Here is a 72,089-nt window from a genome sequence, read left to right on the forward strand (position 1 = left end):
AAATCAAGCTTTGACAGCAGTATTTCATGATCCACACAATCAAAGGCCTTGGACAGATCACAGAACACCGCTGCTGCAGCCTCCTTGGAGTTCATAGATAATTACACATTCTCCAAGAATCTGAAAATGGCATCCTGCGTGCCCCTAGATGACTGAAATCCATACTGATTAGGGGAGAGCACATTGTATTTGGTCAAAAAAGAGACAATTCTCTTTTTTGCAAGCCGCTCAAGAACCTTGGAGAGGGTAGACAAAATTGATATGGGACGGAAGTTAGAGGGTCGGTCCAAGCTACCACCCTTATGAAGAGAGATAATCATAGCTTCCTTTAAACAGGATGGGAACTCGCCCTGAAGAAATGACTGATTGACTGCCCAAACCAAAGCACCCAAAGCGCTCGCAGGCAGAAGTAACAGCAGACGTGAAGAGATACCATCGGAACCCGAAGACCTATGATTCTTCAAGCACTGAATTGTTTCAAGGACCTCGGTGGCATCTACAGGGTGGAAAAAGAATGATTGGTTGATAGCATTCCGATTAAGATACTGCAATGGATCGCCGTCACTGGGAACTGCTTCCAGCAACTTCTCAGCAATATTAGAAAAATAGTCATTGAAATCATCGGGCCCCAAGTCCGATTCAACCAACCGCCGACGAGAAGACTGCCTACATTTGTTAATGATTAACCAACTTTCCTTCTGTCTGTTACCGGACGAATCTAAGCGCTCATTGTAATACAGTTCCTTTCTGACTTTTATCAGATGCCTATAAATTTTCCGATAATCCTGAAAATAAGACCTGATGAATTGATTGTCAATAGATTTGCGAAGTTTTGCTAAGCATCGCAAATTTTGGGCAGATGTTTTTAGTCCCGCGGTGATCCATGGTTTTCGTCTCTTGGATTTAAGTCTAACCAAGGGAAAGCAGATATTTATTTTATCACGTAATGTATAATAAAAGGAAGAAAATGGTTGTGGAGCAGCCCGTATTTGTTGCATTCCAGTTAAAAGACGAAATGGATTGAGAAAATAAATTCAAATTGTTCCCGCTAAACACTCTCCCAATGCGGCGGCCAGATTTGTTTTTAAAGTCTTTAGAGTCACCAGGGAATTGGACATACACCCCCTCGTGTTCCGATATATCCACTGAGTGCACTGAACAGGTAACACCGTCCAGATTACTGCAGAAATAATCAATAGTGGTCGATGAAGAGGACGAAATACGATAGAGTATATATGTACACATATAGTATATATGTAAGTCCGAAACCGTATGTAACGCGGTTTCAGTCTGGTCATGCGCAACTGCGATATACATCAAACTAGTTTTAAACCATCCTAAATTTCCTGCTAGAACGAACCTAATATATTTAGAAGAATCGTGGCATGACGTAAATAAATACGGTTTGTGTTTTGAATGCGCCATGCTCAAAAACCAAAAGAGTCATACAAAAGCAATATCATTATACAGGTAGCAATACAGAAGGATTTGTTCAAAATTAGTCACTCTTGTTTGCTAAAAATATTTGTTAATTTTCGGTTGATTATGATATGACTGCGGAATTATTTGAAAATTGGTTCTGTAAGGTTTTCTAATTTTATTTTTTTATAAATGTACCGTTTATTTTACATTAAGAAATACGTTCTCGTTTGTCGGTGCTTTGTCAGCTCGAATGAAATAAAATATCAAATAACCATAATAATCGGGATTTCTTTATGTTTATGTTAACTGGCGACTGAAGGGAGGATGCAAGGCCAGAATAGTATTAAAAATATAGTTTGGTGACGGGTCACTCCGAGTTTAGTTCTTTTAATAAGAAAACGTTTTCAGTTGTCAATAATATAATATTGTCTTTTATTTTGTAACTTACCTAGCCTTACATAGCAGCAGTGGAATAGACTGAAGTTTTCGTGTATTCTATTGAATTACTCCGGCTTACTCTTGTTGTTAAAATAGGATTTTCAACAATTGTCAATAGTTATCTGTTAAGTGTTTAGTGAAGTTAAAAAAATCTAAGCGAAGTAGATCGTCTTCCTCTAGCTCGTCCTCAGAGAGTTCCACACAAAGGAAGATAATTAGAAGGTTGAAAAGAAAGTTAAGTAGGCTGTCACAACAAGTAAGTTCAAGTATTACTAGTTGAGTTTCATCTATGAACAATTATTCAGCTTTTAACAAGACTGTTATACTGATATTTGACCTGACTGCTGAGACATTGACAGTTACTGAGTGAATTCAGAATGTTGATAAATCACTATTATTAAGACTCTACTATTTACTAGTAGATTTCGGAGAAATGCTCGCCGGTAGTATGGTAGAGCTAATGTAGCTGGTTCGGGTTGGAAAGACATTAAGGAGCAATTAGAAATGAATTTTCCAAGAACTATAAGATTTGGTGAATTATTAAAAGAAGCCGCAAATTTTTATTATTTGTCAAACCAAAATTTAGGAGAATATTGTTTTGAAAAAGTTTCAAAGTTAAATAAACTTTACTTGTCCATTCCTAGTTTGTTCTAAATTGATAGTGTTAAAGAAAGTCACTGGAAAAAATGTAGCTTTAGCGGCTAAAGCTGCTAATTTCCAGTTTATTGGGGAACTAACCAGTTACTTAAGTAGTGTTGGAACTTCTTATGAAAATAAGGTTAGGGGGGCGAGCGTAAAAATAAAATAGTATCTTATAAAGAACTGTGGTGGTGACTACTTTTTAAATCAATGTAGAAACCTTTAAATTAAGTGTAGGTTATTTAAAAAGTTTGGACATATCAGTGAAGGTTGTAAACGCATGACCGAAAAAAACAGTAAGAGTGTTGCTGTTTCTGACTTTTCTGATAAAATTGCTAATTTATTTCTGAAAACAGCACGTATTAATGCATTAAAAAAAATGCCTTGTTGATTCTAGGTAGCACCCGCACCCTACTGAAAGCATCAATTGCTGAACATTTGAAACTTACTATAGTTAGTGGATCTTCCAAAACATTAACATTATTGGTTAAATTAAGTTATTTCATATATGCCTAGCGGGCCCACTGGTACATGCTATTAACCTAATTTTTAAAAAAGCTGTAGTCTCTAGTATTTTAAAAGTCTCACATGTTACACCAATTTTTAAGAATGGCAACAAAGAAGACATACTACTATAACAAACTACCGACCTATGAGTGTCATATCAAATATAGCCAAAATATTTGAAAAGTGTCTTAACGAGAGATTGGTTAATTTTCTTACTGCTAACAATCTTTTATCACAAAATCAATTTGGTTTTATCCCGAGAGTAAGCACGAACGATGCATTATTTAATTTAACTAGCCATATAGCACAAACACTTGATGATGGAGATAAATGTTTGGTATGATTTCTGGATCTGGCTAGGGCATTCGACACGGTGTCGCATACCATACTCCTTCAAACATTGGAGGCCGGGTATAGTAATTGATTCACATTTCACACCTAAAATGGGATCAACATGTACTATATCTACGGAATAAAATAAGAAGTTTAATTCCAAAATTTTATATTTTGCGTGAAATGTTAAACAAAAAAACAACTATAATGACATACAAAGCATTTGTTGAACCATTACTTGCCTATGGGATATCGGTGTGGGGCGGTATGTATTCTAGCAATCTAGAACAGCTAAGGACTAGTCAAATCTATATTCTTAAAGTTATTTTTAAAAAAGCAAGACTGTTTCCAACTTCTTACCTTTACTCTATTGAAACCTGCAGTATTCGAACACTGTACGTATTGTCTCTTTGTAAATTTACTTATTTAAAAGATTGGATTAAAACAAATTCTATACAACACAAACACAACACTAGGCAAAACATTAACAAGCACTTAAAAATACCATCATCAAAAAGAAATCTCAATCTCAGATCTGCCACCTATTTAGCACCCAAATTTTACAACCTAATTTTACTAGATATCAGGAATTTAAAAAACAAAAAACTTTCTAATAATAATGTCAAAACAATTCATTTGTAATAACTTAAGTCTATTTTTGAAGTTTCTCTGTTACATCAATAAGTATGTAGTACGCTGTTTTCGTGTAAAGTAATTAAATTGTTTTGATATTTACATATTATATAGATGCCACTTTTGATCCAATTCGTTATACAATATTTATTTATTGCACACACAGGTATGCTTACCTAGGTGCAATCTAAATCTGTAAGAATTTATAATAAAAATAATGTTTACTAGAATGTAAGTATTGATTTGTAAATTTCTGGAATAAACTTTATTAATTATTATTAATTATTTAAAAGTAAGTAAGTATTAACTAATAAGTCAGTGATAATCAATGTAGAGGGAGAAGAAGTGGCGGCCATTGTCACAGCTTTAATATTAGATAATTGTCAGCTAAGTTACGAGTTACTACTAGGTGCCGATTTCATAAATCAAGAACATATCGTACTTAGCAAAACTAGAAAAACTGTAAGCATCAGTTTTTTAAATCCACTGTACGGCTGCCTTGAATGGTTTTGATGCAAACCCAATATCTGTTAATACAATAGATGCAATATCCCTGGGTATGTTAAAAGTGGGCAAGGAAGTGAAAGAAGATGAAAAATTAAAACTGTTAACTTTAATGAATAGTTATCGTGATTGTGTTTCATTTTTTTTAAGAGACGTTGGTAAATCAACTGCCACAAAAATGATTAAAATTAAAATGTAAAGAACCCGTAGTTTATAATCCTTACCGGATGTCCGTTTCTGAGAGATCAATTTTACGGGAACTTATTAATGAATTGTCCAATAATAAAGTCTATGAATCTATTTCACCCTTTGCCAGTCCGGTTCTTTTGGTGAAAAAGAATACTGGAGGCTATCGACTAGTTATAGATTAAAGAAGACTAAATCTAAAATTAGTCAAAGAGAAATACTCGTTACCTTTGATAGAAGATCAGATTGGGGGTTTGATCGACTTGGGGGTAGTGATGATTTTATAACTCTAGATATGGCTTTTAGATTTTATCAGGTACCTATGGATGAGACTTTGATTGAGATAGCAGCTTTTATACTGTCAGAAAGACATTATGAACTCCCAAGAATGACCTTTGGTTAGTTAATAATGCTTTAGGAGGCTTGAAAAACACTATAGCTTTTTCATACGTTGATGATATAATCATTCCAAGTAAAACCATCGGACAGAGCTTGGAAAGTTTAAAACTGGTACCTTGCGCTTTACGCAAAAATAATTTAACACTAAAATTCGATTTCATTAACTAAGTTTATATCACTACATACCAAAACAACTAACAATGTACTAGAACGATCATTAGTTCGTGTAGGCAACATGACGTCTTGTGTTAAATTATATTTTTTAAAAAGATTCAAAAGCGGATTTAAATTAGAGACCGTATCCAATAAATTAGAATTTAGATCTCCTCCAAAACAAACCTTAGTGGCCAAAATAAATCTGCGTATTACCAACATTCATAATTTACGAACAATAAGCTTTTGTACTCCGGATGTAAAAGTTAATTCCATACTTGAAAAGTAAATTACATATCAAAAAAAGACAATCAGGTTAATCTACTAAAAAGTAGTATAATAATTAACCTAAGTAATATAAATTAATTTCCCAAAGTAAACCTTATTCCATAGAAATACAATATCCTAATAACCATAGCTACAATAAAATATCATATAAGAAAGAGTATACTTAACGAATGGTCTATACGTATATGTATGCATTACATTTCAAAAAATATATTTTTTAATTAATACAAGTGAATTTCTGATAACATAGAAAACAAAAAAAAACAAAAGAGATACCTTAGAGTTTAGACTACTGTACCGGTCTATTAATATATGGTATATGGTCGTACCGTGGCAATAAACTCGCTATCAGGCAAGTTTAATTTTCTTCCTTTTCATCCCATCTGAATATAGTTTCACCTGCTGACCATACATTATTTTTTCCAATTTTTTTCTTAGCCTCCATTAAGAACTCGTAGTGTTTCCTAGTCAAATCTTCAAAAATGGCGTAATTCGATTATATCAAAGCTTTTTTATTATTAAAAACTTTATTACGCTTCCAATTCTGGACAAATGTTACTAAAATGGGCCTTCCCTTGTCGTCACTCGGACTTTGGCCAATACGATGAACGCAGTCAAGGTCTTTTCTTTCAACTTTTCTTTAAATTTTCTTATTTCGAATTTTCAATAATTTACTTCTTCAAAAAGTCAAATATATTTTTATTTAATTGGCTAATGGTCTTTTATCAATCAATCAATCAAATATGCTTTGTTGTCAAAAAATTTAAAAAATTTTGTAGACAAAGCTATACATAAAAAGCAAAACACACAAATATATAAATGAAAATAAATAAGTACTAAATAAATATATACAAAACTGGGTACAAAAGACATAAATTGTACCTGGTCAAATTTCCTATACTAAATGTAAAATGTAAGAAAATAGGAAAGTAAATAAAAATAGTAACAAGAAAGTAAAAATAAAAAAAGTAAAAAAACAAAAACAGTCAAAAACATTACTACATTGTTTAAAAAGTCATAAAAAATTTTATAGAAATTTAGCAATACAAAATATTGCTATTCTACATCATAAAAAATTTAATAATTAGCCAGTGCGTGCATGATACTCAAAAATGAATATTAAAAAAAAATCATCTACTGCATATAAAGCTCTCTCCAGTAAATATGATTTCAAAGCATTTCGAAATCTAGGAAAAGATGTCAATGATGTAATTTCCAAAGGCAAATGATTGTGCATTTTTTTAGCTCCGTAAAGAATATAGCTTTTTATTAATTCTGAGCTTGGGATTGACACATAAAGATCATGCTCTGCGTTTCGAAGTGGATAACTGTGATTTGGTCTATTAGGAATTTCTGATATATGCTTGCGAACCAAGCAAATAGATTCAAGAATGAATAAAGATGAAAGAGTTAATATTTTAAATCTTTTAAACATTTCTTGGCAGTGAGCTCTACGATCAAGTCCTAGTAAATAGTCAACCGCTCTCTTTTGTAGTTTAAAAATGCGCTCAAACTGAGTCGCACAGCATGTGCCCCAGAATGGAAGGGCGTAACGAAGATGGGACTCAAAAAGGGCATAATACACTGTTTTTGATGACGAAAGATTTAATTCCCTGGAAACTGATCTTATGGCAAAACAAGCTGAACTTAATTTTTTAGATAAAACATCAATATGTAATTCCCACTTCAAAGAGCTGTCAACCATAAGTCCCAAAAATTTCACAGATTCAACAACGTCCAAGCTGGTGTTGCTAAGTACAAAGGGTTGGATAGTACCTTTATAAGATAGGACCACGATTTAATGTTGATAAGGTCTTTAGCAATAGTTGCATGAAGTGCCGCAACATCCGGATTGCTCCATGTAAAGCTAATATCATTGGCAAAGAGACAGATTTTGCCGCCAATGTTAAGATGGGCCATATCATTAATAAACAGCAAAAACAGAATTGGGCCCAGAACTGAACCTTGAGGTACCCCACATTCTATTGGTCTGCTAGAAGACATGGTCGTATTAACTTTCACAAGCTGACTTCTGTAGCTAAGATAGGACTTAAACCATTCGAGAGGCGTTCCTCTGAACCCATAGTGCTGTAATTTGTTGATCAAGATAGTATGGTTTACACAGTCAAAAGCCTTCGAGAAATCACAGAAAATTGTTGCTGTTGAATGATGATTGTTTATACTGGAGTAAACACTGTTAAAAAGGGAGAACATAGCATCATTAGTGCATTCATTACAAGAAGCCAAATTGATGGGGAGTTAGTATTTTACATTTAAACAGAAATGATAATAGCTTTTTTTTAACCAATCTTTCTATGATCTTCGATAATGTTGGAAGGAGAGCGATTGGACGATAATTTAAAGCTAGCTCTTTATCTCCACCTTTATGCAAGGGAATAATTATTGCAGTCTTAAGGCAGTTAGGAAAGACCCCATTTTGAAATGATTTGTTAATTAGGTTTCTCAGATGGTTTAAGGTGTTATCAGGCAGATTTGAGAACATTTTTAAAGTAAGACCATCTGTACCAGATGATAATTTGTTTCTTATTTTATTTATTGTACTTTAAAGCTCTGTTATTAGTACAGGGGTAAAAAAAAACTCTGTGAGTTTTCATTAGAGAGATATGAAAGTGAATCATGAGAAGGTGTTATAGTAGTCATTAGGTTTTTAGCCACGTTTACAAAGTAATCGTTGAGATTCTCAGGTGAAAAGGGGATAGTGCTAGTTGAAGAAGGCTTATTTCTTAATTAGTTAACAATATACCATGTTTCTTTAGCAACGTTACCAGAATTAGCCAGCCTGTTATTATAATAAATATCTTTTGCGGCTTTTATTGCTTTTCGATATAATTTCCTGTATAGCCTTACATAATTATGAAAAAATATGCTGTCCGAAAATTTTTTTAGGTATGATAAAGAGCGCATGTTCCTTGCAGACACACGTAAGCCTTTAGTGGACCAGGGTTTATGATGCCTAATTTTGATGGGTCTATAAAGAAAGGACTTATTCGCAATACTTGACAAGGTCTTTACAAATCAAGAAAACTCACCATCGATATCATCAGAGATAAAGACCCCAGTCAGCTGTTTAACATAGATTCTTGAACTTCAAAAAAAAATTTTTACCAAAAATACGGCCTAATTTACGAAAATTATTTTTGCTTAAAGTGTCAATAGTAAATCTGGCCAAAACAGCTTCATGGTCAGAAAAACCTGAATTGAGAACAGTACAATCGAACGATGTACATCTTTCACTCATCAGAGTAAAAGACGACACGATATAGTAAATGGTACTGGAACTATTTTTAGTTATTTTCTCTAGACTTTCACTATTACTCTCTAGACTGAAGAGATTCTTGAGCAACACACACACTGAAGTAGTCAATATTAAGGTCGCCACACAAAATTAATTTACTTTTTAGAGGCATGGATTCTAGCCAGCTTAGAAGTTTTAGACAGAACATCTGTACATCAGCGTCAGGTGTTCTATAAACACAAACAAATAGAGGTCATATAACTTATGGTGAACGATGGAAAATTCAAAAAGTTTTTTAGTACCTTTGTCCTCTACATAATTTCGACTTGTGTATCAAACAACTATTTAAAATCTTAAAATTATGCATAACAAAAGCTCACCTAATAAGATGATGTGTTAAGTGTAAATTTTCTTGAATGTGAACTCAAAAACTTCATTTAATCTTCCCCACATAAGTCAATTGACAGCAGCCACACCTCTATTTTTTATTATTAACAGTACTTTTTTTAGTCCATAATTAATCTTTGGTAAATCTTTGTTTAAATGTTAAAAGCCGAACGACAAAATAGAGCTCGAAAAACTAAAGTTGATCTTCATATCATTAAAGTCATGAGATCAATTTCGAAATTCAGTATTATTTTAATAATAAAACCCTTAAAAGCAAAATAATTTGATCATTGTCTATGATCACATTATTATTTTAAGAAATAATGTCATTTTGTCGTGTCTCTTAATAGCTTAATTCATTTTAAGAAAATGACCTACTGTTACTATTTATTTGAAACAAAAATATCTTGGTTAATTATGTGAAATATTGCCATCTGTTTGTAATATTTTCCTCAATGACAAAAAATATAATTTATAAAGAGAAAGATAGAAGAAATTTGAGTGGAAGTTTTAAAAAAATTAACTGTCTTAAAACGGATAATTTTAAATTAAAAAAAAAAAAACTCCATTTGACGGAGACCCGAACGTAAAATTATACCTCATTACTAGACTTTAATGTTATTAAAATATGATGTTTCATTGAATTTAGATGGCTCTTGCTTTAATTTCATATTTGGAATCTTTTTGAGTACAAGACTTTTACTCAACTGTATATGGAATGGATATGGCGTAATAGCTGCGATCAAAAATAAATCTGTTTTTGTATTTTCAATCACACTTTTGCTAATAAGAACAATATATATATATAATATCGTCTTCCGTAAGATCTACGGATTCGAAGTTTCGATCATTGATTACCTACAGATTTAATTTGTCCAATATTTAAGAGCCGCACTGTACAATAAGGACAACTCAATCAAAGTTGTTCTTATTGTATAGTGCGGCTCTTAACTGCTCCCCAGCAGAAAAATGGTCCTTTAAAAATCTTATTTTTCGAATTTTTATTTTCTTTACTTTACTTTTCTTGTTTGTAGAGTTTATATTTTTTGTCAATGTCAAAAAACGAAAAAAAAATAAGAAGTATTAATAAATAATTCAAGAACTGGAAGCTAATATTTTTACCGACGCCAATAAATAGGTTCGTTAGAAAATCCTCAAAGAATTAAGAAGGGCAGTAACAGATTTTAAAAATCTGCTATTGAAAGTTCGATTGTTGTCTGTCACCTATACGGGAACTTGCCTAATTTTCTAATTTAAAACTAAATGCCCGGTGTATTTGTACATATTTTACATTAAAGTAGCTCTTTTCTAATTAATTAAATTAAATAAATTTCATGCCTACAAAATGCAAATCCATAAAGAAGTTAGTGTTCCTCGCCACAACAGGGGAATTGAGTTTTGTGAAAATGTGATAGCTACACTTACTTCACAACCTCAGGTTATCAAAAATATTTGTATTTGTGATGAGTGCAATTTCTATTTAAGTGGGTACATAAATAAACAAAATTGGCGTTACTGGAATGACGAGAGCTCAGAAGCAAAGTTTACAGAATAGATTACTAGTATTCTATTCTGTAAACTTTGTCAGGAGTATTTAGAAAGAGTAGTTGAATTGTCGAAACAGTGGGCTGCCAAGGCAGCTGTCCATATAGGTCTCCTGATGGACCCGTCATGTCCCACCGGGGGTTACCAGAGACCAACGGCCTTAGAGAAACCGATAAGGCTCTCTGGTCCGAAGGACTTAAAGTCACTCGGTACACTGAAAGTGTTAGCCAAGTATTTGAACCTAGCGCGTAAGTGCTGGGCACTCCCCGACTATATGGTCAACGGTTTCATCCTCCTCATAGCACCATCGGCATTTCGGGTTGTCCGTAATACCGATAGTATGGAGATGGCTTCTTAAGTGCCAGTGACCGGTTAAAAGACCTGTCATTAGCCGAATTTCGCGTCTTTTTAGGTGTAGTAGATTTTTGGTGAGACAGGCAGAGGGCCCACCTATGTGCGCTTTGGCCTGTCTCATACCAGGGGACTCAGTCCATCTTCGGTGGGTCCACTTGTCCAGCAGACCCTTCATTGACGCGGCCGCAACGCATTTGGCGATATCAACTATGGGTTCCGGCCCCATCGGCACAGTCGCGGATTCCAGTCTGGCAAGAGAGTCCGCTTCCTCATTACCTGCATGGCCTGCGTGGCCAGGTATTCAGACGAGCTGCAGCCAACCTGCAGTTTTTTTTAGAACTTTTATGCACTCTCGTACAAGCTTAGAGCTTACCTTTGCGGCCGTGATAGCCTTAATGGCAGCTCTGCTATCAGAGCATATTGATACGACTGTATTGCGGTGTCCGCAGCTTAGGATTTTCTGTCCGCATTTTAATACAGCGAATACTTCGGCCTGGAAGACAGTGGCGTGCTCCCCCAGCGAGTATGCCCTACTGGTATGTGGGATCCCACCACAAAGCCATGATCCAGCTCTGTTATTCATTCTGGAGCCATCTGTGTACCAGATGGTCCCCCTATTTAGCAAAGCAGGTCTGTTGGAATGCTGTCACTCATTTCCCTGCAATGTGCGTCACGAATCCCTCGCAGTCCACAGTCACTGGACCATGCAGTCACTGCCCATCAGAAAAAGAGGACATTCCTGTATGGCCCGTGAACAAATTTTTGCGTGACCAGTCTCGCCAACACGTAGTTCGCCGAGGACGTATAGCCTGTACGCATTACAGTAGCTCAGCAGACTCTCAAGCGCTCTAGTTGGCGTCGTTTGCATGAAACCCGTTATGCTGAGACATGCAAGAAGTTGGACTCTGTCCAGTTGAGCACGAATTTTCACTTTCTCCGTACATGGCCACCAAACGATAGCCCCGTATGTGAGAAGAGGTCTCACAATGCGCGAGTAGATCCAGTGGAGGATCTTAAAAGACAGACCCCAGGTATTGCCGAAAGCCCGCCTGCAGGCCCATAGCGCGCAGGTGACCTTCTTCATTCTGGTGTCTGCATGATCGTACCAGGAGAGTTTGGGATCTAACTTGATTCCCAGAAATCCAACTGTCCTGGAGTATTGCAGCTGCGCGCCACCCAGAGATATAATAGGGGCGTGCCAAAGTTACGTCTCCTCGTGAATAGTAGGATCATAGAGAGACACCATATGTCCACCATACACAGGGCTCTCATCATAGGGCCCCACATTGAGACGGCGTCTTTCCCCGGGCAAAGGATTACCAGATCATCAGCGTAGACCTGTGTGTATAGGCCAGCATTGTTTAAAAGATTTATCAGGCTGTCGACCACAAGGCACCACAAGGTAGGGGATAATACACCTCCCTGCGGGCAGCCCCTAGGCGCCAACGTTTCGACAATCTCGTTGTTGAGCTGGGCAGATACATGACGTTTCGAGAGCATGACCTCTATCCAGCTAACCAAACAGAGTTCTGAGCCGCGGCTCTCGAGTGCTTGGCAGATTAATGCGAAAGAGGTGTTGTCGAATGCCCCTTCAATGTCTAGAAACGCACCCAGGCAGGCCTTGCCACTCCCCAGAGGTCCGTGGATTTGCCCGCCTAATAGGCGTATTGGTGTACATGGAGTGGTTTTTTGACCAGGATGCTTTGCTTAAGGTACCGATCAATCAGCCTCTCCATCGCCTTTAGCATAAAGCCGGTAAGACTGATAGGTTGGTACGATTTGGGATCTGTAAAATCGCTTTTTCCGGGTTTCGGAGTGAAGATAACTTTACTTGACACCATAACTTTGGGACGTAGCCCTGAGCAAGGGAGGTCCTGAATAGTCTGACTATGTATGGGGTTAGTACTTCTAACCCGTTTTGCAAAAGGCATGGATATTATCCATCCATGCCCGGAAATTTTAAGGGGGGGAATGTCTTGATTGCCCATTTCACCCTCTCGTAGGTAATTATTCTTCTAGCAGTCTCGAACTCTAAGCGAATCGGAGCCCGAGAACAGCTAGGAGGATCGCGAGATGAGTTGGAAGTGGGTGCGCAGCATGACCTTCAGTGACTTCCGCTCATTGGTAGTAAAGCCGCCATCTGGAAGTGATAGCGACCCCACTTTAGTTCCAGGTTCCTTGGACAGAACTTTGTACAGTCGTGCTGCGGAGGGTGTGTTTTCAACGTCATCGCAGAACCGCCTCCAGTACTGTCTTTTGGAGTCCCTGAGTGTCTTTTTGTATTGCCTTTGAACTGCGTGGAATGCATCCCAGTCAGTGGCAAGCTTGGTGCGCTCAGCCCTGCGAAGGAGCCGACGCGTAGTGTCACGGTGCTTTTCCGCGTTACTGTTCCACCAGGCATTCTTGGCATTGGAGGGTCTCCGTCTGAGGGGACAGCTGCCCTCGAATGCCGCGATTATCGCACGAGTCAGGTTGGCAGTCCCGATCTCTGTGTCGGCCGGAAGTGTGTACCTTGCCGGCATGTCCGCAAGACCACCGACTAGTTCCTCTCGAAAGTGGTCCCAGTCAGTGCACCTTGGATTTCTGTAGGCTGGAGTGTGGCACCATGCCTGCTTCTTTAATTCAAAAATGTGCCTGTGGTCCGACATTGTGACCTCAAGAGACACTCTCCATGAGCTGAAAAGGTTCAGAGTACTAGGTGAACAGATATTAAGGTCAATAATTGATTGACCCCTATTGCAGTAGAAAGTTGGGACACTGCCTGGGTTGAGTAGTTCTAGGCCATTTGAGCACAGGAAGTCAACCAGGCAGCGGCCCCTTGGGTTCTCATCTCCGCATCCCCAAAAGCCGTGATGTGAATTCGAATCGCAGCCCATGAGAAGCGGAGACCTTAGTCTTCATAGTATTTGACCACCGCAGTGAAGACCGGGGGGGTGGGGATGATTCAATTTCGATGGGAAAGTAGGCAGAGCAGACTACCAGATCCTTTCCCGTGTCCATTGCCAGTTTGACGGCTACTAGGTCCCTTGTAGAGAGACCTGAGAGGAGAAAGCACCGCACATTCCTAATAAGGATGGTTGCGCGGGGATTCTCACAAGGAACATGTTTATGTAATGTGCCGCCAGTTAACAGGCCCTTAACAGAGCCCTGGTAAGTCCAGGGCTCCTGTAATAAGGCGACCTGTAATTTTTAAGCTCCAGAAGCCTCAGGGTGTCTTTGTCAGACTTATGTCTAATACCCGGGATCCTTAAGATAGCCAGGATCTCCAGGATCCTTAAGTAAGCGAAGCATGGAGGGATCCACTGTTGTCAGCGTGACCCCCTCCCAATGGGAAAGACTTGGGAGTGCCCGACGGAGCCAATCCAGACTTTCTTGGTTCGCGGCCGTTAACAGAATGTGGTTCCTGATCAGCCGCGGTGGATGGAATTGCAGTGACTGTGCCTCAGTACCGGACGAAGTCCGCATTATGGCCTCAGTCACCGAGTCCACGAATTGTAGCAGCTGTTCGCCAGTAAAACCGATCTCGGGCTGTGCCGTTCGGCACACTGCCAGCTGTAGCTTGGCGCTGCCGGCTGATCGCGCATAGCTGACTTGAGGCCGGGACTCAGCGGTCCGCGGTCTCTTAGCCCCGCCAGCGCGCTTGTAGGCGTAGACCCGGGTGTTCTGAGCCTTTTGGTGCCTGGTCCCTCCTTAGTGGAAGCTCTAGGCTTGCAAGCCTCTGAGGTGCCAGGGCCGTCGCGGAAGCCCAGCCCAGGGAGCCCTTGGCCTCTTCTGCAGCCCTAGCCTTCCTTCTCCTTCTTTTTTTAGAACCGCAGAGGTTCTTTCTTTTCAGCTGTGCCCTGTTGAGAGCTCCAGATTGTCAATGTTGACATCGGGGATTACCGAGTTCCCTGCTGAGGCAGAGCCCTCAGGGGTGGGAGAATGTGTGGGCCCATCAGAGGAAGGCCCCGCAACAGGAGCTGAAGGAAAGGTGGGCTCTGATGTATCAGAGCCCGCCATAGTGGAGGAGGAACGAAAGGGAGAGAGTTTTTTTTGTTTTTTGATAGTCCATGTTGGTCCCACGAGTATATCGGAAATAGCGGTCCACCCAGGCAGAGCCGTTTACCTGGGTAAGGCTGGATACTCTGGAAGGTCGCCCGGTATTCCAGAGGGAACGTCAGCGACCGTGTTTTGCCCCTCGGCCATTTATCCCTCGGCACGTTGCCTACACACCTTGGATTGGGTTAAAGAAGAGAAGAAGACACGCAGGAAAAGACGAACACTAAGAAAGAAGAACAGCAGGCCAAGGGCGGCACATAGTAAGCAGAAAGAAGAGAAAGCAGAGGCACACCCAAGAATAGCGGAAGAAGGGTGTGACTCTAGTCCAACAATCCCAACTGTTATTGCCGGGGATTTTATCGACGTCCAGTCTAGATCTACATGATTTAGTTTCAACAGGGTTACCGCGTGTAGGATGCAGGCAAGGCCTGCATACTCCCGATCATTGACGGGAGTATCCTGTAGTCTTGGTAGTTTGATGACTATGGATGTGCTAGCCAAGAAGAAAAACAAAAAGTTCTCCGTGCAGGTCCAACAAACTACCCAAGAGGTGTGCTAGGGACCGTTCAGCCTTACATCGATTAGAGCCCAGACCACCTCCCCAACCCCAGAAAGAGTAGTAGTGAGATAGTATTTAGAGATATAGCGTATGTTCTACCCAATATCTCCACAAAGTTGATGTTTAGATTGCTAAATTATGATTGGTTTATTATTTATAGAGCCAAATTTAAAAGACGAAATATATGCTGGCATGCTGGAAAGATCTATTAAACCTATAACTGTTCACGTATTGAAGAATCAGAAAGACAGTGTTAGAGCATCAGACATGGCAATTTATCTTTGGAAGAAAATTCATTGTAATGTAATTAGGATAAGGCAGCTCTTCATTATGTAGTTTTAGTTAGGTGATTGTTAGAAAATAATTATCTTAATTAATGGAACTGGGAGGAGGCCATTTAATGGTCCTATTAAATGGCCTCCTACATCACCGGACCTATCGGGACTTGATTTCCTTCTCTGGGGCTCCATAAAATCTGTTGTTTTAAAGACACAACCTAACAGAGAAACGATTGAAAGGAATACTTCAAGAATGCTAAGCTATTTTTAAAGAAATACTTATAACAAGAGTTTGAGAATAATTTCTATTATTACCTTGAAAACAAAAAAAACCATTTGAAATTAATAATAACAGAAGCAATTATAAATAATTAAGAAATGTTTCACTTACTAAATAGAAAACCTACTATTTTCAGATGAGATCATGCAGAGCATATCAGAGCAGAGTGTTGCCAATTAGGATTTTAAAGTTGGGGTTGCTGGAAGTAAAGGGCTAAGTGAAAATAGCTTAGCTTTGCCATTATCTTGCTTCCCCCTTCCTATAATAAAAATTGTTCTGGTTTCTCAGATATATCCATTGTAAGTTCAACTTGTTAATTTATAAATCAATTGATATATATAGACTTTGCTAATACGTTCAATTTTTTCTTTAAAGGTATCACAATTCCTTAGAACATTTATAGGAAAATTAATGGACAACTTAAAATAATGATTTGTATCGCTTTATGATGAAGGTTTGGATGCTAGGAGTGTACTACTTCAACTTCTGTTCATCTTTAGAGATTTTCCTAGAGTCTTGATCCAGTTTAGAGGCTATGACATTACAGTTTGAGGTAAAAGTTATCTACCGATGATCTGACATGGAAACTTTGTCAGAGACACGCTAGTTAACGGTTGGGTTTGAAATAAGTCGGGGGCACAGTGTTACATTTATTACAGTTTGGCTACGAGAGTTAAGGACGGTTGATAAAGTTAAAATATTGCAAATAGATATTTATTAAAGATATATATAAAGATTGTTGTCGTAGCTTCCCCAGTTGACATAATGAGAGTGAAAATCACATCCTATCCTTAATAACTGCCTTCCTTTTTTTAAATTAAGTTTTTTTTTAAATAAGGTTTTCACAAACACCACATCTTGTACCTTACTCAATTACCCATAGGTTAAGGTATATCACGGTGAGAAGGACCATGTTTAGAATACTCAGACTCAAAAAAAACTCAGGAATCTCCAAAACACGTTTGTTTAATTTCTCAAGACCCCACAGGTCTCGCCTCACATCATGGCCGCCTGTGGACTATCCATACCATACGGTAAAATAAATATTAGCCATCTAGCGGCGCAGCGCCAAGGCATGATTCACCAAAATATGTACAAAGGTAGTAAATACTACATATTAAAGAAATATGGATTTACATAGATTATAAGTCTTTAAATCTAATAAAGAAGACAAAAGGAATGTAAACAACTATGTTTCTCAGAACATTTAAAATATAGATACTCTTACATCAAGGAAATTTTCAGGAAAATTTTAATCAATTTTTAGTTGTGAAATGAGAGGCAAAGAAAATGAGAGGCCAGATACTTTGTAATATGTATTTATAATAATCAAGTTAAAAATTAAATACTTGAAAAGTGAAACTTCTTCATTGAAATCAAAAACAATGAATTTCATTTTATTAAAGACTAAAGATTGAGAATACAAAAACATAATAGTAATAAATAAAATTAAGATTTTCTTACCAGAAACTTGGAATTGCTTGCTGCAAATCAATTAAAACATTACTCCCAATATTGAAAGAGAACTTTTTAGAAAAAAGTCATGAATTTAAAATAAATTAAACAGCCTTAAAACAAATAGCAAACTCAACCCACACTTGCATTCATTGAAATGATAAAACACTCAAATGGATTAATAATGATAAATGGTGTTCTGTCAACAACTATCTGTCAGCTCCCTATTAATTTTGCCAAAGAAGATGGCCGACAGACGATTCCTATTATCATCATACTGTGTCGTTAACTTTACAGTGTTACTAGTTTGCCAAGCGTTTGCAGACGGTAGCTCAGAATTATTGGAGGCTTGGGATAGTTCGAAGGTTCACTTATGACTGGCTATTAAAGAATCTAAACTTGATTCTACCTATTAAATAAGAGGGCAACATTTAAATTATGATTTTGCTACTAGGTAAATTTCAGCACTTGAAAAATATATTGCAATTATTAAAGTTTTTTGTATATATTTGTAGTACGCAGGGGAAAGTTCATGAACCTTTTTACCTAAGGCATATCAGCCTTAACCGAGTTATATCTACTTAACTACCAAAAAAGGTACGGAAAAATACTGAACAAAAAATAACTAAAATTATAGATAAGAAATTGATGTATTAAATTATGATATTGATTAAATATTTGTCGAATCTCTAATACTAGCTCTAACTCTGGCTCCAGCTCCACCGCTTTCAGCAATTTCCTGGGGAAATCAAAAGCCTGCAGCCATCAACAATTGAAGAAGAATAAAGAGGAAAACGGAAAAGTAAAACCCTAAAACAACGGTTGCCATTGTATTCACTGTCCATAAAAAATGAATGGCATTAAAAATGTGACACACTCACCTTGCTGTTTCATTCTCTATCCATCAAAATCTTGGGCATCCTGCACCAAAATTATGCATTAAACGGTTCCCTAAAGGATCAAGTTTAAGGACTATAATTACAAACCATATTGGCCACTTCCTGCTTCACAAACTTCGGAAATAAAAAAACTGGCCATTTACGTGCGCTCCTACCGGCAACACGGAAACAAGTCCTCGAAAAATGGACCCAGTACCGACTAAATCTGTATCGACCCCACCTCTCGCCTGAGCTGTCAATATCAGCCAATCAGAGAAAACATTAATTAGGACCAATCAGAAAAGTGACGGACCGTCAACAGAAAGCATGGATAATAAAGCCAGGAGAGTGATGCGTTACAGTAGTAATGTGTCATTGACAGTGTGAATTTAAAGAAATATGAATAAAAGAAGTTGACTAAAATTATTAATGTAATTATTGAAATTAATGAAATGTCAATGGAGCGTTAGTGAACATAAGGAATAGAAAAATAAAACGCTACAATACAAGCTTCATACATGTGATAATAAGTGACTAGCCTACGCAATGCGAGTGTCCAGCGCGCCGCGATTAGTCTCGAACGTCAAAATCGGTACGCTGGGCACTCGATATCAATATTATTTGTGTATTTTCATATGTTAATTTTTTTGTGGTATCTATTAGAACCGAAATAAGGAGATTGCGCAAATGGCTTAATAAGTAAAAAATACGTTTCTTTTGGCGAGATCTACTTACCCTTACATTTTGGGACAATAGTCTCCGAACACCCTGTATTTAATAATGTCTATAACTGTATTTTGCAATCCAGATATTTAGTGCTATGTTTCTTTTTTGCAGGTATTACTAATAATTTTATTATTTATACAAACAGTCGTCAAAATAACCGTCTAAGCATTAATTTTCAATTTTGAATTTGAATTAGGAGAAACGATGCTATCGAATGGCCCGCAATATCACCCAATTTATAACCCCTTCATTTCTTTAGTGTTAAGGAATAATTGTATTTCGAAAAGGTATGCAATTTCCAATCCAACCAACACAACTTGGACTTAAACTAAATAAAAACGTGAACACTTATATAGCATAAAAGGCAATACCGTTTTCCCTCCGAAAAACCGGGCTGATTTGTGATTGCATGACTAGATTCATGTTTTCTTGCATGTAGGTTCCTCATAAGTTCCTTCTTAATGTACGCATTTCGTTATTCTTTAGACAAAAGAGAGTTAGACCCCTTCACAATTATCGAAATCTAATCCTTATCAGTGGCGAAGCGTACGAGTAGACAAGGTAGACGCTGTCTACCCAAAATTATCCAGTTATTTGTTATTAATTTATCACGTAATTATTTCATGTAATTGTTAAATTAAAATTTAAAAAAAATTAACACAGAACGTAGCCTCTGCTTACTATTATTAAATAGTATCTAAACATGATTAATCCGAAGGCGCGCCCCGCCTGACGCACCAATTAAAATAAAAATGTAGGGTTGACACTCAATTAATGTATACGAGCCCCAAGAAGACACAGTGATATTTGTCTTCCGAAATTTGGAACATCTAGTCGAACCAAATAGACATCAAACAGGTGACAGAGGTCCGGCCGCATCAGTATTCAGCCTATTACGTCTGCAAAATTTACTCGCCGGAAAGACATTCGAGCTTTTGTCTATCGAAGTCGACCAGCTATTTTATTATGCTATTCAGGGTTATTGTTTTTGGACACGCTTGATCTGGTCGGCCGTAATACATCTTCAGTTTTGTTTTGATGAATCTGCATTTGACATTTGGTGCGGGCGCGTGCTATAGTAATTTAATAATTAGTATTTTTATTTTTGGGTGTATAGAAAAGGTTTTTTTAGTGGATATTTTAGTGGTTATTTATCAACGACTGTTCGATATTGGCAATTCTATTTTAGTTGTGTTCTTATTTGTCTTTAATTAATTTTAAAATAATGGATGTTATGGATTTATAAGTTATGGTTATACCTATGTTGTGTTTTTTTGTAAGTTGTATTTATTTTTATCTATCTATCTTTTTATGCTAGTAGTAATTATTTTTTTATTTTTTATATCACGACATAATTTTTCTCTTTGAGTAAATATTTCATGCGCTTTCATTCTCTATTTCATTAAATTGAATAATATCGAATACACATTTCTTTCTAATTAACGATTTTTATTGTTTGTCTACCCGAAAAAAAAGTCCACGCTTCGCCACTGATCCTTATATCTTCGTAGTGAGAGCCAATAAAATTTAGTACGCGTTGATTTTTTTAGCAAAACTACAGGCTTACCTTTACCTAACTATTATAGTTCTTTATTTTAAAAAATCTTTAATTTTGATACAAAAAATTCTATTTACATTTTTATAAGTTAAATAGCAAAATGATAATCATCCTATAACTTCAAAAATTCGTCATTAGGAAAAATATAATATTAGAGTTCTGAAACCCTTTAAGAATAAATGTTCCTATTAACCCCCATTAGAATTAAGCTTGTCGCATCTGAAAATCAAATTCAATTATTAATAAAAACGACTATTTAATTAAAAGACCTGTTATTAATTTTTATTATTTATCTTTTTACCAAGTATAATTTTTGGTTATTTATGTGAAATCTTGCCACCTGCTGGTATCATATTGTTGTCCTTAGTAATTATCTAGAGTTTCTCTAAGAAAGGCATAAGATGGACTTTGAAAATATAGTATACCTTGATTCAGGTAATTAAAAAAATCGTATTTTAATATCAGGAGGTGAACTACAAATCGCAGTTTTTGATTAATTGGCAAAATTGAGTTAGGCATGTGATAGTATAATTCCAGTGATCCTCTACACGATTAACATCATATGAAACCTAAATTGCAGTTTTTTCCTATGAAATAGCAAGTGAATCTTTTGTTGCAACTATAGAAACTTTGTCTTCATTGGTTTCATTCCATCATAAGCTGTTCGGTATTGGCGATATTGAAATTTTGAATTTGAATTTGTGTCTTTAGGTCTGCTGACACGTTATCCCTCCAGTGCAATTTTGGTCTTCCAAGTGGTCTTCTGCAGATTAGATTGGATTTTGTTCTCAAACTAATTTCATCACCCGTTTCTCATTTTGCCTTTTAATGTGTTCAGACCATCTTAGTCTTTAAACATACATTGTGAATCTAGGTCTTCAAAAGTAGAAACGAGAATTCCGTTATTCCGTTATACTAGGGAAACCAGCAACAGATTTGTTTGCTTCTTATGCGAATACAAAATGCCAGGACTATGTTTCATGGAAACCGGATCCTTTCAATCGTTTTGACGATATCTGGTTAACGGCAGATGTTTTCTCATTCTCTGCTATTTCTGATTACTTCTTAGTTTTGGTCGTTTTTCTGGTATTTTTAGACGATTTTCATCTTGTTTTATCATAGTTTACATTTCGCAAGCAGATATCATAATAAGTATAATATTAGTGTGGTCGATACTTATCTTTGTTCTGCAAGAAACTATTTTGAACTTCATTATTTTCTCTATAAGTTACAGCGAATCTCACTTTGTATTGTGATCTTAATTTCTCTCGCATGTTATTATTTACTCTTATTGTAGCTCCTAAACATTTAAAGTGCATCACTGGTTCGAAATTATATGTAACTATAGTTATATTTTGTCAAATTTGATCTCGCTAACCGGTTCTTACCGTTGTCGTATATTTAGCTTTAGACTCATGAATTTTTAAATCAGCTTCTTTTGCAATATTTTTAGATTAAAAAAATATTCTTTTATATTTTTAGTTCTTTTCTATTATATCCATTTTGTCGATAAAAGCTAGAATAAGTTAGGGACCTTGATCCCTAAACAAAAGAGTACCAGTGTTTTGTCTGTTTTTATGACTTTCTCTGATAGTATGTTAACACCTTAAGACCTGATGCACATTACAATATCATTACAGCCAGCACGATTTGGAGATTCGGGAAAAACCGTCGGGTATGTACCCTGTACTAAAATCACGATTCGACACGATTACTTGATATGGCTGATTCTAAATAACATTTTTTGTCGTTGTTATGATAGGTAGGACACGGGTTAAAGGGGTAATTCACACCTACCTATTTTACCCAGTTGAGTCCCGGCTCAAGGCTGCCCAAAAACTGCCAATTTACGTTCTCCCTCTCGCGGTCTGTCCTCCGTACACTCGGTGTTGCCGGATTGTCACTATTATACCACATCCCCCCTTTTTTCTTTGAGGTAATGAACTTCCTAGTCTTGTCACACTTTCACAGACTGTTCACTTTTTATATATCTATTTACACTTAGTTAATAACTTAAAACTAGTTTAGCTTAACCTAAACTTAGTCTTTACCGATTTTTGACGGCACTAATAAGAACAACGATTCGCACAACGAGACCTTGGAGGCCGAACCTCTCGCCCCGATCTAGTCACATATGTTCCTGCTCTCATTTGTGGCTCTGGAATAGGTTCTGCAGGAACCACCTCGATGTCTACATTAGGTTGGACATTGTCTTCTCTTTCTGGTGGCTGTTCTCTCCCTTCTACTTTCTGACCCCTCTCTTCCCTCCCCCCAAAATGAAGAACACTTTGGGATGACTCATTGTCATCGAATAAATCTTGGAATTCAAATGGTTCGTGAGGGTGACGATTTAAAAAAAGGCTTGCTTTTATGAGGTGTGATCTATTTCGCCGAGTGCTTGTTATCAGCTATGACGACATATGACCTAGGTTCAGGGCCTTCATTGACCACTATGCCATATTTCTTTAAGTTAGTAATCCAAACTCGGTCAATGATATTTAAGGGAGAAGCCTCTGTAACATTGTGGTGCTTGTTAAAATTATCTGTGTATGTCTGAGTTTCAAGTTTCCTTTTTGTCATATATTCGGGTAGATACTTCCAATTAGGTATTAAAGTCACTTTACTTGTCGGTAAGATTGTCCGGGGTGCTCTGCCCATTATTAACTCGGCAGGGGAAAATCCACATTGCAGTTTGGACGTTCTATAGCTCATAGCAATTCAAAACTCTTAGCAATCTTTACTGCTGACTCAGCCTGGCCATTAGATTGCGGGTAGTGAGTACTACCTGTTACATGTTGAAACCCATATTTTACGGAAAAGTCTTTAAAAAGCTGGTTGGCAAAACAAGGTCCATTATCGGAACGAATACTTTCTGGGACTAGCAAGGAAGGTTCTTAGTTTTGTAATGACCTCAGCCGAGGTACAGTTTTGTAGACTGGCTACCTCTATGTAGCGAGAGAAATAGTCTACTGCTACTAGGTAGTTTCTTTTATTTGCTTCAAATAAATCTAAACCTATAACTTACCAAGGGTACTCGGGCACTTCCGAGGGTGTAAGTGGTTCTATTGGGGTTGTTCTGTGTTCTATGCATTCCTTGCAAGCAGAAACTTTGTCCTCAATATGTTTGGTGATACCAGGCCACCAGACTGTTTCCTTCGCTCGAGCTCGACACTTGGAGATTCCTATATGTCCCACATGAATTCGATTCAGTACCTCAGAGCGCACTGTTTGTGAAATATATATCTTGGCGCCTAGACAAACAAGCCCGTCCAGCATTGACAAATCGCTATGGTATCGAACGAACTCTCTATCCTCAACCAGAAGATGGTTATAGCGTGGCCACCCATTTTGTATGTAGCCCCTTAGTCTTATACTCTGGGAATCTGATTCTTGTGCTGACCTAATTAACTGAAGATTTTTATCCGATATGGGAATCGAAGTCTTTATGTGTTCGTAAAAATCTTCGACAGCTTCGATAAGTAAAGCATCTGTCCCAGGGTCCAATGATGCTATTGGAGCTCTGGACAACAGATCAGGTATTATCATTTATTTTCCTGGGATATACTGTACAGTGTATTTAAATTGTACCAAACGCATCCTGAATCTCTGGATCCTAGCAGACAAATCAGCTATGGGCTTACTCCCCAATAAAATCACCAAAGGTTTATGGTCCGTTAGTAAAATAAATTCCGTGCCAATCAAAAATTGGCTAAACTTTTCGCAGGCTCATGTAGAGGCTAGAGCCTCCTGTTCTAACTGGACATACCGTTTCTCAGTATCAGACATAGTTTTTGATGCGTAATACACTGTCCTCCAAATCCCATCTGCTTGTTGCTGTTCAAGAGTAGCTCCTAAACCATAAGAGCTAGCATCAGCCGCTACTCGCGTCGACCTTCCAGGCGCGAACTGGGCCAGAATTGGTGCATTCGTCAAAGCTTGTTTGATTTTCTCAAAAGCAATTTGTTGGGCACTTTCCCACACAAATTCGTTTTTGGTACTTGTTTTTCGGGTGAGAGAAACTACACACCGCTGTCACCATGTTATGATAGGTAGGACACGGGTTAAAGGGGTAATTCACACCTACCTATTTCACTTAGTTAAGTCCCGGCTCAAGGCTGCCCAAAAACTGCCAATTCACGTTCTCCCTCTCGCGGTCTGTCCTCCGTACACTCGGTGTTGCCAGATTGTCACTATTATACCATAGTGAGTCTTTTGCGGATTGCCTAGTTTTTAACGATTTGTCGACGACACGCTTGGGTATATCGTATACACCAGACGATATAGCTTCTTCCTTTTTTAATACGTGCATAATGTGACAGCATCCTTTTTTAAACGTATTTGTTTCATTTATTGTTTACCAATAAACATACCAGGTTTTCATTAGTATATCAAGAAGCTTTCTTAAACACAACAACGAATAGATTTAATTCGACCCTATTTTCCACAACCTTCTGTTAATAACAGAGGCAGAGGAAGTAGAGTTACTATTGAATGAGCAGTTTTAGTATGTCAAGATTTTATGCCACAGATTGTTACCAAAGAAGTATTTGACAAGATTTTAAATTTGGAATTAGCGATCCAATTTCCCTGGTGTTATAGGTCCTATTAATTGCACCCATGTCGCCATATTAAAACCAAAAGTGGATGAACACAACAAAATTTTGGGATGTTCCATGAATTCAATTATTATTTTCCAATATTAATTAATTATAATTTTATTTAAATATATAGGCATATATTTAAATAAAAAAACACGGAGGCAAAAAAAAATTAACAAAATAATTGAAAATTCTTAGTGTTTATCAATTGAAAAGACAATTGACGTTTCCATCTGTCAAATATTAGCGAAAATAACAAATATATACCAAGAAACCTAAATCAAATCGAATAAAACGAGTTGAGCCGACAATTGAAATTTAGAATCACCTTTCTCGTCACGAATGAGGCGCGATCAAATTCGAAGTCGTGACCCTATCGAGATCGAGTCGTGATTTTAAAATCCCAGCCGTGTTCCCCGAATCGATATTTTCACACTTTTTAATACTGAAATGCACGGTGACGCTTCCCCCACGATGCATCCGCCATCATCCTGGCTACCGGCGTGAATAGGTTCAGCTACCACTAGCAAGGACAGGAAAGGGTTTAGGAAGGGTTCCAAAGGATAGGAAAGGAAAGAACGACCACGTGTTGACTGGGTACAGGATGACGCGGAAGTGCGATCGATATTTATTTATGGCGATTTCGACTGCGCTGGACGGTTTATATTCGAATGGTCTCGCGGCGAGCAATTGCTCGTATACAGAGTTGCATTTGCGCGGTGCTGAAGCGAGCTCGAAAGGGAAATTCGAAAAACCAAACCTAGTTTAATTCACTCGAATTAAGTGCCCATTCTGAGATCTGTTCGGCTGAGTGGATTTGAGGTTAGGTTACACAGAACCGATCCTATGAGACAGTTCCAAAATAATTGCAGTAAGTGCTGATTTTTGTTTTGCATTTATGCAACTGTAAATTAGCTCGTAGATTTATATGTACAAATTGTCTCGGATACTGTATTAATACGTACACTAATATGTTCATTTGGTACATCGCTACTCTTAAGAAAATATATATTTTTTACAGAGAGCTAAAAAAATTTATAAAAAGAGAAAAATTGACTTGAATGAAAATGACTCCAAGCAGGTTCAAGAACTTATCGATATAATTGAAAATAGTGGTTTCTCAAACTTGGACAATACCTATGTTGAAACCGGAGATAACAACGGGTCAGAAGATAAGGAGGACGACATAGTAGATTATCCATGTATGTCGCAATTCTTCACTTGCCCTAGTGCCGAGATGGTGACCGAAGACAAGCAGACAAGTTGGAAAATCTAGTAGCACAGCAGACCGATAAGGATGAAAGTGGTGAAGAGGAAAACATACTATTAAAAGCTCTAGTTCCAAATATTTAAAAAAAAATCAGTTCTTTAGAAGCAAGTGATATACACTCCATCGTATTGACCATCAAGTATTGCATATAGTGGAAAACTTGATACAGCCAGAAATACTTTTAGAGCAACACTAATATTTATACTGCACAAAATTTTGTACTTTAAGAAATACTAGTGCATCCGAAATTCAAACACCGTTTGATCTTCATATAATTTTTAAATTAAATATTACATAAATTTCCCAGGGTTCGTATTTATTGGGAGCAAGTTTTGAGAATTGCAGCTTTTTTTAGAGAATTTAATTAGAGACTCATTTTTTCAGTTGAAAGCCAACTTGCACCTTGAAAATAACTTACAAAAACCCGACGGCTGCACTGACAAACTGTATAAGGTGAGCCCTATAATTGAGGTAGTGAGAAAAAGGTGTTTGAAATTAAAATCGGAAGAGGATCTCTGTATTGATGAGCAGATAATTCCATTTCCTGGAAAATTAGGATTTAAACAGTATATAAAAGAAAAGCCTTATCCTCGGGATCTTAAAGTTTTTGTTCTTTGTGGTAAGAGTGACCAGCAATGATTTTATTTTTTTAACAAGGCGAAAAATCGGGAATAACTGAGGAAAATCAAAAAACATATGATCAAGGTGCTGCATTTGCTTTTCATCTGGGTAAAAGGAGTTTACCAGCAAAAGGTCATAAATTGCTTTACGATAACTATTTCTCCTCATACTTATTACTAAATGTTTTGTAAGATTTTTTTGCAGCTGGTGTCATTTGAGTAAATATATTTTTCAAACCACCTATTTCATCAGATAAAGAAATAGGGAGGAAAGGTCGAGGGTATTCTGAAGAGGTAGTAAGCAGTGATGATATAGTTTTAGTCAAATAGCTAGACAATAAGACTAGTTTCTGGCCTCTAACTTTATAGGAAAGGGTAACTGAAACATTGTTTATAGATCTATATTGATAAACTCTCATCCAAGTATATAGAAACAAAGAGACCAGAAATCGTAAAAAATACAATCAATGTGTGGGTGAATTAGATCTTCTGAACCGACTAATAAGCCTTTATAGAATTTTCCCAAAAGATCCCAAAACTGGACTCTAGAGGTAATAATGCATATGGTAGACTTTGCATTAGTAGCAAGCTGGATTGTATATACAATGGATAGTCAGCAGGCTTAAATTCCCAAAAAAGGCATTGGTGATCTTTTAAGCTTTAGGATGCGCATTGCTGAAAGCTTGATTTATTTTGGCAAGCAAATAAGTGTAAATAAAAGGGGTCCCTCTTCAACGTCTTTATCACGAATTCCATCTCCTGTACCAATTAGCCTCAATTATTATTGAACAATTAAAAACTCTGAGAATTAGTGTTTGTGTGTTAGACTGTCGGTATGCCAAAAAACTTTTTTAGTGCTCTGAAGGTTTTGCAATGAAATATCTTTACTATAGAAAAAAAAAGGCAGAAGGGTAGATAATCCAGGAGAGCTAGTGGTTGAAGAATAGAAAGTATGAGTAGCAGGAAAATAGCGGAAAAAATTCATTGGACATTTACAAGTAAACTGAACCGAGAATTCATAAATTAAATTCTGCTATATAAAAAAAAATTGAATCAATTAATTTTTTTTTGCATAGCAGAACCTAGTAAAAGAACTTCTTAATATTATTAAGGACTTCTTGTAAACGGGACCAAAAGAGATACGATCATCAAACTATTCAGAACTTCCCTTGCTCAGGGCTACGTCCCAAAGTTGCGGCGAGAGGTGAAAGTAATCTTTATCCTGAAACAAGCATAAAGCAACTACACAGATCCAAATTCGTAGCGATTAACCAGCTGTTAATTATTATGAGGAATATAAAAAGGCTGATTGACCAACACCTACAACAGGGCATCTTGTGCTAGGATACGCCTACCAGGTGGGCAAATCCATGGACAAAGCGCCACCTCTTGAAAAATGTGGAGGGTTTTCTAGGCAATGGCACCTATCTGAGTGCATTCTTAGATGTTAAAGAGGAGTTTGATAACACCCCTTTTACAGTAATTTGCCAAGCACTCAAAAGCTATGGCTCTAAACCCTGTTTGGTTAGTTGGATAAATCTCATGCTCTTGCAGCGTTATGTATCTACCCAGCTTAACATCGAAGGGTTATTTTCTCCAGTCTAATGGTCGACGACTTGATCGAATATATATACAGGGCGGTCTTTTCTTGATAAGAACCCCGCATATAATAGACAAATGGGGATCTAGGGATCAATCTAAAGAAAAGCAGAACTTCTACTATGCACGAGAGACGTAATTTTCACATACCACTTGTTGTATCTCTGGGTGAGGTGCAGTTGCAATATTCCAGGACAGTTCGATTTCTGGAAAGCACACTAGATTCCAAACTCTCCTGGTATGACCACACAGACTTAAGAATTTAAAAAATCCAACTGCGCGCTATGGGCGTGCAGGACATTTAGCAGCACCTGTGCTCTAAGATCCTTTAAGACTATAAGGGCATACTCGACGGGAGATGACGCTACTGTCTTCCAGATCGATGTTTTTAGTATTTTGAATTAGATTCTAAAGAAACTGGTGAAAGTATTCTCTGGATACCTGGTGACTTAAGCTGTGCTGCAAACGAGGAAGCGGACTATCTAAGCGGAGAACAACAATGAAGAATTTGCTGGACAAGTGGACCCTTCAAAGATGGAAGGAATTACCTGGCCTGAGATAGGCTAAAGCGCACATAGGTGCATAACATTTAACATGTGACAGGTCGTTTAACCAGATACTGAGATTTTAGACGCCATTTCTACATCATCGGCATTGCGAAAACTCGAAATGCCCGTGGTGTTGGGAGGAGGATGAAACTGTAGACCACGTTACCGGGGAGTTCGCAGTACTCACGTGCGCTAGTTTCAAATACTTGGGAAACACCTAGAGTGTACCGAGCGACTTTAAGTCCTGGTCCAAACCAGAGATCCTCATGAGGTTTTCCAAGACTAATGGCCTCTGGTAGTCCTCGATGGTGCACGACAGGTCCTTATGTACATAGGAGTCTCTATGGCTGCCTACTGCACTGCAAATTTTACAAGAAATAGGATCATTTGATTATAGGATCTTATACCATTTCTTAACAAATCGCGATTTTACAGAGAGGTATAAACTGGTTAGATTACTTGCCGACAGATGCAAAGGCACAAATAAATATTATTTTTTCATCCACAATGTTTTGTGTTTCTACTATAGCACCAAAATATATTGAAGAGGTGGAGCTATATTTGCCGGTGTAGGGTCATTTTTATTTACCTATGCACAGATTATTGGAATATCTTTGGAGAAGTTGAGTATATTGGGATGCTGGGACAAGATTGGGACTGGTTAAATTGGAAGAATGGCTTCAGTTCAAAATTGAAAAAAATCAGCTATAAATAGGAAATAAAGCGAGTTTATTTAAAAATGGTTCGTGATGACAAATATTTGACAAAATTAGAAGTTTTCTCCAGAATAGACAACCACAACTACTTGAAACGTCAAGCTAGATAATAGTGAACGCAATTTTATGGATGTGGAAAATACAAATGCAGTTTTTTTATGTAGTTTCGCAATGATGAGGGTTAGATTTTCATGGATTTTCAAATTTCGGATAGAATGTTTCGTTGAGCAGTAAAAAACATTCACAAATAATAAAAGTAATATAAAAAATAAATAATACTAATATCTAATAAAAAACACATTTATCTCAAATCGATCAAATTTCAAAAACTGCGATTTGCAAGGCCCCTTCTCAATTACATTTTATATTAGTTGTTAACTTATTAAATTGTTTTATATTTTAGGAGACTATATGCCTATAGTTTTCTATTTATTGTTTTCTACAAACGAAAATAAAAAAGTTCGAATCGGTAACATTTGCCTCTTCTTTGTGAGAAATATACTTATGGTTTGTGAATTATTTTTGTTCTTTCAAGAATTTAATATTGAAAGATTCTTACGGTATGGTCCAGCTCTTTGTGCGGCCCTTTACGTTAGTAGGATAATCAACATTTTATGGCATTTATATCTAAACATTTGAACATTTAAGGGTTTAACTTGCACCTTCATCTGCGGGAAAATGTATGACATTTATAACCCGTATATTCCAGTATGGAAAAAACGTTTTTTTTGGAGTTTTAATATGTGCTCGCCGCACATGGAAAAATACGTTAAAAAGTTAGCTTCCCGTTTTCAATTACTTTACATTATGGAATTGGTGTCTGCTTATGTAGCTTTAGTGGGAAATATATATAATTTAATTTATCGGGGAGAGGATTGCATATTAGTTCTGAAATGGATTAAGATGCATTTTTCAGGTAAACTCATCATTTATAATAATTAAGTACACAAACCTATCTAATCCACAGTTTCTTCGCATTTTTACTAGATTTAAATTTAAGTTATTTCTAAAAAATGTATAGTTTAGAACGTAAGAAGATATTAATTTAAATAAAAACAGTAGCAACTTTGTATATTCTTATTATTTGAAAAGTTTCAGTTTGTATCTAAAAACTTGTACCTAATATTTTGACAACATACAGCTTGTTCCATATCTGTATAGTAAAAATGCCTAAACCCGTATTTCTGTAGCTTACACACATATATATTTTAATTCGATATATTGTTTGGCAGTCTGATTAATATGTTTAATTGTAGTTATATCTCTACTATTAAGCTTCCTAGGTATCATAGGTACTGTTTATACAGATATGATCATTCTAACTTCACCTATAGGAATTATATATCGTGGTAGGTCTGGCAACGTTGTGACAACATACTCGAAGCAGCGGACCCCGCCGAAGCCCGAAACCGAAACCACAGATGTAAATAGCTTTGTTTTGGTTCCGATTTTGGGATGATTCTAGAACTGCGCAGAACTCGTTGCGCCGTAAAGTAAAATCCGGAATCGCTCCCGTTTCAATTCTGCATGGTATGGAACCCGAACGCTTGACGCACTGACAGTAAACAGCTGATTCTGATTGTTTATTTACTAAACACAACTTGTTTTGAAATTTTGAATATTGCTTATTGCTTTGGTTTTGGACCTTTTTAAAACTATTTTAAACATTAGGACTGGAATAAAAATGTCAATAGATTTAAAAAAAATCAATAGATAATTCTTATGTTAAGTGAAATCTATCTACAAGAAAAACAATAAACATTAACAAAGCATAAAAAATAACTTATTTACTTCTTCTTCTTCTTCTTCTTCCTCTTCTTCTTCTCAAATTTGGTGAAGTCGAGTAAAATTGTAAGGATATATTTTTTGCGCATGTGCGAACTGCCTGATTCTGAATTGATCCCTACTCTCGAGCAGGGATTTTTGGACGATTCTAGGACAATTCTGAACCGGTCCAAAAAAAAAACAAAACACCAAACTTTCAATTCGGAATCAATTCTAATTTAACCAAAACGCACAAAACAATCTGCGCATGTGCAAAGCAATTCTAGGACGATTCTAACAGAAACCAAAACAAAGCTAATAGCTCCGCACGGAGCTATTTACATCTGTGGCGAAACCTAGTGATGGGCATAATCGGATGATCTCGATAATCGATTATTCGGTATCCAAGTATTTTAATAATCGGATGATAATCCGAACTATTCTGAATGTTTAAAATCAACCAAAATTCAACGAACAGCAAAGAAACTAAGAACCGTTTGAATTATTGGAGACCGGCGCGGGTGACGACGTTGGCGACAGGCACAGCCATGTCAGTGGTATAAACATAATAGTGCTTGGTGTAGTATAAAAGTAAAAAGTGCAGTTTGATTTCGTGTTTTAGTTGTTAGTTTAAATAGATCGGGGCAGTTTAAGACAGCTTTTTTATTAGGTGATTGAAAATGTCTGCAGGTAGTAAAAAATCTATTGTTTGGGACTATTTTAAAAAAACTGACAACAAAACTGCAACATGTAGCCTCTGTAAAAAGGTTTTAAAGTATTTTGTAAGCACTACTAATTTAATGCAACATTTAATTAGAATCCACCCTATTCAAATGCAAAATGAAAATAATCCCACGAATGAACCCAAAAATGTAGAAGTCGCAAAAAAATCGAGAAATGACGCTCCTTCAACTTCCAAAGACACATCGGTAAATAGGGGGATCGAAGCAGACACTGGACCAGGTATTGACAATAAAAACAAACCTGTAATTCAAAAAAGGCCAAGTAAACAAATGAAAATCTATGCAGCTACTGACGAGCTTTCGGAACCAAAAATTGCTCAAATTAACGAAAAGTTATTAAAAATGGTAGTTCTTGATTTTCAGCCAATATCTATAGTAGAAAATATTGGATTTATAGAATATTCCAAGCAGTTAAATCCATTATATAAGCCACCCAACAAAAAAAAAATTTCCTACGAAATTCTACAAAAAGCATATATACTGACTCAGCTTCAAATCTTAAAATGGTGCTAAATAAAACTAAATACATGTCAATTACAACGGATATGTGGACTTCCGATAATAACATAGGATATATAACAATCACCTGTCATTTTATAAACGATGACAAATTATTTTCTCGGATTTTAGCTACTAAAGATGCAGCATTACTTACAGCATCAGGTTCGCATACAGCTGAGCACTTAAGTAAGGCAATAACAACTATTTTAAATGAGTGGAGTATTTATGACAAAATTTAAACCGTGGTATCTGATAACGGGGCCAACATAAAGTGTGCTGTAAAAGATTTCCTTAAAATGCATCACCATCCATGTGTCGCACACACATTAAATCTCAGTGTGAATGAGGCTTTAAAAGGAAATCAAATATTAGTTAATATTTTAAAAAAATGCAGGGGCCTGGTAGGACATTTCAAACATAGCGTCCTAGCCGCCGAAAAGCTAAAATCTACACAACAACAAATGAACACCCCAATATTAAAAGTCAAGCAAGACGTTGCCACTAGGTGGAATTCCTGTTTTTTTATGCTGGAGAGGCTTTTAAAAATTAAGGACAGCTTGTGTATTGCAATAGCAAGTCTTCCAAATGCTCCAGAAATGTTAACTGCCAACGAATGGAAGATAATAGAGGACTGTGTTCAAGTGCTGAAGTCGGCAGAAAATATGTCAACTGTTTTATCAGCCGAAAAATACCCTACTTTATCAATGGTCATTCCATTATTTCGTGGCTTTCAACATTTACTGAGGAACATAATACCAGAAACCGAAATAGGCAAATGGCTTAAAGACATACTTTTCGAAGTAGTTACTAGAAGACTTGGGGCATATGAAAGTAGCAAAATTGCAGCTAAAGCTACCTTTGTTGATCCGAGATTTAAGAAATTTGCATTCGGTTCTGAAGATAATGCCACTAATGCTCAGAAATGGTTAACTGCAGAATTAACTCAACTTTTGGCTTTGAAAAATTTAAAAATAGCCAGTTCAGAGACTACCGAGAATGAAACATTGACAATTGCTACTTCAACAAACCTAGAACCTCCTCCGGATATTTGGGCACATTTTGACACGAAAATTTCCAATATCAAGACATATTCAACGCCAACAAGTGTGGTTATTTTGATAATAGGGCAATATTTGGAGATGCCCCCACTTGATAGAAAGAAAGATCCATTAGACTGGTGGGCAAAATGTAAAAATGTTTTGCCTGAAATGTATGAGCTAGCAACCAAATATTTGAGCATCCCAGCAACGTCGGTGCCTTCAGAAAGAGTGTTTTCCAAAGCAGGGGAATTGACCAGTTTGAGGAGAAACCGAACATCCTCGAATAATGTAGATAAAATTATTTTTCTAAATTCGCATTTTTCACAATAATTACTAATTAGCTAGTTTTTTTATTCAAGAATTTCATTTTTGTTAAGTCATTTTTTAAATTCTTATCACTGTTTTCTTTTGGAAGATTTCCTTTGTTTTTGAAGTTTACATTTTTGTTATTTTACATATACAAATATGTACATTGGTATATTAGTAGTTCTTGATGTTTTTTTTAGAATACTGTTTTCCTTTAGTATTTGTCTGAAACACTTGAATTTTATTTAGAAAACTAAACTATGTTCATTTCTAGTTTTAATTTTTGTTTTCTTACTTTGATAAATATTATATTTTTTCTCTAGAAATTTTCATTTAAATTTGTTACTAATTATTTCTATGCCTTTATTAAAAGCTAAAATTTAGATTTTCTTTTTTTTTAATATAAATAAGATTATTATACTCGCTATAATTAAAAATATGCTATCTGAATTTAATCTATTTAAAATAACTAATTCTCCAGAAAAAAATTAATAGTGTCCATATTTTATTATTAACTTTATATCATTATTAATATTATTATCAAAAGAATTTGATAGGCGACGCCATAATTTAAAATTTAAACGACTGAGTGAAAAACGAATACATCGTTTCCATTTCGATTTTTTTCGCATTCGAATCGAAATCCAGTCTCCGAGCTCCGATAATTCGAGTTCGAATTTTTGCGCATGCAGTCAAGGCACGTCATTTTACCGATTATTTACTATCCGATTATTTGGCAGTCATAATCGGAACATTCCGAATATTTCGATAATCGGATGACCGATTATTTTTCATCCGAATGATCCCATCACTAGCGAAACCTTTCAGTATTCTTAAGACGTTCAAGCGGGGATGCACTGCTCTGTGGCAAATTTGTGGCAAATGTCATCGAATTTCTTAAATAACTCACGTGTCACCTCCTCAGTGCAATAAGCGGGTGCCGCATCCAATTGAAACCAGCAAGTGCAATAATCTTCAAGCGTTAAATTTGCCAGAAAATCTTTTACTACTAAGCGTAAAATCTGAAGGTATTTATGGGAGTTCAAATGACCCGTTGTAAATGCCCAAAAGTGTTGATTGCTTCTATTAAAAATACCTTGTCTAGAAAACTTTGTTGCAGCTGTCGATATTTTTTTTAGTTTGGGTCTTCTTGAGTGACTGTCAGAAGTGTCTCACAATATCGAACGCGACGTTGGTAATCATCCAGTTTCAGCTGATGTACTTTTGAAAATTTAAAGAGATGCATATTATTGTCGTCCAGAATTTCTTGCACAGAATAATAAGGTCTATAATAATATAAATAAATAATCTTTAATAAATAAATAATCTTTAAATAGTCTTATAAATCATCTGCTACACTCCGGATGGAAGCTTGTGGATATGCGTGAAAGTATGCTAAAACATTCACGATGTTGTCCTCATCAGATGTTACTGGCTTGGGTAAACTTGTATCATTTTTAAGTTGTGAATTAAATGTATAAAGTTCTTTTGTATTCGTACAAATTGCAATTTTAAATTTTAATCACTTTTTGTTAATTGGGGTACATTTCGTTGAACTTTCTGCATGTTCTTTGTACAATTTTGTCACATTGCCCCTGAATAATAAAAAAATGTATCAAAACTTTATTTAAATAACTATTTCTTTCCATTTAAATGAATTTTTCAGAAAATTTTTTGCTTTTTACTTTTATTTCAGAAGCCGAACTACTTAGATATAAAAACATGGTATCTCGTTAGAAAGGGATTTCAATTTCCTTTTAGAATATATTATAATATACAGTGTGTTCCATTTAAAAAAATGCACATATGGCAATTTTTGTATCTAGTGGTAAAATCACTAATTTTTAACTACCCTGTATAACGTAGAATAAATTTTTATAGTAAATTACGTTTATAATTTTAATTTTCTGCGCTTTCCAGTGCCGTACTAATAAAAATTTATTTGGCGCTATGTTTTGGTCAAAAACTAAAAAAAATAATTAATTTCTCGAAAACCACTAAAGATTGGTATAGGAACACCTTATACAAACACAATTATAAAGCGATAGGGGCAAAGAAAAGAAAATAATATACAGAATATTCTATTTAAAATAACAAAGTTGCTACTATTTTTTGGTATAAGCGGCAACGATTTTTGAATTTAAATTTGAATTAAAAAACACTCGTTTATTACTAATCGATCTCAAAAATTAGAAAATAATTTTTAATTATAAATAGTATTTGTTATAGTAGTGGAAGGTTGGACAATTAATCAGAATTAATTACCTCAAATAAAAATCATAATAAAACTTAAGTTATTCACAGAATAATTCAAGTCAAAGTAAAAAGCATCTGATTTTATAAATTTTCTCTTTTATAACTTTCATAGATAGTTGCCAATAGAATAATTGTCATATTTAATATATAGAGTACCCCAAGCTACTATGATTTAAATTATTCTGTTAATAATTTTTTTATTGATTTTTATTTCAGATAATTAATTATGACCAGTGGCGAAGCGTACGAGTAGACAAGGTAGACACTGTCTACCCAAAATTATCCAGTTATTTGTCATTAATTTATCACGTAATTATTTCATGTAATTGTTGAATTAAAATTAAAAAAAAATATGAACACAGAACGTAGTCGCTATCTTTACTAATATTATATAGTATCTAATCATGATTAATCCGAAGGCGCGCACCGCCTGCCGCACCGATTAAGATAAAAATACAAGGCTGACACCCAATTAATGTATACGAGCCCCAGGAAGACACATTGATATTTGTCTTCCGAAATTTGCAGCATATCGAACCAAATACGCATCAAGCAGGCTACAGAGGTCCGGCCGCATTCAGCCTATTACGTATGCAAAATTTACTCGCGGGGAAGACATTCGAGCTTTTGTCTATCGAAGTCGACCAGCTATTTTATTATGCTGTTGAGGGTTATTGTTTATGGACACGCTTGATCTGGTCGGCCGCAATACATCTTCAGTTTTGTTTCCATTTGGTGGGGGCGCGTGCTATAGTAATTTAATAATTAGTATTTTTATTTTTGGGTGTATAGAAAAGGTTTTTTTAGTGGTTATTTATGAACGACTGTTCGATATTGGCAATTTTATTTTAGTTGTGTTTTTTTGTAAGTAGTATTTATTTTTATCTATATATCTTTTTATGCTAGTAGTAATTATTTATTTGTTTTTTATGTCACTACATAATTTTTCTCTTTGAGTTAATATTTCATGCGCTTTCATTCTGTATTTCATTAATGTGAATAATATTGAATACACATTTTTTTTCTAATTAACGATTTTTATTGTTTGTCTACCCGAAAAAAAAGTTCACGCTTCGCCACTGATTATGACTGATTGCCTGACCTTCTACTGTTGTAATAAAAAGTCTTACCAATAAAAGCGTCTGCTTTTAGTTTTTTAAAACTATAATTTATTCTTTATATATACAGGGTGCTCATTTGAAAACTTCCCACCATGGATTTATCGAAAACCACTGTTTAAAAAAAACGCCGAAATACGTCAAAAGGTTTGTCAAGGGAGACAACTTTCTAATCTAAAATTACTTCACCCCCTTTCACCCTCTGCCCCCCAGGGTCATCCCCTTAAAAATTTTAAATGGCAAGGGGTATCGAGTAATCGAGTATCGAGTAATTATAGCTTGTTTAAAAGGTCTTTCGAAGTCTTTTATTTGACGTTTGATTTTTTTAAATCGGTCGATTCGTTTTCATGATAAAAACATGAAAATATCAGTTTTTATTTCAATAAGTGTTCAAAATGTTGCCCGTTAGGGTTTGTCAAATCTACAATTCGTTTATAATTTAAAACGGAAACTACCAACATAAACAGCAATTCCGAAGATTAGACCTGGAAAAAATTAAATAACAACCTGATTTTTTTCCGCAGTCTTTTCATCAACACAGATATCCTGGGCGAACTGTATTTATTGGTATACCTGCTTAGTTATTTATAGTTGCTAAGGAAAATAAAGAATTTATTTTGCCGTCAGTTACATTTGTGACAATCTTGGAATAGTGAAAATGTATTTGTTGAATTGAAGATTTTACTTCCAAAATGGTTTACACATTAGCCGAAAGAGTGGAAATTATTCTAACTTATGGTGCTCAAAATCAATGTGCTCGGCAAACTGCCGTCACGTTTAACACCAGACATCCGGAAAAGATAACTTCGCATAGGTATATTTTGGACCTTGTTACTAAGTTTACTGAAACTGGATCTGTTGCAAATAAAAAATGTAATCATCGGCGAATTTTGGATGAAGCCGCTCAAGTTTTGAGTCATTTTGGAATAGATCCTAATACTTCATTACGCAAAATTGTTGCTGCCACTGGTATTTCATTAGGCTCTGTTCACACAGTTACCAAACTTCATAAATTTCATCCATTCAAAATGAAAATATTGCAAGAGTTAACCGAAGACGTTTTCGATAGGCGAGTTGATTTTTATGAAAAAATGACTGAAGCGGTTAATGATAATGCTATTCATGTAAAGAATATCTGCTTTAGCGATGAATGGGCATTTTATCTAAATGGATTTGTTAATAAGCATAACCGTAGATATTGGAGCAATGGAAATCCTCATGCATTTGTAGAAGGGCATACCCAGTACCCTCAAATAATTAATGTTTGGGCAGGCATTTTAGGAAATAAAGTGATTGGGCCACTATTTATTAATGGAAATTTAAATCGAGACATTTATTTGGATATGTTGGAAAATACCATCAATCCGCTTATCACTAAATCCATTGAAAACCAAATCGATGATGATGGAAACCCTATACTTGATGAGGCTGAAATATATTTCCAGCAAGACGGCGCTTCTCCTCACTATGTTCTTCCTGTTCGGCAATGGCTAGACGACGAGTTTCCAGATAAATGGAAAGGGCGAAGGTGGCCTATAGAATGGCCTGTTAGATCTCCTGATATAACGCCGTTTGACTTTTTTCTATGGGGTCATTTGAAATCTATTGTGTTTACTCCCCAACCTGAAAGTTTGGATGAACTTCGTCAACGCATTGACAGCTGCCATGATATCCCACAATATGTTTTTGAAAATGTCCGTCAGGAATCTGAACATCGGCTATATCATTGTTTGGCCAAAAACGGGCAACATTTTGAACACTTATTAAAATAAAAACTGACATTTTCATGTTTTTGTTTTCTATCTGAACAAATTAAGATAAACAAAGATTTTTCTAATTTTCTTGAAAACGAATTGACCGATTTAAAAAACTCGAACGTCAAAATAAAAGTTATCGAAAGATCTTTTAAACAAGCTATTACTCGATACTCCTTGCCCTTTAAAATTTTTAAGGGGATGACCCTGGGGGGCAAAGGTTGAAATGGGGTGAAGTAATTTTGAGTTAGAAAGTCCCCCTTGACAAACCTTTTGAGGTATTTCGGCGTTTTATTTTTAACAGTGGTTTTCGATAAATCCGTGGTGGGAAGTTTTTAAATGAACACCCTGTATAGGTTACAATCAAAGGACCTATAATTGAGTCTACCAAAATGGCGGTCCATACATTAATCTTTTCATTTCAATTGCATTATTTAAATGTCTATTGCCTGTTAAGAACCTTACCACAACAAACCTATTAAGATATCCATGAAGGAAAAAAATAGATTTGTCAGTGAATAGAATATCTCTATGAATCTCTATAAATAATCCATGATGTTTGAACTATCATACTGACAGTTACCTTCAGCGAAATTACAAATAGCAATTTCGCGAACTTCTCTTTCTTCTTCTGATTGTCGAACAGGTTGTTTGTTCTATGTCTACATGGGCACATTTACAAAAATCTTTTTAAAATTTCCTCTGGTCGGCGCTTCCATTTAAATACTTATATTGCAACATTAAAGTTTGCAATCTTAGCACTTCTTTAATTTAATCTTTTTTTTTTTAAGTATAATGTGTGTTTTAAGTAGTATGTTTTGAGTAGTAGTGCCAAATAAAAATCTAAAATTGTTTTTTATTTATCATAAAATTTTATATGAGAAAACTGTAAAGTGCGTCATGTTTTTGTGGAAGAAGCAACTTGACCTAACGCACATTTCTTCCATATTTTTAGACTATTACCTATACGCCCTACTCATAGTAGTGGGCCATCTTCCTTGGATATGCTTTCATTTTATTACCGCAATGTGGTATGCACATTACACTCTTTTAAGCTTAGGATTGCAAATTTACATGTTAGAAGACACACTAAGAAATACTGAGAGAGGAACCTTAGGTCGAGATAAAATTGACAATAGTTTGTATGACAGACAATATCAGAATTACATCAAAAAGTATTTGATATTTTTTATTAAGAGACACCAGAATATAGTTCAGTAAGTTTGTATAATAAATAACGAGTTTACTTATTATACTTAACGTTACTTATTACGTAACTTATTTTATAATTGCAGGTACGGAAAATGTTTAATGGAACTCAGTGAGTTCTATAATTTTATAATTGTGGCAAGTAGTATCTTGATTTGGTTTTACATGATCCTGATAATATTTTCGGTAAGTACAATTCGGTTAACTTCAGCTATACATATAAAAAAAATATCTGAACCTTGAACCTAGGATTACTATGATTTATGGGTAGCTATTGCGGCAAATCTAGTATTCTGGCCATTTTGTTGGGCAACTTTGTACGGCTGTGAGATGCTAGAGGACGCTGTAAGTTACTGTTAGAAAATTAATTTAAAATAAATTTATTTACATATATGATTTTAGAGTAGAAGCTTATCTAATTCCCTCTATACTAATGTTCCATGGTACGTGTGGAACTTGGAGAATTTAAGAATTTTTTTAATCTTGCACCAATACACTTCTCATAGGATAATTCGAACACCAATGTTTTCATTTATAACTTGTAATGTACAAATTATTAAATCCGTAAGAGTTGAAAATTCAAAATTTTTAATGATTATACAATTTCGTTTTTAGTTTGCTAAGGGGGCTTATACTGCTTTTAACTTTTATCGATCTACTAGTACATACAGTACAGACAAGCTACGTATTGAGGCATAAGTAAAATTTTGAATGTGAATGAATACACAATAAAAATTATATCGCATAATACATATTTTATTACTATATATATTTTAAGTATATAAATATATATATATTTTAAATATATGCTTATAACGTTCCATATTTTTAGACTCTTTGGTATATTTGGAACCATTTTATTACCACAATGTGGTATGCTCTTTACACGTTTTTCGTCTTATATTTGCAAATTTGTATTTTGGAGGATACACAGATAAGACGCACCACCAATGTTCAGTAAATGTATCTATCAAATACAGATGTCAAGTGATCTGTAGATAGCTGTTGGGACAAATTTAGTCAGGTGGTCATTTACAGAAGTGACAGTGAACTGCCTGTGAGATGATAGAGGACGCGGTAAGTTGCTGTTGAGAATGTAATCTAAGTTAAATTTACTTATGGAATTTTAGATTAGAATGTTAGCGAATGCCCCATATACTATTAACCAATATTATAAATGCTCGGTTACAAATAAATGGTATTTGTAACTTGGAGAATTTGCGATTTTTTTGATCTGACACCTACACATTTCTCATATAATAACGGATACCGGTATATCATCACTTGAACACTTCAAAAATATGATAATATATAAATAAAAAATAATTTAAATAAAAAAAACATTTTTTTAAAAATTTTATTCTTTCACATAAAACGGAAGTGGTACAGCAGAAATATTAAAATACTACGTAAAGCAAACAAAAAAACTGGATTGAGGTTTAAACATTATTGAAACCGGAAAAAAATTAAACTCGTAAAATGAGCCCCTAAGTTTATTTTTAAGCTACAAAATGATCAACTAAATCGCTTGAGACTCTGTTGAATCTTTCGCCCCTGGATTTTGTGGTGCAACTGGAGGCAATAAGGACTGCGCATAGGCTACAAGATCTTGGAAAACTGCAGACTGGTGAGACTGATCATGCAAAAATCTGGTCTCAGTCAGTATTAAAGATGCCATCACCAAAGTGTCGTTCAAAGCAGAGTGCCGTATTAGCAACAGCCCTTTTATCTGCCGACTGTCTTACAATTCACAATTCATAAAATGGCAAAGCGAAAACGTTCCACCCCTGTAATCTTTGATATTGCTTTAAAAAAAAAAAAAAACAAAAAACAATCTTGGTCTTCAAACAGCTTTTCGCAGTATGTCTTCCATCTGTTTTTGAAATCATGTTTTTCGACTTCCTTTGCTTCTTTACTTGCGTGTATTTTGACTATGTTTATATTTTGATGATGATGATGAGCATTTATTAGGAGTAGCATTACATTGTCGAACATTGAGATATAATTAGGTACACATCGGTCAATATTGCAACAAAATATTTAACTTGCAACTATTATTTCAACTCTATATTCCAGCTTTCTATTTGATATGCCCGAACAAAATATTGACTGTTTCTTTGTCTATATTTCCGTTACGCAACTCTCTTATCTCGCTTATTTCCATTATGTCGATATTCATTCTCTTTATTTATTGAATGGCGTTATCTATTTTTCCACCTTTTGCTATAGTTTTAAATTTCCAAGTGTATATTTTAATACATTTTAATTATAATATTTTTTTTTCTACGGTCACACATAACTGTATCCTCCGGAGATTCGAACGGGAGACTTACTCCGGAATCATAGTATTTAGTACTGAGTGTTGCCATAGATAATTTGTACTAGGACTATTTCATAGGGTCTTTAATGTATCCGTTGTGATTTGTTTCCTACATCCCTATGCCGTTGATCATTGTTGTGATTCATCCTCCTTTGAGGTAAATTTACTATCCTCAGGACGACCTTCCGTTATTCTTCCTCCTGAAGCCATTGATAAGCGGAGGCTGGATCGCTTATTCCGTCGATCGTTCGGTATTATTTAAGATGCAATTACATAATCATTCATTACTTCTATAAAAAAGGTCGTTAGAGTAAATTAAAACACTCGATGCTCAAATATAGTCACCTGTTTTATTTTAAATGACTTAATACGATCACTTAAAACTATTAGAAATATTCATTTACACTATAGTTATTTACTACTATTTGTGTCGATTTTAAAAGTCGCGCCAATATTCTGACTTGAACAGACTTAGGTCTTGGTGACGAGCGCTTCTTATATACTTGCTAGACTATGGTTCTGAAAAATTTCTAATTTCCACGTGTCTCAAGGATATTTTGAGGTATGCTCGCTTACGTCACCGCGATGATTCCGGAATAACGAATAACAGCTGATATTCGCGGCGTTGCCAATCTTGTTACACTACACACGCAGGGGCAATAGCTACCATTAAAATTTTAAATAGGAAATACGGGTACAGTACAATACAGTATATTACGGAAATTTTCACAAATACACAATCCAATTTATAGACACAACTTAAAAGTTATAGTTAGTACTAACTATAGATATTTTAACAAAAATTAATGTGCTTCCTATTTTTCATATTATCTCAATTAAACAATAAATCCATTAGAATGAAACGAAAAATTTTACTAGACCACAACTTAGGCCTGTGTTCAAAATTTTTCATTTCCTACATTGATACAAAGACAAAAAAGTTTTTGTTTCCTTTGTAAGTACATACATATGTTATTCTACTACTTATAAGGAGCAGCGGAGCGGAGGAGGCACAAGCAGTAACTAGGAGGAAATTAAGAATTCAAACAAAATTGCAAAACAAGTGTATCGACTTTTAGGGGATTATATTTTATGACAAATGGCAACTACGTAAACTGATAATAAAAAATAATTAACAAATGCACTTTAAATTACTTCATCAATCACTTTTTAAAATAATATATTTCTTTGCAAATGAGATTTGTTAAAAAAATATGTATGTATTTCATTATTTCTTTTAGAACGGGTGCTATAATGATGATCAAGCTCTGTGAAAATATGTTTTATTTTTTTGTAGAAATAAAGACTTGTACAAATAATCCTCTGAGGTTTAAAACATTAAATTCAGAATAAAGATTAATTGTAGGATACCGGATATTTTTACATAGAATTATCTTTAAGATTATGTTTTGGCACACTTTTAAAATCTCCAATGCAGTTTCGCGAAGACCACTGCAAATTGGCAAACAGTATCTTAAAACAGACTCTATAACGGAATTATAAACTATTTTTATTGTTTTTTCATTTAGAATGTTTCGAAGCTGCTAAAATTTGTAATATAGTTTTCGAAGTTTTTTCGCCGTTTCGAAAGCATGCTCATTTAATATATAAGCCTAAATATTTAATTTTATTCGTTTTCTGTATACTTGGACAGGTACAAGAAGTATTTAATAAATTACAGGTTGTAGCATGTATTTTAATATCAGATTGTTCGGGTTGACCTGCAGCCGCTAATGAAAATGCTATAAATTTAGTTTTTACAACGTTTAGGCTTATTTTATTGCTACTTATCCATTTTTGTAAAGCGCTAAATACCTTGTTCAGCTTTCAAAAATACATTTTCCCAATTGTTGTCTGTTAATGTCACTGCAGTGTCAAATAAAACTGGTCCCAGGACTGTGACTTGAGGTACTCCAGTGCTAATGACCGTTTCGCTACTTAATGTATCATTACATCGCACTTTTTGGATACGATTTTCCAAATATGATATAATAGATATAATGATATAATAGATATATGATAAAAAGATCTAACACAAGGCCTCTCACCCCAATACGGTCCAGTTTCCTTAATAGCAAGGAGTGAGAAACCGTGTCGAATGCTTTAGTGATGCATTTTTTATATTGCTGCATTTTAGATAGTATATCCCGGAACCAACAAAACACAGTATCCTCAGTGCTTCTGTTTTGCCTGAACCCAAACTGTTTACTATAAATAAGATTTTGTAATTTAAAAAAATTCACGAGGCGGGCTTGAACACATTTTTTTTCATAATTTGGAAAAGTTACTTAGAATAACTGTAAATCAGTTTAAAATTAGGTAGATCAAAGAGACTTACCTCATGTTCATCCAAAAGAAAAGTTTCTGACAATACCAATATATCAATATTTTCTGAGTCAATTGCTTCAATAAGCACATTTAGTTCATCAAAATTTTTCCTTATACTTCGAACATTTATGTGGATCAACATTTATTATTGCCCCCAGCCAACTCTCTCACCTCCTCAGCCGCTTCTAAATACTTCGCATTAAACTGCTTGCACTCCTCGATAGCTCCAAATAAGTTAAGCATTACTAAAAATATTTAATTAAACTAAAAAAAATACAAAAGAAAAATTATTAAAAAGAAGTAAAATTTGAACCTATACTCCTTAATATTGATATGATTATTATAGTATTCTAGTATTAGCTCACATAAAGAAAAAATGAACAAATGAATAAATCATGACAAACAACACCTTTTTGACCACTTCTTAAGTTTAAAAAATATCTAGATCCTTAAGTTCTATTATTCTACGGCTTCTTCCATCGTCCATTGGAATAAAGACGTTTCCATCTCTTATGAAAACCCTCTTTCAATCAACTTTCTCCTGGGCTGTTTTATATAGGCGTGTCTTGGTTAATTCTTCCTTTACGTAAATTCTTGTACCTTTAAGTATACTTCTATTCTTCAGGACACTAATTTTCTTGTTGTAATTAGCAAATTTGACTATTACAGGCCGAGATTTTTCTCCTTTCTCTACAACTCTGTAGCATTTTATGATGTAATCCTTGGTTGTATTAATATTTAACTTTTCGTTAAATATTTTCGCCACTTTTTCCCTAATAACCTCACCTCTTTGTTCTTCCATACCATAAATGCAAACGTTATTTATTTTTTGTTTTGGCGAAAACCCTCGAGCTGCTTTATTTGAGTACGTTGGGTAATAAGGGTATGCTGCATTTCATCCATTGTCTCGTACATTTTTTTCAAAATGCAATTGATAAATTACTCGTCCGATAATAGTTCCTTTATTGTTTCCTTAATTAAAGTTTTCTGGTCTACACTCTTCGGGGGCGCCATAGTGGCTGAATATTAATATACACTGCGTTATTCCTAACCGAATGATATTAAACTCTTGCCATAAGTTGCGTTTTTTAACGGTCAATTTTACGTTTATGCGCGTATGGAAAAACACGCGTCTTTACGGAGGGCGACCACTGAATCGGATCGGCTCGGTCGGTTCGGCACGTTCGGTCCGTTTAATCGGTAACTAGCGCTCATACAATCGGCAGAACGAAAACACGACGACGTTTAAAAGTGGTTCGACTATTCGAGCATATAGAAGTATTGTGATTAAGCTCTCGTTTAAGCGTTTTAGAAAAAAAATGAGCAGTTCCTCAGATTCTGAAGAGGATGTTATGATGATGCTCCTGTCGGAGCATCATCAGGCCTAGACCTACACAGATCACATTACAACTGAGCGAAACACGTGTAGCTTTTAAGCTTTTTTAATAAATTATATGGATTTGATGAGACCGTGACTTTGTGTCCTTACCTTTGTTTCTGTTAGACATGACGTCAATCGAGCTCAACCATATGATAACGTAAGGCTTAAGATATCGTAAGGCAATTAAGTAAGGCGCTTACTCGCTAAAATATGGCTTAGTTGCTAAGTTGCTGAGGTAAAAAGGGAGCTGGGGAAAAAGACTGCGATACGACGAGAAATAAAGCGGACGGCGATGACCTGGACACCTTTATTTTTATCGGTGCAAGCGACACCTGTCAAATGTTGCAAAATTTAAAAACTAAACTGATCGAAAATTCTGCAAAGATTGAAGAAAATGTAAAAAAAGAATTAAACAATACCATCTTAACCAAAGGCTAGTTTGACTAATACAGTAACGTAAGTATTAAATACCAAGAAAATTCAAGAAATCATTTTTTACAGATTTTATATATTTAATGGTGATGCGATACTTTCTTGGCGAAGCTTGTATATATGTAGGTATTACGAAAATAAGACAATCTCAATGCTTTACAAAAAGAAAATTAGGAAAAAAATATGTAGTTTACTTTTTATATATAGGCCTGAGTAATTGGATTAAAATTTAGTCCCTTTAAAGTAAATTCTTTGAAGTTTGTGCTATATCATATGTCAGAAAAGGAAGATTTTAAATTTTTTCGTCAAAAAAGGTGATTTGTTTGAAGTAATTGTTCTTTTATTTTATTGAAATGAACTAACTTTTCTATTTAAAATAAACGGCATCAATATCTATCATTCACGTCCACTATATTTTTTAATTTTGCAGAAATATGGTTTTTCAAATTATATGTCTGTTACTTTTAGCGCTTGAATAATAGAAATTTTAAATAAATAAAGGTTAAGATATTGGTGCAAAACTTCAAGATGTCTTGTTAAAAATATAATTGATAAAAACAAAACGGTAACATTTAATTTAAATGGAGGTTGATTGTGGTTTTGATAATAGTATTGTAAGGAAAATGAGTGCAAGAAAAACAAGGGAAGCAGTAAGAGGTAAAGGTATAGAAAGTGAATAATGAGCTTCTAATTTAAGTAAAAATTATCAAACAAATTATACTTTTATTATTATTGCGTAACGTAAGAAAGGAAACAGAAAAAGATACAGGATTTTGAAGAAGCTTTTGCTTCTGAGGCATATTTACAAAGTTATATTAAATTTTATTATTTAAATTTAAAAAGAGAATAAGTCGTCGAAGTAAGTCTCTCTGAAAAAGCACTGCGGAATTTAATGAGGAAAAATACTTTGAAAACAAAACTCCAAGAATATATAGAGCAGCAGTTCAAATTTCAAAATGATTTGGATGATCTTAATGCTATTAGTAGATCCATTATTGACCATAGTTAGTTTAGGAATATTCTTATCTTAGGTGACGAAACTGTAAAAAAAATGGACAAAGCACTATATCGATGCCTTGGAGAGAACGTGGCTATACAGAGTGTGACCAAACCTAATGCATCTTTCATTTCAAAAACGTTCTTGGGAATTTGGATGTATCAACTAGGGAATTTACCAAAAATGGCTTAATAATAATTACTTGTGGGAGTGTCATTGGCGCCATTGTAGTGACAAGACGTGAATTTCACAGCGAATCTAAAAATAAAATTTTTTTTGCAAAAAAAAAATTTATAAAACATTTAAAAGCATAGTTTAAAAGCGTAGTAAGTGGGTGAGGAACCATCAGAGGGGACAATTGGTAAGCTCGTGTCTGCACGTAATTGCCTGTAGATCTGCTTGCTGCATTACCACCTGCTTGCCGCTTCACCTCGTGCTTGCTTACCTATCCATACAACATTCCTTTCAATCCTTTATGAATTGCACTTTATCATCATACATAGCATAGCAAATAAACCATTAGAATTGTATAATACATGAATGAAAAAGATGGGGGAGGCCCTAGTGCCTCCCCCACAAGGGTTAAAACTCTATATCCAATGGAGGATACAGGGCCATTAGTAATATAGAAAGTAGTATAAGTGATGGAAATATTCAAAATATGCACCCTATTAGATTAGGTAGAGAATTAAAAAAAAGCAAACATTGTCGGCGTTTCTAAAATTACACGAAACGGTAAATTTAGGTTAGGCATTGAATTTCTAACTACTTAAGCGGCCAATAACTTTATAAATCATAAAGACTTCTTGAACAAACATAATCTAAATGCTTTCATTCCGTTAAGTTTGGTGACTTGTAAAGGAGTGTTAAGGGGCATTCCTACCGAGATATCAGAAGAAGAGGTCCTGGAAACAGCAAATGCAACCATGAAAATCCCAGGAGTTAGAAGACTTTACAGACGAACCATCAAGGAAGGACAAGCAGAATACATACCTACTCAATCAGTTGTCATCACCTTCACCGGGAAAAAATTTCCAATGGAAGTTGACATCGAATACTACAAGGCAAAAGTCAATATCTATGTTGCACCCGTATTATTCTGCCTCAACTGTTTAAGATATGGACACATCAAAAACTCATGCAAAAGTAAGCAAAGATGTGGCAAAAGCCAACTGGAACATAACGAAGAAGAATGTGACAAACCATACGACTGCGTGTACTGTCACAAGGACCACTCCCCATCAAACCGATCATGCCCAGAGTACCAGCGGCAGAAGGACATACAACAGCTGATGGCATTTGAAAATCTATCTTATTATGAAGCCAGAACAAGGACACCGAAAAAATACACTACAGAGCAACCAATACAGAAAGCAAGCAGCAGGCTGAAACAAATAAGATACAAGTACAGCCAAGGAAACTTTCCAAACCTCCCAGTAAAAACTACAGACAATGTGATAGAAGGCCACCAGAGACGCCAATTAGCAGAAATTAATGCATTTACCCAGAGAGCGACCTATACTCAAGCTACCCAGGCTAACAAAAGAAAGCCGAAAAAAACAGATAGCCTATCACCACCAATCGACAAAAAAGTGTACAAAGAAGTTACTTTACCTGAAGGAGGAAGATCACCTTCATTTTCAGGAAATTTGATAACATACACCAGGGAACCAAACTCAGAGGACTCCACGGACATGCCTCAGGCAACTTTGCAACAATTAATAAAAAACATATTAAGCCAGTCCAAACTACTTAAAGATTCTGTAGGTTTGGATACGCTATACAAAGAAATTGATTCAGCTACAAAGGAATACAATATGGAAATAGATGAATATGAGGAGTTAATTTCAGCCCCAAGCCCACCAATAAGTGATGACTCCACAACTGATACTCTGCATAGCACAATAGATACTAATGAACAAAAAAATACTTCCCAATGGAACTAAAAATATTGTTCTGGATGGGTATGGTGGCATAGCCATCATAATCAACAAAAAAATCCCATACAATTCAATTAATATTATAATAAACTTACCACCTAATTTTCAAATACAGGGTATAGAAATAGAAGACATCACCATTATTAATGCATATTGTCCACCGAATAGCACTCCCACAAAAGAAGAAGATTTACCCAAGATGGAAAAGCAGCAATATGGTCTATGTGGGAAGAGGAATTCAAGAAGTGGAAACAAGAAAAAGTAAACAGTACATATACACAAATGGAGCAGAAGCCTCGAAGACAACCATGGTTTAGTGACATTGAATATCAAAGTAGGGACATGATAACCACAATGACTAGAATGCGGACTAACCACTGTATGACACCAATTCATTTAAACAAAATAGGAGTAAAAGACAGCCCAAACTGTATATGCGAACAAATTGGAACCCTAACCACTTAATATTTGATTGTGATATGGATGTGATGAATTGTAAACTAATATACGATATGGCAATAAAAAACTTGAATGACCCTGTAAATATTGAATGTATACTGGCTAGACCCAATTCCAAGACCATTCAAAGAATATTGAGCACTTATCAAAGAACAACATAGAACTGTGAACTAAACCCACATAAATCACTTTAGTGGATGGTTTAAACCTGATAGCATGTTACCAGCTTGACGCATGAAACTTTATTTAATCTCTCTAACCAATCTAAACATTTCCATTCCTATTCCCTTTAAAGTTCCCATGAGAGGCATGGATAATTCCAGACGCGTCGGAGAAGAGACACACCTTTCATACAGGCACGGGCTTGGGCGGCTGTCGAATTACGACACGAGTCCATGGTAGCGAGGAAGAAGAAGAATAATTAGTTGTGGGTCCAATGATCTTGATGCTGCTTCTGTCTGATTAGTAATAGTATTAAAGAATATTAAGATACCAACTTAATATTTATATCTTGTTCCCTTTAAGCCCGTTAAAAAAAAAAAACAAAAGATTTTCAGATAAATAAATAGCGTTATTATTTATAACTTTAGTAGGTTTATTAATCATGTAAATAGACTAATAAAAAAACATATTTTATTGGTAGACGTCTGTGACATAAAGAGCGACAAATTAAAAAGTTTTAAAAATTTTCAATCCTTGTTGAGCGTAATTCAAAAACTAAAAATATTAAATCTGATTCACATAAATTGCACATCTCTAAATAGCGGAGCAAATGCTCACCTGCAGGGACTGAATGGTTACTTGAATATTGAACAAGAGAATATTGAACAACTTAAATATTGAACAATACTGTAGAGATGGAAGAAAATCCGACAAAACTTGAAGAAAACTCTGCCACACTTATCCATTTAAAAAGTGAACTTGGCAAAAAGCTAAGAGAGGATTTGAAGGAAAAGATTTTGAAGATTATGCCAATTTAAAAAGTGAGCTAAAAAAAAGTCTAAAAGATTTTAGAAAACAATAAAGAATTAAGACAAGAAATTTATAAAAATAAAGTCCTTGCAAAAATTTGAAGGCGATATTCTACGTTTGGTTCGACTAGCTTATCCAGATGTCCAGGAAATGATCATGGAACATTTGGCAGTCTAAGCTTTGCTAGATTGTTTCAAAGTAATTCCAGGAGAGGACAACTTTTCTTAGTCGGTTCGGCAGATGATTAGGAAGGCGATTGGAGGACATAGCCAGCAGAGTCGTAAGTTAAAGTATTAGAAATGTGGCAAGACAGGTCACATAAGAAGATACTCTACACAAGGCTCCATTTTTACTCCCTCCAATTCAAAAAACTAAAGAAGGTCAACGCAAAAGGACGATCGTCGACTTATATTAAGCAAGCTCCGGTTAAAGTAAATAACGTTTAGGTCTCCTCGCTGCAGCACCATAGCAACAGTATTTTCCTCGACTCGTGTGTGGATGTAACCCTTCACACTGTGCTGCTGAATACAATTGCATCAAAGGCAGCTATGAAATGAGACATAGTAAAATCTGCAGCTAAGGTTTGACAATAAAAATGGCGTCTACGAACAGTGACGGGGGATCGAGCAAATATCCATGGTGAATCAACCGTCACGTTCATCATAGAGTGTCACATTTGAACATCCTGTGATAGTAATTGAGATTGAGGATGAGGTAATTATTGGGATAGACATAATGGACATCAAGGGCGTTGAGTTAAGCTGTACGCAGGAAGTTTTAAGGATATAAAGGGTGTTTTTTTTAGAGGCGGAGAACTTTAAATTGAAATTAAACACAACATATTTTATTGATATGAACGAATTTGCTTTTATATTAAAGAATTTTTTTTGGCATTAATATTTATAAATGATTTCGGGCATGTGTTCCCCACAGCTGGCGCGTAGGTGGCGTAATCTAGAGGTCCAATTTTCACATACTCTTTCCAGTACTGCAGGCTGTATTTCGGCAATCACGCGTCGTATGTTGGCTTCCAAGTGCTCAAGTGTTTCGGGTTTATCAGCGTAAACATGCGACTGAACATAGCCCCAAAGAAAATAATCTAATGGCGTCAAGTCGCATGAACGAGCTGGCCAGTTTACAGGTCCATTCCTTGAAATTATTCGTTGCTCGAATGTCTCTTGCAGTAAATTAATTGTTTGGCGCGCTGTATGGCACGTGGCATCGTCCTGCTGAAACCACATTTCTGCAACGGCTGCAACGGCTTCCAATTGAGGCACAAAAAAGTTGGTTATCATGTTTCTGTATCGCTCATCGTTTACTGTAATGTTCTGACCATCAGCATTTCTGAAGACATAAGGGCCAATGATTCCATCGGCCCATAAAGTGCACCAAACGGTTAGTTTTTCTGAGTGTAACGGTTTTTCGCCAATAGCTCGTGGATTCTCATCCCCCCAAATTCGGCAATGCTGCTTGTTTACATAGCCATTTAACCAAAAGTGTGCTTCATCACTGAATAAAATTTTCATATGAAATCGTGGATCAACAGCAATCTTTCCTTCCGCCCATTCAGCTAATGTACGGCGCAAAAGATGATCCTGGGGTTTCAACTCCTGGACAAGTTGAATCTTATATGCTCGCAATCCGAAATCTTTGCGCAAAATTTTCCATAAAGTGGATGGACATAAGTTCACTTATTGAGAACGACGACGAATTGACACATTTGGATCATTATCAATACTATTCTGCACAGCAGCTATCGCTTGTTGCGTGCGCACTGTACGGCGTCTTACGGGATGCGTATTGTCGACTAGAGTAAAAGTATTGCGAAAACAATCAACAGTTTCTCGAATTAATCTTTCTGAAGGACGATTATGAGCACCATAAAACTCACGTAATGCCCGATGTGTTTCTCGAATAGAACCATGTCTTTCAAAATAAATTTGAACAATTTGGAAACGTTGCTTCGGTGTGAGTCTGTTCATGATGAATTTCCAAACCAAACTAATCTAAAAATAACCCAGAACTGTTAGGTCGGCTGTCATAAAAAACAGTGTTGCCAAATGAAAGTTCTCCGCCTCTAAAAAAAATACCCTTTAGGAAGACTATTAGGAAGTTGTTTTGCATCGTGAGAGAGATTACAATGTTCGAATCCCACTTTTAGAGGAAGCTTTGATACCAGAACCGAGCGAGATCGTTTTGGAGGATTGCGTTGGTAATAAGACTATGGCCGGTAAAATAGTCAATGCCTGGCGAGGCTGTTGGTCGAGGGATTGCAGTCAGAAAGACCCTTGTACGCGCTGAAAGGAGTATTCCTGTGAGGATAATGAATGCCAATTATTATCCTACGTTGTTAAATATGGGCATGGAGGCGGGACACGGTCTTGTGGTCATCACCCAGAAAGCCATTCCAAAAAAATTAAAAAAGAAAAAGGTCACAAAGTTCTAGAATAAGGTTGAGCTTAAAGAAATATGATATGTTTCAAAGAGTTGTGCAGTTTCTGGGTCACGTCGTATCCAAGAGTTAGAGTTGATAAGGCAAAGGTCCAGACTATCAAAGATTGGCGAGTTCTTAAAGATAAGTGCTAGTTGGTATTATGCACTTACTACCGACGCTATGTGGAGAGATTTGCCAATATCGCAAAAGTTATGATCAGGCTGACAGAAGGAGAATGAGATTTTCAATGGTTTTCAGGAAGTCCTCGTTCACCTAAAGGAGGCCATGACAAGAGCACCTATCCCCTACCTAAAGAAAAAATTGTACTGGTTATAACGAAAGCAATGTGAGCATAGGAGCTGTGTGGTCCCAAATTTAGGATGGCCAAGAAGAAAAAGTGATTGGCTATGTTGCTAGCTCTTGTAAAAGCGATGGAGCACTTTTACAAGTGCCTCTACAGGAAAAAGTTTCTGTTGTGAACTGACCATGCAGATTTAGAATGGTTTCTTCAGTTTTAAATCCGGAGGGTCAAGTGCCAAGATGGATAGACAGTAGTTTGACTTTGACACTGAGCATCGAGCAAGAAGAATCAATGGAAATGCAGATGCTCTATCAAGAACAAGCTGTTTTGGCTGATTCTTGGCAAAATGGGGTTCTTATAATAGACCAAGAGAAAGATCCCAATACCGAGATAGTCCTAATCTACATAAAGAAGGAGAAGAAACTGCACTTATGGTCGCCTTCTTTCCTAGAAGTTGCCAAGTATTCTGCCAATGTCAAGTCATATGAAACTCACTAATTTTGGAAAATGGACTCTTGGCCATGACGAAAAAGAGCAAAGAAGGCAAATAGTTGTTCCTAAATTCAAGACCCATAACTTTAGTGGCCAAAAAAGTCGGTATAGTGTGACCTGTAAAGTGCATCAAGACCGGTTTACTGTTCCGAGTATGTTCTGGCACATTATGTCGCTAAGGATTTACTGCAGCGGTTTAACCTCAGAGTCCGGCAAGCACTCAAGATAACCGAGAGGTAACTGACAAAAAGATCTTCGACTTGGTTACTTACGAAAGAGGCATTACACCAGAAGCCAACCTATAAGAATGTTTGGGACGCTTTGTGTTCTCTAAAGAAGGAGTTGCTTGCTTAGGATCTGAGAAGCCTTGCTTAGGATAACCTTAACGATAACCTGAACTGGAGGATGATTTGCATTTTGCAGCCTATTAGAACTGGTCCTCAAACCTACAAGCGTGCAAGTTCTGGTATGCTGTTATACTCATAAACGTAGGTAAAAGGGAGGGGGCAGTGTAACAATATTTGAAATGCCAAGAATAACACCCAATTCTCTGTCATTCGGGAATGACACAATGTCTCTGGACACGCGTAGAAGGTCACCGATTCTTCCGGAATCAAGGTCAGTCGAATATATAAGGAGCCGCATCATCGCTGGGAGTCAGCCGAAAGTTCAGTGCAATGCAGTTCAGAATATTGGCGTAATATTTAAATCAGACATAAATAGTAGTAAATAAATAAAGTGAAAATAAATATTTATATGTAGTAGTAGTAAGTGATCGTGTTTGGTAGTATAAATGTATATAAATATCAGACACATGTTAGGATACATGTTAGGAAAACTAAGATAGTCTGTTTGAATTGCAAGGTTTCGGCTCATATTTGCAATATCTAAGATTACCCTTCAAAATTGCCTACTGCAGGCGTGTCGCCTATTACTTGAAATAATCAATTCAAATGCAATTACAAATGCCCTAGATAAGTTAATTAAGATCTAGATGAAAAAGTAAGAAAAAATGTATTAGGTTAATGGTTTAGTCTGTTCCCTACTATTTTTTGCATGATAAGTGCTGTCTCATTTTAATTTATAACATTTGACAAAAAATAATGAACACTTACAAACTACATTTAAAGTTAAAGTAATTAAATATGATTCGTTCGACCTTGATTAATTTTTTTTCAATTTATGCTTTGGCAGTGCATACTGCACATGCAGTCCCACAATTAACGACAGCTTAATTTAACAACGAATTATTTATTTTTAGTATTTATTTATTGGGAACTACAATTTTTTGATTAATTATGTGAAGCATGCCATCTGCTTTTATTAGTTCTCCAACTACCCCAAATATTTACTTATGAAAAGTTATTTAGCTTCTATAGAGTTTATAATTTATAATAAGGATGGACTTCAAAGATATAAAATACCTTAAAACAGGTTAATTTAAAACAAAAAAAAAATCCTATATAACTCGTTTTCGTATTTTAGGAGATTATACACCTATAGTCTTCTATATATTATTTTCAATCAATGGAAATAGGAAAATCAGAATATTCTTTATTGTCCTTTACATTATAAGAAGTGTATTTATATTTTGGGAATCATGTTTATTTTTTAGTGCATTTACTACTGAAAACTTGCTTCAATATGGTCCATTCCTATCTTCTTCGGTTTATGTAAGTAAAAAAACTAAACAATTATTGCATTTATAGTAAAATATTTTAATGTTTTAAGGCCACAGTTTGCTCTCTTATCTGCCTAAAAATGTATTACATCTATATCCCGTATATCCCAACATGGAAAAATCACTTCTTTTGGAGCTTTGATATGTGCTCTCCTAATATGAAAAAATACGTTAAACAGCACGCTTCCTATTTTCAAAACGTTTACATTATAGAAGTGGTTTCGGCTAGTTTAGCTGTGTTAGGAAATGTATATAGTTGGGCCTATCGGGGTGAAGATTGCATTATGATTTTGGCATGGGTTAAGAAGCACTTTCCAGGTAAAAGCGTTATTAGAAGAGGTTTCTGATTAAGTTAAAAGCAGTTCAAATATGGCAAATTCTTATCATAACTTAACACTAAGAAAACATTCCAGACCTACTTATTTTAGTAGTTAGTGGTGGGTATGGGATTTAATTATTTAGCGTATCACCTGTAGGTTTGACACATTTATATTTAACAGAGAAATCCAATAGATATTTTAATGCGTCACTTTAATTTTTCTGGGTTTTTAATTTAAATTTTAGGTCTATGCGGAGAATAACTATAGGGTGGGGACTCCTGGGGACTGGCTAGCAGTCTTTTAAAAAATATTGCAGAAAAACACGTCTAAAAAGATTTTTAGTAGCCTTTCAAAATCTATTAAACGATGAATTATCGCTATGAAATCACCTAACTGCCCCAAAATTCTGTACATGCCACTATAAATAATAACCTTTAAGTAAATTTAAATTGGATAATATATTTTAATTTGAACACAAATATTTACTTTTTCTAATTAAAAAAAAAGTCTCTTATTGCTAATAGACTTATATCAAGAAACTATGAATGCATATCATGTATTATGTACTAATTTGAAATTCTAAAAGAAACCTTGTGATAAATTTTTTGAATCTATAAAAAGAGTAATTTTTTTGCATAATCAGGTAAATGATTCCACATTTGAATAATAACAGTATAAATGATATTTTCGCGTATTTTCTATATCTAGATTGAAGAGGGTAAACATTAAGAAAATAAGTTATGCTTCTGTATGAGATTCTATAAGGGAACCTCATACAGGAATTTTGCAGTTCTTGGATAGAATTAGAAATTGCAATAGTAATTGCATTATTATAAAGGAAAATAATAGAGGTCCTCGAATAGAGCTTTGTGTTAGTCCAGTTTTTAAATGCACATGGTTCGATTTTGAAATTAAGTGTTGATTTTTAATTACAACATAATGAAATCCATCAGAAAGATAAGTGTTCTGTTCTTGTAGACATCTCAATTTCACTTTATTGATTAGTTTAATACTTAGTTTGATTTAGTTTAGTTCTGTAAGTTATATTCTTAAGTGCATTCAAAGTATCGCTTCTTGCTGCTAATATTTTTTTTGTTTTACATAATGAATGTCGAGATTTGCCTTGTTTCCTCGCCTCTCCCTATAATATTTCCTTACTTGCTATTCTTTACTTTTACTACAAACCTGGTACATACCCAAATAATACGTCACACGCAAGTACCGAAAAGACTAACGCGGGGAATCGAGGTGAAAAAACACTCGGTACTAGATCGTCTTACTGTTAATAACCATTTTACGACCAGTATTCGCGCGGCCTTCCGCAAAACCTCTTGTGTTATCCTGATCCTGACTGACCCCTAGGTAAGTCTTTTTACTGTTAATTTAATTCAATCACTTTTATATTTTTCGTGCTAAGTCAGCAGGCTGTGGTGTAAAACCGTCCAAAGGTACATGAACCATCGCAACCTATAAATTCTACAGTCTATAGGGCCTCAATTGATTAGAACCCTTTTCTAATCAATGGCACCCTTCTAAACATGGTCCTTCGAGCCGGATAGTGCCCCTTTCTAAATTGCTTGTATTAATTTCAAAAAAAAAAAAAAAAAAACTTTGGACGATTTTCTGTACTTCAGTTTGCTCACCATATATACTTTGAGTGCTACTTCATGAATACGATTTAGTTTTACTATTAATTTGCATAATTTGAAATACGATTTTGCCTAAAACTTTTGAAAGTTATACGATAAAATTATTATAACCTTTATTTTTACATTTTTACATAATTGCTACTACTGTTATTAGAATACTGTTTCCACTAATCGGGAAATCTATATTTGCTTTTATTTGGTTGCATAACCAGTCCAGCTCTACTCTACTATACTTATACTGTACTATACTGTATACAAATATAATATATATATAAAATACTTCTTTCGGCCGCTCCGAGATCAGCTTAATTTAGTTGGGTTTTGTTGCATTCCGTTGCTAAGATAACGTTTGCATTGTATACGCCAAGGCCGGGTTTTTTTTCTTTTGGTGATAAATTTTATTATTTGTGTTTCTTTACCGGGGATTTTCGGAAAGTGATACTTTTAAGTGATCTGTTTTTTTTGCTCTTCGTTAAGGTGGAGCCTCTTTTTTATTTTCCATTTATTTCATTCTACGCGTATAGCACAGGGATTCATAAAAGAGGTAACATTTTTACTCTGAGATTTTTGGATTTGGAGTGATTTTGGGGGTTTACAAAAAAAAAAAAAAAACCTTACCATGACTTCTTCAGCAAATGATAAGATTTTAAAATCAAAAGCCTTGAGGCAAAGTGCAATATCCCAACTCTTTTTGGTGAAAGAGGCTGCGGCATTAGCTCTTGTTGATTCATCGGCATTACTTTCATTTAAAATATGTTACAGAAGCTTGGCAAAAATTAAGAAGGATTTCGAGAAACACCATAATTCCATACTCACTTTACTTGTGGCTTCTCCAGACCAGATTAAGGTTGAGGAAAAAACAGGTTTAGATTTTGTTAAACGTTGCCATGAAATTGATACAATTTTTTATCAACTTTTTGAATTGCCGCTGGAGGAAAATGGTGTCCTGGATACTTCTATCCGCCCTGTTGGTCCTACTTTACAATACTCTCACGAGATTGATCATTTGCCTCGGCTCGATATACCTACTTTTAATGGAGATATAACTACATTTCCCACATTTCATCAAAGCTTTGCTATTATGGTCCATTCCAAACGCAATTTAAGTAATATCGCGAAGTTTAATTTTTTATTAGGTGCCCTAAAGGGACAACCTCGTGATCTCATTGCTGATATTTTAATCACTAATGAAAGTTATCCTATTGCATACAACACCATAATAGAAAGATACAGTAATAGACGCCTTCAGGCCTTTACTTATTGGAAATTAATTGAAGAATGCCCGCGCATGTCTACTGAGTGCATTTTCTTTAAGAAATTTGTTAGATACTTTTAACAAAAATTTATGTGCTCTTAAAAATTTAAAATTTGAAATTGATCAATGGGATTTTGTTCTTGTTTATATGCTGCTTAATAGATTAGATCCTTTAACAAGAAAAGCCTTTGAACAGTTTCACGCGTCTAATGACGTACCTAAATATGAGGCAGTCAAGCATTTTTTGCAAAAGCAATGCATTGCACTTGAGTCATTTTTATACGAATCTAACTCTCAAGAAAATTCTAAACCCTCGATTTCTAGACAAAATTTCTCAAATAATAATGTTCGTAATTCACAAAACTCCTTTAATGTAAATAAACCAAAATACCGTTCTGCTTTATTCACAAACAGCCAGAAATCAAATTTTAATTCTATATGTTTTCTTTGCAAAGGCTCTCACATAATTTATAGATGCCCGTCATTCCTTTCTAAAACAACAAGGGATCGATTTGATTTCATAAAAACCCAAAAAGCTTGTGTAAATTGTCTTGCAAGTGCTCACACTGTAAGTCGGTGCACATCTAAAAAACGGTGTCGCAATTGCAATCAAGAGCATCATACCTTACTGTGTTTTAAATCAAACAATGAAAAGTTTAACATTAATAAGAATTTAAATTCAAATTTGCCGGTCGAGGCAACTAGGAATCTTGAAAGTCCAATGCCATCTACTTCTAAAGCTTCTACTGTGGGTGTACTAATAAATGATCAGGAAGTTTTGCTTGCTACTGTGTTAGTAAAAATTAAAGATGCCTTTGATCAATGGCATACCTTTAGAGCCGTTCTTGACGGTGGAGCTCAGTCCAGTTTTATTTCTAAAAATTGTGCTAATAAATTACATTTATCCAAATTTAATATATCTATGTCCCTGCATGGTCTTAATTCTATGTATGCTACTGCCAAAAAGGGCGTGCATTGTATTATTTCATCAATTTACAATTCAAGTCATACCCTTTCACTTGATGCCGTTATTTTGGATAAAATATGCGACGATTTACCTTCTGTTTCCTTTTCAAAAGAAAACTTTACTTTTCCTTCGGATTTGCAATTGGCGGACCCTTACTTTTATAAAAAATCTGTAAAATTGATGACGGTCCAGATAAACCAGTATGCATTAAAACTTACTTTGGGTGGACTATAACTGGCAAAACTTCCTATGAAAAACCAAATAAAACGATAAATACGTTTTTTACCACATGTAATACTAATAATTTAAATCAAACACTACAAAATTTTTGGCAAATTGAAGAAGTACCAGAGATTCATGCCCAATCTAAGGATGATGAATATTGTGAAAACTACTTTTTAAACACAACTTACAGAACCGAATCGGGACGTTACGTAGTTTCTTTGCCTTTTAAAATAACAGCCCCTGATTTTGGTGATACTTACAGTGTGGCTTTACGTAGATTTTTATCTCTTGAAAAACGGTTCTTACAAGACAAAGACTTTCATGCTTCTTACTCAGACGTAATTAAAGATTATTTAGATAATAATCATTTACAAGAAGTTACTAAACCCTTTTGTTCCGAAATTTCTAATTATTTTTATATAAGTCACCATGCAGTTTTTAAAAAGGATTCGACAAGTACACCCCTGCGTGTAGTTTTCGACGCTAGCAGTTGTGCCAGCAATAAATTATCTTTGAATAAAGCTTTGCATACGGGACCAAAATTGCAACAAGATTTACTTAGTCTTTTGCTTAATTTTAGATTGCATAAATATACCTTTACTTGTGATTTAAAACAAATGTTCAGAAACATTTTACTGAATCCGAAGGATCGTAATTACCAGAGAATTCTTTGGCGTTTTTCTCCCAATGAGCCTATTTTACACTACCAATTGGATACTGTTACTTTTGGAGTAGTTTGCAGCCCATTTTTAGCCATCCGCACCCTTCTTATGTTAGCAGATGATTATAAAGATCTTCCTTTAGCGTCAGACATTCTTAAGTCATCAAGTTACGTGGATGATTTAAACGGGGGTGGAAGTAGCCCTGAGGAATTAATTGCTATAAAAAATCAATTGGTTGAACTTTTGTCTAGGGGTGGGTTCGAGGCACGAAAATGGGCCAGTAACTGTCCTTTGCTACTCAAAACTTTACCTAAAACACATGTTGCCCAAGACATTTCGTTCGATCAGGAAGAAAATATAACTTTAAAAATTTTGGGTCTAAAATGGAATCCTATTCGAGATTCATTTTTCTATAAAGTCGTTATTGATGATACGGGATGTACAAAACGTACTCTACTCAGTCACTGTGCTAGGGTGTTTGACCCTTGTGGCTATCTTACCCCTATTACAATTTCTATTAAATTACTAATAAAATCTCTTTGGATTGCTGGTATTGATTGGGACGAAAAACCACCCTCTGACATTATTACTAAATGGAATAAGTTTAAGACGGAATTAAATAATTTGCATTTGATTGAAATTCCACGTCAAGTAGATGTTACTGAGTCTAAATCACACGAATTGTTTGGTTTTTGCGATGCGTCGGAACGTGCTTATTGTGCTGTAGTATATATTCGTGTATTTTTCTCCCGAGAATTTCTTTATAAAACCTACCTTGTCTGTGCCAAATCTAAAGTAAGCCCTCTAAAGGTAGTAACTTTAGCGCGACTTGAGTTACTTGGCGCTGTTTTGCTTAGCAAATTAATGCATTATGTTTTGAATATTTTCTCACATAAAATTAAATTTACCAACATATTTTCATTTACTGATAGTTCCGTTGCCTTAACATGGATTAAAAGTTCTCCTCACCATTGGCAAACGTTTGTAAGCAACCGCGTTTCTTATATTCAAGAAAGATTGCCACCCGAATATTGGCACCATGTTCCCTCTGAACTGAATCCAGCCGACTGTGGAAGTAGAGGTTTATGTGTCTCTGAGCTCGCAGATTTTTCTCTTTGGTGGAACGGGCCCAGTTTTTTATTACAAAACAGAGAGGAATGGTCATTTACAAAATTTGAAATTCCTAGTATCGATTCTTTTAATTTTGAGAAGAGAAAGACTGTTTTAAATACTTTAATAACACAGCAATCTCCTCATTTTATTGAATCTTTAATTGATAAATATAATTCCTTGCCAAAGATTAAAAGAATTGTAGCTTATATTTTGCGGGCTTCTAAGAATTTCCAGTCGTTTAAAATTAAAGCGACAGTTTTAAATACTTCTTATCTTACTTTATCAGAATTAAATAATGCTCTTTACTTACTTATAAAATTCATCCAAAATCTCTATTTTACTGAAGAGATTACATTGCTTAGACATAATAAACGTATTTCGAAAAGTCTTCAGAAATTAAGACCTTTTTTAGATAAAGAGGGCTACTTGAGGGTTGGTGGTAGACTCCATAACTCCGATTTGTCGTACGATAAAAGATTTCCCTTGCTTTTACCAGGTAATTGTAAATTTACGTCCTTACTTATAAACGAATTACATCTTAATTACTTACATTGTGGTATACAAACCACATTAAATTTGCTATTTCAAAACTACTGGATAATCTCAGCAAAGAGAATAGTTCGTAAAGTAATCCATAAATGTCATATTTGTTGGAAGGTTAACCCGAAACCATATCAACCCCCTATGGGTAATTTACCTAAGTTCAGGGTATCCGCAAATTCCAAAGCTTTTATTAACTGCGGCCTGGACTTGTGTGGACCGTTTCCAATTACTATTGGCCGATTAAGGGGTGCTAAAGTGCATAAAGCATACGTATGCTTATTTATTTGCACTAGTACAAAAGGTGTTCATTTGGAGTTGCTATCGGACCTTAGTGCAGAGGCTTTTTTGGCGGGACTTCGCAGATTTGTTGCACGGCGCGGAAAAGTACTTAACTTATATTCAGATTGCGGTACAAATTTTATTGCTAGTGAAAAATACTTACGTCAAATATTTTTAAAATCTGCCGAAGTTGAACCAATTACGTGGCATTTTAATCCCCCCTCTGCCCCCCATATGGGTGGTATATGGGAAGCAAATATTAAGTCCATTAAAACTCACTTAGTACGGGTAGTAGGAACTCAGATACTCACATATGAAGAGTTTAATACGGTAATTATACAAATCGAAGCGGTACTTAATTCAAGACCACTTTCCCCTATAAGTTCAGACCCATCAGACTTATTGCCACTTACTCCTGGACATTTTTTGACCCTACAACCCTTAACTGTTCTTCCCGATCCGGACTTTACTAACACAAATATTAATCGCCTTACGCGTTGGCAGCTTTTACTTAGACTGCATCGTGATTTTTGGAGGCGGTGGCATTGTGAATATCTACATACTTTGCAACAAAGAGCCAAATGGCATAATGCAATAGGTAGAGTAGAGCCGGGTACTATGGTAGCTATTAAAGATGATAATTCGGCGCCTTTACACTGGATTCTTGGTCGAATCGCGGAAGTTACTTTGGGCAAGGACGGGGTTCCTAGAGTGGCAACAGTACGGACAGCCAAAGGTATACTTAAAAGACCTTTGGTAAAATTGTGCCCACTTCCAAACCAATAATTTATTTATTGTTTCATGAAAACCCCTTGGTTTTCATGGGCGTGGGAATGTTCTGTTCTTGTAGACATCTCAATTTCACTTTATTGATTAGTTTAATACTTAGTTTGATTTAGTTTAGTTCTGTAAGTTATATTCTTAAGTGCATTCAAAGTATCGCTTCTTGCTGCTAATATTTTTTTTGTTTTACATAATGAATGTCGAGATTTGCCTTGTTTCCTCGCCTCTCCCTATAATATTTCCTTACTTGCTATTCTTTACTTTTACTACAAACCTGGTACATACCCAAATAATACGTCACACGCAAGTACCGAAAAGACTAACGCGGGCAATCGAGGTGAAAAAACACTCGGTACTAGATCGTCTTACTGTTAATAACCATTTTACGACCAGTATTCGCGCGGCCTTCCGCAAAACCTCTTGTGTTATCCTGATCCTGACTGACCCCTAGGTAAGTCTTTTTACTGTTAATTTAATTCAATCACTTTTATATTTTTCGTGCTAAGTCAGCAGGCTGTGGTGTAAAACCGTCCAAAGGTACATGAACCATCGCAACCTATAAATTTTACAGTCTATAGGGCCTCAATTGATTAGAACCCTTTTCTAATCAATGGCACCCTTCTAAACAATAAGACTTTAATAAATTTAGTGAATTATCTGAAAAAAGCAAAATAGTGCAATTTTGCAAATAACATCATATGATTAGGCATATCAAAAGCTTCACTAAAGTCTAGGAGATACAGGCAAGTTTGTTATCTTCATTATGTCTTATATAATTAATAAGTTTTACAAGACAAGTAGTTGTACTGAATTTTATGAAAACCGCACTAACAGCTTGGAATGATATTATGAGAGTCACAAAATTCTATTATCTGAATTAAAATATGTCTTTCCAAGATTTTGGAAACAACCTGAAGAATACTAATAGCCCTTAAATCTTGAAGCTTCGTAGGATCATAAACTTTAGCTGTTGGTACTGATTAAACGCCGATTAGCTTTACTAAAGTTTCAAAGAACAAAAATGGTAACGTGTTACGCACATTTATTTTGGGAGCTCACAAAATTGGTGGCATTCCGTTAGCCTGTTTATTACACGCTGGACAATCAGAAGAAATATATAGTCATGCATTTTTGACATTGCGAAAGTCTTTACCAAATGATTTTGTAAGTACTGGGTCTCCAGACGTGTTTATGACGGATGACTCTAAGGCGGAGAGAAATGGATTATTCAAAGCTTTTCCAAAAGCAACTCTATTGATTTGTTCGTTTCATGTCTGTCATGCTTTTTGGAGATGGTTATGCGATGGTAAAAATGGTGTTGATAAAGCCCACAGACAATCAATAATGTTCTCTTTTCGAGATATTTTACATTCTACTAACGAAGTTGAATGTGAGTTATATTACAAAACTCTTTTAGATTTAAATATTTGTAAACAGAACACGGCTCTAAGTAAATATATTGAGTCTTACCGGCTAAGGCGTATGGAATGGTGCCATGTTTTCTGCCAAAACCTTTTAACAAGAGGACATAATACCAATAATTTTGTCGAAGCGTCGATAAGAATTTTTAAGAATGTCATTTTGCAAAGGTGTAAAGCCTTTAATAGTGTTGCTTTTCTGGAGTTAACGTAATAAAAATTTTAGAATCCTCAAGAATCATATAAGGCGAATCTTAGATCACGCAAATAATCGAGTCAACCATCTACACATTTCTTATAGTAAATTTCAAGTGGCAGCTAGGGACTTGATTGTGGAAGAAAAAGGTAAAAATACTTATTTGGTGACCTCATCGACTGACGCTTGTTTGCTTTACACTGTAAACTTTACAAATGGTTATACCAGCTGCGATTGTTTTAGCGGATTTGGAGGTGCCTTTTGTAAGCATATTTGTACTGTTGAACAAAAAAGTGGTATATTAGCGGAGTCAACTCCACAACTCCATTAACAACACCTGATAAAATTATTTTGGCCTATATTGCCCTTGGCTCAAAAGTACGACCAGATTTTTTTTAAAAGATGCAAATAACAAATACGATGTCGGAGCACCCCAGTTTAACAACATGCCCATTAGAAATCTTGAAACAAATACTTATGTAGAGAAAAATTGTGATGAGGATATGTATTAAGTCTTAAGTTCAATTCACAAATTAGCGAGCTAAATATCCTAAATAAAAATTTAATAGTAGCGGAAAAAAAAAAGAAAATGAGTCTTCAGCCTATAAGACTGAAATAAGCTTGCTACAAAAAGACCTAAACGACTTAACTAACTTAAATAAGAAGATGTTAGACTCCGTAAAGGTGTTGGAGGTTGAAAAAGATACCTGTTATTCCGACATTTGTGCATTGAAGGAACAGTTACAGATATCTAAATCTGTTGTTATTAATTCTCCAACACAGCTACCAACTAGACCAAATACACCTGACGATAGTCGACCTCGGCTTCTCTTTGTTGGTGGAAATTGTAGCAAAGTGCTCCTAAAACATTTACGTTTAAAGTTTGAAGCTTACTACAAGGTCCAGTGTTTCCTGAAGCCGGGCAGTTTAAGCAGTGAAGTGATTAGGACAGCATCAAATTTAGTTAAGGACTTTACGAAAGAAGATTTTTTAATAGTAATGTTAAATGGAATTTGTTCTTCATCTGATGTTTTAAAAAAAATTATTCAAATCATGTTGCTACAAACACTTTAGTGATGACAAGCCCTTATACTTATTTAAACCATAATGTTATCTATAATAGTAATAAGGCCCTTTATCGTACTTTTCATGCAAATAATATTAATCTGTATGGGATTTTAGAGTCTAATCACGCCAGTAACTTTGGTTCAGACTTGGAATCATTATTACATGCACATATTTTCAAATATTTTAAAATTAATATTTCATCGAATAAATTGTCTTTGAATCATCAAATTAATGAGTCTGAACTGATTACTGATCGTGAATTGAATTCTTCTTTGTATAGACATGTCCACGAAGGTTGAATCTCATTCATGTTCATATTCTACTAGTAAGATTAAAATTAGCTCTTCGAAAAGCTTAAGTATCTTTATTCTTAATATACAATCCCTAAGAAACAAGATGGATGAGCTTCATCTTTTGCTGGACACATGTAATTTTCCTGATATTGTATTTCTGACTGAGCACTGGTTGAGGCCTAGTGAATGTTTTTTAATATCTGATTATGTTCCTATATCAAATTTTTGTCGTCAACAATCTATACATGGACGAACCATGATCTTGGCTAGGCAAACAATTGAAGCGATTTTTTGTAATATTGATAAGTATGATAATCTTCTGTTAGAGAATGTTTTTGAATTCTCTCTTTCTTTTTGTAAGCGTTTTAATTTATATATTCTTTGTGTTTATAGGCCACCTACAGGAGATATTGCTATGTTTCTGGACAAACTTGATTCTTTTTTATCCCAGTTGTCCCTACACTCTAAGGTTATATTGGCTGGTGACTTTAATATCAACTACACTGATGAAACCTTGCCACGTACTTTTCTTTTAAGTATTTTAAATTCTTACGACTTGAAAATGCACGTTCTTTCTCCCACACGAATAACTTCTTCATCTGCAACTACAATTGACTATTTCTGTACAAATTTTGATGACGTTTTATACACAGTACTCCCATCTGGTATTTTCGACCATGAAGCTATTCTTGCTAAAATGCTATATAATACTGTATTATCTTCATCTCATTATATGAGAAGAATTTTCAGCAGGAGAAATTTCAATGCTTTTTCTGCTGCTACAGCTTCGGTAAATTGGAATGCACTTGAAACGGCTTCTGACCCACTTACTTTGTTTTTTCAAGTTCTGTGTGATAAGATCAATCAGTGCTTTCCTAAAATGAGGCTTAAAACTAAGAAACGAAAACCATGGGTTACAAGAGGTCTTAGAATTTCAGCTAAAAACCTCCGTTTTTTGACTAAATTGTGCAAATATACCACAAATGAAAATATCCTTATATATCATCAGAAATACCGTAGTCTGTACAGAAAGACAATTAAAGCAGCAAAATCTAATTATTATAGGGATCGCTTAAATATGTCATGAAATAGGCAAAGAGAATGTTGGTCGATTATTAATGATTTTAGACATTTCCATAGAAAAATATCTGAACCGGAGTTAAGACCTGACATTTTAAAGGACTATTATTGTGATATACCTAATATCTTGCTCAAGGGCATTCGTAGTAACATTGATCCCTTACACTATCTTCAATAAGTGTCGGTTGAGCATTCATTTTTCTTTCATCCTGTCGATCTTACCGAAGTAAAAAATGAAATCAAACGCCTAAAAAACCATAAATCATCTGGAGCTGGGATATCTTCGAGGTTGTTACTCTTTTTGCCTGATTCAGCCTCAAATGCTTTAGTTTCTGCCATAAACAATTCTTTACATATTGGCATTTTTCCTTCATGTTTAAAAGAGGCACTGGTTATCCCTCTTCATAAGGGTGGAGATTTGGATCAGCCTTGTAATTTCTGTCCCATTTCTATTTTGTCTACCCTCTCTAAGATAGTTGCAAAAACATGCAAAAAGCAGAATTTTGTCCTTTTTACATCATAATGACATTTTGTCTGCAAATCAGTTTGGATTTCAAGCCGGTAAAGGGACTCATGATGCTGTTTTTAGCTTTTTGGACAGCGTCTATGTGTCCTTGAATTCTGGAGAGTCATCGGCGGCAGTGTTTTGTGATCTATCCAAAGCATTTGACTGTGTGGATCATGGAATACTGTTATCTAAGCTCGATAAATATGGTTTTAGGGGCGTAGCGTTGCGATGGCTTGAGTCCTATTTATGAAATCGTACTCAGAAGGTTACAGTGTCTGGGCGTTTGTCTGCTTCTAGATCTTCAAAATTCGGCGTTTCCCAGGGTTCAGTGTTGGGACCACTGTTATTTTTACTGTATGTGGATGACTTGAGTTCATTGAAACTGCAGGGCAAGGTGGTTCAGTTTGCTGATGATACCACCATACTATGGAGCCATAAAAATTCTGAATATATTAAGACTTGTATCCTTGAAGACCTTCAGATTTTATCAGGGTGGTGTGCTTCCAACAGGCTCGTGTTTAATGTAAGTAAGATGTCTATTATGGGGTTTAAGTGCCAAGTTCAGGGTCTGATGTTTGACGAAAATTTCCTCTTGCAGAATAAAGAGTGCTGCAAGTTCCTAGGAATTACCATTGATGGTCGCCTTCGGTTTGAAGATCATATTTTACTTTTAGCTGGGAAATTATCTTCTGGATGTTTTGCAGTAAGAATGGCAAAACAAGAGCTGGGAGGGGTGGTTGCCCGTTCAGTGTACTTTTTACTTATTAAATCTCATATTCGGTATGGCTTCCCTTTTTGGGGTTTAACCAATAAGGGGCTACTTAACATTGTGTTTGTTATTCAAAAAAATGCAGTTAGATACCTGCTAGATGTTCTGCTAAGTTAAGAGATTCTTGCAAACCCCTCTTCATTTCTGAAAAAATCCTAACTCTTTTTTCACTCTTTATCTTAGAAACAGCTGCTCTTATTCACAAAATTCCCAAACTACCCTCTGACACTGGCCATTTGACTCGTCGTGTAAATGATGTTTCCCTACCTATTCCTACGTCTTCCCTTACCAAAAACTAATTAATTTACATAAGTAAAAAAATTTACAATCATGTTCCTCTATGTGTTAGACATATATCGGATGTTAAGAAATTTAAAAGAGAATTAAAGTCGCTTTTATTGGCTAAGGCATATTATAACCTGGATGACTTTTTTAATGATAGGTTTTACCTATCATTAAAAAAGGACCTTGGAAGGATTTAGGACCTTGGACATGTTTAGCTTTATTTAGTAATTGATTGTTTTATTTAGTTATCTTTAATTCAAGTATGTTCAAAAAGTTTTGTCTTCTTGTGTTTAAATTTGTTCATTGTTTTGTCAATTTTTGAAATTGTATTTTTGTTTTGTTTTTTTTAGCTTGTAGGATGCTTGTACACAAGATTATTCTTACGTAATATAGCACATTTTCTTTCTTTCTTTCTATGCCTAATGAAAAAAATTGTTTCTCCCTGATACTCAAATCAATGAAGTCGGAATTTGATAGCATTATTGCTTTAACAGAAAATACTATTAACGAAAGCAATAATGTTATCGTGTCAAAGTATGTTAAAGGACTACAGCGCGTAACAACACCATCACAGTTGATAGATTATTGCATAAGTAAAATAAATAAAAGTAGATATATAAAAGTACAGCCAACGTCTATGAGCCGTCGAAAGACTCGCATGTCATTAAAAGCGGAGGCACGAAGATTAGGAGCAGGCAGACCTTCTCTTCAAGAACTTCCAATAAAAAGGAAACGAAGAAATAAAATAAGCCACTGCTTGGCAGAAAATATAAACAGAAATCGCCCCAATGCAAAAATACATTGAGATGATTGCTTCATTTTTTATTACAATATAAATATGTTAATATGAAAAATGTGTTTTTTTTTTTAAACGGCATAAAACTTCCAACTACATCCTCGCCACAAAAAGAATAATTTTTACTCCCAACAATACAATGTACTACCTATTAGTTGATAATTTTATTTCAAAACTCGTTCCAAAAGTAAAAAAGAGAAAAAACTACCCGCCTATTTTTGAGGTTCTTATACTTATTTTCAGAAATAATTAAACTGCTTAATTATTGTTAAAACCCATTTTCCAAATCATTTAAAAATTTATGCTACCTCCACACTCTCGGCGAGTGTCTGCGGGAGCGAGAGTGTAGTATGTGCGCTCGCCTTGTCTCGGCCTTCCGCGCCTTGTCTCGACATGTCTCTACTATTTGTCGGTTTTTCAGGCGCGGATCAAAGCAAGCATGAGGCGAGAGGTCGGGAGGCGCGAGCGTAGCGTACATACTCCCGTTTCTATCGTATGCCGTCGTATTTGACGTCGTTCTAAAATTCTGTAGTTAGCTGGTACGACTTTTGCGAGTGTGTTATAGTTATTTTGTTTTTTGGAAGTGGTTATTAAAAAAATGGCAGAATGGACTAACAAATTCACGGTACAGTTCTTGGAAGAATATCAAGTGGAAGATGTGATATGGGACCCTAAACATAATTTCCATAAAGATAAAAAAAAGATTAATGATGCATGGGTTCGTTTAAGCGAGAAACTGGATATTCCTATACCAGTTTTAAAGAAAAAAAAATATTACAAAAATATGAAGTAAATTTTTCCTTTATTTGAGTTGCATGTTGGATTGATCTGCGGGGTATATTCTGTAATGGTCTAATAGTAAAAGTACTATCTACTGCTTGTCTCCATGAACCAGGTTGAATAATGGATCCATCATCATCTAGTATATCAAAGGTGCCAGAAGGGGTATAAGTCCGTTCTGATGTTTTACTTCTTCTCAGAAAGTTATGTAGTAATACACACGTCATAGTTATTAGTGATACTTTATCTACTCCCAGTGATATTGGTTTTCTAAAAATGCGAAAGACTGATGCCAGTATCCCAAAAACATTTTCTACCACCACACGACTCGATGACAATTTTTGGTTATATATTCGTTTTGGTGAACCAAGTTCATGAGTGCCTGGATACGATTTCATAATATGAGTACTAAGTGCAAATGCTCCGTCACACGTCAGGTACAATTTTCGACATAATTTGGCTGGAAATTTTGAACAAAAAGTGAAGATTCTTATAACTGTCGCCA

General features: G+C 35.3%; 1 long non-coding RNA gene across 1 annotated transcript; it reads left to right on the top strand.

Annotated features, from left to right (window-relative positions):
- Positions 1-1,991: 1,991 nt before the first annotated feature.
- On the top strand, positions 1,992-41,527 carry LOC126745255 (uncharacterized). The gene is made up of 4 exons (XR_007663482.1): positions 1,992-2,116; positions 40,945-41,044; positions 41,108-41,203; positions 41,261-41,527. It is a non-coding gene; the product is annotated as an uncharacterized LOC126745255 (long non-coding RNA).
- The last annotated feature ends 30,562 nt before the right edge of the window (positions 41,528-72,089 follow it).

The sequence above is a fragment of the Anthonomus grandis genome, chromosome 15 (genome assembly GCF_022605725.1).
Source record: "Anthonomus grandis grandis chromosome 15, icAntGran1.3, whole genome shotgun sequence".
NCBI classification, from domain to species: Eukaryota; Metazoa; Arthropoda; class Insecta; order Coleoptera; family Curculionidae; genus Anthonomus; species Anthonomus grandis.